We start from the raw sequence: 72089 nt of genomic DNA, 5'->3' as shown, positions 1-72089 counted from the left end.
ACCAAAGTTTCTAACAATAGTGCAATAATTGTAACAAGACAGAATAAACAAAAACATCATATTCCAAGAAGCGCAAACGCGCAACGGTTACATAAAGCCTATCATTCATTTGATCTAAGTGAAGCGCGACATGCCATATCCAAAAACTAAACAAAAATTACAAGGCACAAAGCCTTCAACACCATCTATTCAACGCCATCACCATCACCATCGTCGTCATGCTTATCGCCTTCATCATCATCACCGCCATCATCACCCGCAGTTTCCTCTTCATCAGACAATTCAACGGTCCTGGTGGGTCAAGAATAGTCTTTAGCCGCTGACACCAATCATCATGCTTCAGTGCTTCAGTAACCAAATTCATCACAGGTAGGGATAGATGGTCATAACCATGTTCAGCGCGGGTTAGCTCAGCCTCAGCTTGGTCAGTCACTGAGCAGTGACTAGTGTCGAATTCTTGTCCAAGCATCTCTGTAGCATGTTGCGCACACTCGAGATAACCTCCACGATGGCCCACGGCGCGGGAAGCATCAATCAGAACAGCAACAGCCTTGTCAAGCTCCCCAGCATTCAAGATGGAGTTGGCCATCTACAATGAAGGCAATAAATAAGACACTAGTTTCCAACAAATATCACCAAAGTCAAGAAAAACCATACCAGAGCTATTCCTCTGCCGCGAAGCCACTCAGCTTCAAAGACCAAAGTATCAACAATGCCTTGAGCTTCGGAGTAATTGTTTTGCGCCACATTAAGAGCAGTTGTGCTAATGTCTTGCGCCTCCTCAGCTTTTTGTTTGGCTTCTTCAGCAGAGGCAACCTTACTCTTCTCAACTGCAAGGTCAATTTCCAAGGACTCGCTTTTGTCGACCTGTCTTGCAAGCGGCGCTTCAACTCAGCAATCTCGACGTCCTTAGCAATCAAATCCTTGGCTTTACCAGATAGTTGCGCCTTCACGTCGGCCAGCTCAATCTACAAGGGATAAAAGGATCAGTTATTTAAGACAACAAGAGCATAAACTAAAAGGGTAAACGTTTTACAAACCTCAGTCTGCTCCTTAGCAGCTTGCGCAGCCTGGGCATCCTCGACCTTCGCGGTCAGATCAGCAACCTTGCCTTCAAGCTCGACAATCTTGGATCGAGCAACATAAGCGCGCTGGTTGTCCCTTTCGCATATTTTCTTCCATTCTGCCTTCTCCTTCGCCAGCAGCTCCTCGGCAGCTCGAAGCTTGCCCTTAAGGCTTTCACGACCCCACTCCTCCGACTTCCTGTCAGCTTCAAATTTCGCCTTCTGTTCATCAAAGGCAGCTTTCGATTTTTCAAAGTCATCAACACGCCTTAATATCCGCTCACAGTATCTCTCCCAATCCTCCCTCTCCCTAACCATAGTTCGCCACTCACGAACAATTTGATGGTTAGCAGCTTGGGTGTTGGCCTCGCCAACAACATATGCGTGATACAACCCACTATGGGTTCGCGCCCTTTGACGGTCAACCTCACCAGGAGGAATGGAATTCAGAAGCCCGTCACGGCAAGGCGCGAACTCAAGAAAAGTATCCTTTTGCTTTAAACCCCATGGCGGTTGATGCGGAGCGTCACCATGGCTCTCCTCTATATAAGACTTATAATAAATGTCTCCCAAAGTATCCCGGGGACCGATTGGAGAATACAGCGGTGCGCCTTGTTTTCCCGAAGAAATAGAGCCCGATCCCTTCGCAGTAGAAGTCTTAACAGATGGAACCACCTTCTCAAACTCTGGGTCTTTCCTTTTCTCATGATGGGGCTGATCAAGCCCCACAATACGCACGGTCCCAGAGCTTTTCATTTCATCACCAGAAGGTTTATCAGACGCTGCTTTCCTCATCTCCTCCTCTGATTTCTTTTTCCTCTCTTCCTCAACCTTCTTCCTCCTCTCCTCCTCGGCCTTCTTCTCTTCCTCAGCTTTGCGCTTGGCTTCTTCAGCTTTGCACTTGTATTCCTCAACTTTCTTCTTTTCCTCAGCTTGTCTCTTCTCAGCCTCAGCAGCTTTCGCCCTCTCCGTCTCAGCAGCTTGTTTACCATTTTTAGACTCTGCCCCAGCAGCGTGGAAAGGTTTGATAGTAACATTAGGCCTTTTTGGCACCGGCTCTGAAGGCCCCTTAAAGACGACACCCTTCTCAGGCGTCTTCTTCTTGGCCTCTACAAAAGCTAACTGATTAAGAGGAAGCAACAACAAAAGGAAGAGAAAACAAGGAAAAGCTTACCAGGAGAACACCTATAAAGAGAGCGCAAGCTGCTCTGCTTCCCGATCAAGGGAACACCAGTTGTGGTCTCACTCCTATTTCTTTTCCTGCTGATTAACTTTGCAGCAGGCTCCTCCTCCTCTTCTGCTTCTTCTTCCTCCTCTTCATGCGCAACAGAGGAAGGAGTCGCACCAGCATCATGGTTGCGAGAACCTGCGCTCCCTGAGCTCTTTGAACCACCCGCGCCAGTTTTCTTCTCGCCTATACGCGATAAACCTTCAAATGAATCACTGATAATAACGTAATCTTCTAAGTTACTTTGACGAAGGCGGAGAGTACCTTTGTCAGCAGCGCCAATGGTTGCGCGACTACTCCCAGCTCCCTTGCTGGTCACCTCAGGATCCAACGTGGTAACCTTCTTCCTTCTCACAGGCTTTTTCTTCTTATCTTCAGGGTCAATCCCCAAGTCGCGCAACACACCTGCAAAGATGTTAGACCACGAACTTAGCTCTCCATTTGATGATCCCAAAGACTCCTCGCTGGAAAGATAGACAATCTCTTTCCCAGCAGAAGTCACAGAGCGCAAAGGGCGAGGGTTAGGTATATGCGCACCTTCAGTAGAGGTAGGTGGATCAGTGAAAGCGTCAGCAACTGGGTACATGAAGTAACCCTTGATCTGGTCATACCAATATTGCTCCCCCGCTCTAAGTGGGCGCGAGACTATAACACCTCCGAATGTTGGGAAGGCAGCCTGGTACAATTGCACTTCTGCACGCGCAGGTACAGGATTAAAAAACAGGCCACGAAGAAGCAAAAAATCAAAGGGGTAAGGTGACTAACCTTGGTCATCAAGCTTCAAAATCGGAACATCCTAGCTGTCTGGCGCCCATTGATCACTCATGCCCGCCGCTACCAGAACATTTTCCCCAAACACTCGGTATGGAGTGGGAGTAAGCTGTTGATACCAATTCTCATGCTTCGGAATTGGCAGATCTTCTTTCAGTATCGGCTCAGTCCAGGCGTTGAAGGTCATGGCAATCGGGATCACCTCCTCGCGAATATAGAAAAATTTTGGTTTCCAATCATGGAAACTTTTAGGAGGATTCATCAGTATCTTCTTCGCAGCTCCCCGACTAGCAAAGGAGAAGAAGCCCATATTCCTGATAAGCTGATAAAAAACACGGAACCTCTCCACAGTAGGTTCAACACCATGGGCTCGACATAGGAACTCGAAGTGTCGAACCCTAACCATCCTAGGAGGACTCAACTAGGAGATGTGAAACCCATAAAACTGCAAAATATGGGCCATGAAGTTCGTCACCAGCAACCGGAAGTTGCCCTGATGGAAGAAATCTTCATACAACGTGATATACCCCGGTGGTGCGTCGGCTGCCGTCTGGTTTTGACCGGGGTACTTGGCATCCCATTCCGGTGGAAACCGGAAACCCCGAACTATCTGCTCAAAGAGGCCTAAGTCCCACCTAAGAACGGGAACAGGCCCTTCTTCTCCAGGATTTTCTTCTTGCCGTTCTTCAGCCATCGATATTTGTTGATACACTTTCGAATATCCAAGAAAAGACTCGAAGATATGATAAGAAAAACTTGAAGACCTGCTACAAGTTGCTTGAAGATTTGAAGACCGTATGAAGAATAGAGAGAGAAAGGGTAAAAACAGTAGAAGATGTGGAGAGTTACCCCCATCTCATCGGATATATATACACATCGCATTTAATGCGATGGGTAAACGTGCCGAATTCGCCGCGCACGTGACTAACCAGAAGACGCAACGTAAGGCGTGAAATCCGGAGTGACGGTTACCACTCGCGCGTGGGCCTCACTCGACTGACAAAAGCCGAATCGTCAGAAACAACTTGATGACAACCGTGTCAGCAGTCAACTCAAACGTCGCAATCAGCGACATTTGCACCAACCCGTCAGAATTCAAATTTCGAGAGTTTTCCCGCCCAAAGTTACTACAACTTCATGCAGAAGCTACTAAGGCCGCGCAGATGCGCCAATTACCCAATAACCCTGCGCGCCCGCGCCCAAAGGAATTTACCCACCTTGAGCCATATCTGGTAGTCGCGCCGTAATAGCCAACAAGCAATAACACGCGCACGAACTACCAACCTCAAGCAAGCAATTTTTCACAAAGCACTTCTTTTTTCTAAGTCCAGAGCTCCAACCACTCACTACGCGCATGGTGTAGCATTGGACTGGGGGGACTTGAAGGGGTATGGTCCCAAAAAGCCGCGCAGATCTTCTTCCAAGTCGCACGCAGGACCATACTCCTAAGTGAGCAAGACCTTCAATCTTAACCTCGCGCAGGTTACTTCACCAAAGCTTGACCTCACGCGAGGTCTAGCTAAAAAACAACATTAAGATCCAACACTTAGCTTTTCTGATAAGAGTCTTCAGTACCTATAAACCTGCGCAAGCTACTTTCGTGCTCACCAAGGGTCGCATAAAGGTTGTACCGCATGACCAGATTCAGAAGGTACAAAAGGTACAAGTGGCAGGTAAAAGGAGCCAATCCGCACCCTCCAGGCTCTGCTCAATCGTGCTCCACGATCGTCTGACGTGCAGAAGACGAAAAGTACTTAAGGACGCCTACGTTGCACCAATCAAAGGGCAGAGACACCTGCCCCACGACCTCCACTTGCCTGCTGATGGCAGAAGGGCAACAAGGCCGACAGCAGCGACACGTGGCTCCAATCAAGGTGTGCCAGCGCCGGAGAGCTTCTAGAAGCCACTAACGGTCGACACCAGTGAGACAAAGAGCATATTCGCTATGTTGTCGCCTTCTGGCCCAAGGCCCATCAGCCCACATCCTCTTACACCTCTCCGGCTATAAATAGAGACCTCACTTCACAGGTTAAGGAGGCCATTCCCTCTACTCTCACTCTTGAATTATCTCTCCCAAAGCAGTCGCTTATTCTCACGCCGGAGCCCGGTTAAGAGGGAAACCCCCATATTCCCCTCTTAACGAGTAACGGTGCTTTGTTTTGCAGGATTAGACGTTCAAGACGAAGCCCAGAGAGTCATTAGAAGATTAACCTCTATGGCAGAAACATAAACCTAACTGATTAGTCCCATAATTAGTTCTGTGTTTCTTCACTCATGCTTATCCAAGCCAAAAGATTATACTGAATTAAATTTAAGGTTTGTTTGAAATGTTAATCTCACAAAAGACATTTATTAGTATATGCATATGCTATTAGGATATTGTTGTTTTTTTAGCAAAAGCTAGCAGATAATATGAGCTTTGAATTGCCTTTTTATATTAAAATTGTCTATGTGTATGCTATCATTTGGATTATTTTTTCATGATTACATTAGTGAAATGTGGACGAGCAAAATGTTATTAACATTCATTTGTACTTAATGGCTGATCTGATTTTAAACAGAACTTCAATATGTGTAGTGTCTGAATGACATACATCATTAAATCGGTAGTTACATTTTTTAACGGAAAATCTTTAGTTACGTATGATTGAACGTATGTGTTATATGGGCAGGGCACAGCTTTGTGTGGGGGGTGACCCCCTGAACTTTTCGCTAAGTACTATCCGGTATGTAGTTTTCGTATAAAATTTTTTAGGTATATACGTTTTCGACCCCCCGGTTTTATAATTTTATTAGGTATATACGTTTTCGACCCCCGGTCGGAAATCTCAAGCTTGGCCACTGCATATGTGTTTAACCAACCAGTTAGATTGATAATCGTAGTTTCATTTTCTAATCATCATGAATTGTTTATAGTTTTTTTTTATTTATTATTGTAGTTTAATTTAATATTTTATATCATTTATAAAAATTACTTATAGGGGTTACTATAAATTTTATAATCTTCAACCCGTGTAGTATACGGGTATCTAACCTGGTATATATATGGGAGAGTTCATGTGAAAACTCCTATTATCGCGAAAACTCGAAAACTAACTAAAAAAGCCAAAAAAACATACCAATTTTTTTTACAGTTTTTTTTTTATTAAAAATCGCTATTTTTTATATATAAAAAAACTTTTTTTCGTAAAAAAAAAAAATTTGTAGTGCACATGTATAGTACACATATAATGCACAAGTGCGGTACAAGTTTTTTTTTTTTTTGAAAAAATGTTTTTTATATACAAAAACTAGCGAAAATTTGTAAAAAAAAATTGGTATGTTTTTTTTGGCTTTTTTTAGTTAGTTTTCGGGTTTTCACTTTAACTAGTGGTTTTTAATTGAACCTTACCCTATATATATATATATAGCCGCTAAAATAGAAACAATCCCCAATTGTAAGAACCGTGAGAACCACTCTCAACCAATCAGAAAAAGGGGTAGTTTGGTCATTTACCCCAAATGTCAAATCTCACCCTCTCTTTTCATTTATATCTACCAGACATTGTCTCTTTCTCATTTGTCTCCTTTTCATTTGTCTCTCTCCTCTCTTTTTCAAAAACCAGAGCTTCATCTTTCAACCCAAACCATAACCCCCCCATATCCATCTTCTCCGATCCCCCCTACCACCTAATCTGCAGTCGAACCTACTCCCGTTGTACCCCCTCCTTCTCCGTCTCCGTGGATGCCGCCGCCACATAGGGAGGTTTCACTCATGTGTGAGCGGCGGTGCCTGATGATGTTACTGTGTCCCCTCGTTTTCTCCGGTGACCCTCAGACCTGGTTTTTGCTGAAGACGGTGGTGGGAGGTGGTTGGTCGGCGGTGCTGGTGTTGGAGGCGGTTTCACTTTTGTGGAGATCAGAGAAGAAAAGGGGAGGCGGTTTCACTGATGATGTTCATGTGTTTGTTGGTAAGGGTTTTTGCTGGGTTTTGCTGGTGATTTTGAATGTTTGAATCTGTGGGTTTGCTGGAGCTTTTTGATAGATTTCGAACAGTGATTTTGAATGTTTGAATCTGTGGTTTTGAATGTTTGAACAGTGATTTTGGTAGATTCGAACAACGATTTTTGCTGGGTTTTGCTAGTGATTTTGAATGTTTGAATCTGTGGTTTTTGCTGGTGCTTTTTTGGTAGATTTCGAACAGTGAACTATGCGGGTTTTGATCTGTTTGGATTGGGGCAGTGACGATGCAAAAAAAAACCGTATATTTTGATGAAGATGGCGCGGCACGGTTGGTGGATGGTAGATTTTTGAACCTGCAACCCCACTTTGCAGCCTCTGATTATCAGAAAAAATCTGAGCCAAACCCTGTTTTTTTTCAAGAATCTAAACATTGTTTTTGATTTTTGTTGTTGATTTTTTTCCCAGTTGATGATGATAACAATCTATCTCATACACCTACCGAGTTGTGACTTCTGGGTGCATTCGTTTTTGTGTAAAAAAGTTTTTGAAAAAAAAAATCTAAAACCGTAAACTTTTTACATAAAGCGTAAACTTTTTAACGTAAAACGTAAAACAGAAAACGTAAAAAGTTTAACGTAAAAAGTAAAAGGTAAAACGTAAAACGTAAAAAGTTTAACGTAAAACGTAAAAAGTTTAACGTAAAACGTAAAAGGTTTAACGTAAAACGTAAAAGGTTTAACGTAAAACGTAAAAATTTTAACGTAAAACGTAAAAAGTTTAACGTAAAACGTAAAATGTAAAAAGTTTAACGTAAAATGTAAAGAGTTTAACGTAAAATGTAAAATGTAAAAGGTTTAAAAAATCTCTTAAAAAAAATCTAAATTTAAAAATATTTTTTATAAAAAAATTGTGTTTAAAAAATTAAAACTAATATATTAATTAAAAAAAGTAATAAAAAAACAACATAGACAAAAAGACAAAAAAGAGTAATTTACTAAACTATCATTTTGGATTAAAATATTAAAGATATAATAAGAAAAAAATTATTTAAAATTATTTTTAATTACTTTTAATCCTGTCCATCCATCTTGTTAATCTAGTGGCTAGAAAGTGCTTCTCTCGGTTTTTACAACAGAGGTGGTTTTCATTTTAATAGTCCCCAATATACACATACATACATACATATATATATATATATATATATATATATATATATATATATAGGAGAAGGATCCGTTAGGAACCACCGTTTATTGCGAGAACCGCGAGAACCAATGTGAACACAACCAAAAACACCTAAAAATAGCTAAAAGAACACACAATTTTTTAACATTTTTTTATAAAAAAATCACTACTTTTAGTAGCCAAATTTTTTTTTAAAGTATTTAATTTTTTTTTTTGCAACTAAAAGTTGCGATTTTAATGTAAAAAATATTAAAAAAAATGTGTGTGTGTTTTTTTATTTCTTTTAGATTTTTTTAGTGTTTAGTTTTTAGCATTTTAGCTTCGGGGGGGGGGGGTGTTAGGTTTTTTTAGCTATTTTAGGTTGTGTTCACATTGGTTCTTGCAGTTCTCGCAATAAAGGTGGTTCTCGCATGAACCCTACCCTATATATATATATATATATATATATATATATATATATATATATATATATATATATATACACATACATATATATATATGGGAAGGTTCAAATGAAAGCTCCTTTTATCGCTAGAACTCGAGAACTATCGAAAAAAGCCTAAAAAACATACCAAAATTTTTTTATTTTTTTTACAATTTTTTATTAAAAATCGCTATTTTTTATTTATAAAAAAATACTTTTTTTTCAAAAAAAAAAAATTATAATGCACCACATGTGCAATACAATTTTTTTTTTGAAAAAAAAAAGTTTTGTTTTATACACAAAAACTAACGAAAATTTGTAAAAAAAAATTGGTATGTTTTTTCGGCTTTTTTTAGTTAGTTCTCAAGTTCTCGCGTTAACTAGTGGTTTTCATTTGAACCTTCCCCAATATATATATATATATATATATATATATATATATATATATATATATATATATTAAATTTTACTAATATGTCCTTTCTTCTTTTTCTTCTCACATTAAATTTCTTCTCAAATGAACCTTCCCCTACACACACACACACACATAAATATATATATATATATATATATATATATATATATATATATATATATATATATATATATATAGGAGAAGGATCCGTTAGGAACCACTCTTTATTGCGAGAACCGCGAGAACTAGTGTGAACACAAACAGTAATACCTAAAAAAATCTAAAAACACCCAAAAAAAATTTTTTTAATATTTCTTTTTGTAAAAATCGCTATATTTCGTTTATAACAAAAAAAATTTCAAATTTTTTTTTTCGAGTCACAGTTATCCATGCACATGTGCAATTGTATCATTTCTTTGACAAACTCCATAATTCATTATAAATATTAGACAATTGCACTTTTATTTACACTACCACGTGTAATACACTACTTTTTACGTTAACAATATTAGAAATGCACATGTGCATTTATATGTATCAACATGAAATAAGGTGTGTTGGTACACTACTTTCTCTTTCATTTATCATTCCATACATAATACACAAACATGCACATGTGCATTTTTTTCATTTCTTTGACAAATTCCGTAATTCACTACAACTATTAGACAATTGCACTTTCATTTACACTACCATGTGTTATACAATACTTTTTACATTACCAATATTAGAAATGCACATGTGCATTTATATGTATCAACATGAAATAAGGTGTTTTGGTACACTACTTTGAATACACTTTCCCTTTCATCTATCATACCATCCATAATACACTACCATTACCTCCTACCATCCATAATACAATACCATTACCTCCTATCATCCATAATACAATACCATTACCAATATTTTCACTTTATTACATGTATGTAAACACCATTTATACCATCCAATCAACATATTACATCATAAATTGACAACTATAACCAAACCATCAACTACTATATATAACTAACCAAAAAACATGTATATGAGCCTACTTCTCCATTCAAAATCACAAACTTTTTGTACCAAAACACGTTATATCATGGATATACCTAATGATGCACATGTGCATTTTGAATATTGGTAATGTAAAAAGTAGTGTATTATGAATGGTATTGTAAATTAAAGTGCAATTGTCTATTCCTGATAACATATTTCCAAAATTGTCGAAGTAATGATACATATGCACATGTGCGGGGATAACTGTTACTCGAAAAAAAAAGTTTTTTTTTATGGTAACGAAATATAGCGATTTTTTTTAAAAAATATTAAAAAAATTATTTTGAGTGCTTTTTTGATTATTTTTAGATTTTATTTTGTGTTCACATTTGTTCTCACGGTTCTCGCAATAAGGGTGGTTCTCGCATGAACCTTACCCTATATATATATATACTATATATAAAAGCATATCCGAATGGCAGAAATGGTCATTCGCCATTTTTCAACATCTACAAGCGTTCAAAGCTTATTGTACAACACTTTAAAGCACACCAACTTTTCAACAAGGTGTTAATGTACTGTGATGCCGCATGGAGCTTGAACCGGATAATGTTGACCCGTTTTTTCCCTTCCGGATCCAATATAAGCTTTCTCGAAACCCTACTCATTCATTCAGCTGCTCCCCATTCCCATCTCCCTGTTTTCTCTCAAAAATTTTTGAGATGTTACCCGTGAGGTTTACACATCGTCATTTATATGTGTGTCCTTTATTCGACCCATTTAACTATGACTAATTAAACGTATTTAACACCAATCCTATATTTGGAAATTCATTCATATTTTAGTCATACTCACAACTGAGTTTATGACTTATATTCGGCGTTACCCTTTCTCGGCTAACGACTTATATGTTATTTCTAAATCCGGCATCATTTCGACGTCTTTAATCATGTAACCTTTCTGGTTTACATCAAGACATCCTATTGACCTGTTTAGCTTTCTTAGCGACATACATCGCTTTATATCACCAAAGTTTTACTACTTTGGTTATTTTGACCTATTTAGTTTGTTAGCGAAATCCATTGCTTTTATCAAACCAAACATGTATAATTCGAGTCATTTTGACCCGTTTGAACATCATAGTGGAATACACTACTTCTACGTTTTTGCTTATCATTGTACTATAGTTATTTCGATAGGTTAATACATAGAAATCCTCCGTTTTAGTATTAACCAATCTTCATAACAATTCAATTATCATTCAAGTAACTAAACATAAGTTTCTGGCGAAATTTTACGAAGCATAGAGCCGCGTACCTTTAAAGCTTTCATTTTAAACGATTATCCGTTCCACCTTGATTACTTGACGATCCACCCAAATTGCCTATAGAATCCAATTTGAACATATCGCTAAGAATTCATATTTCAATATTCGACATCCAATGCCTATAGCTAATCAATTAAGTGATTCTTTCATATAAATCAATATTTCAAGATCACTTAGACATTTTGTCGAACATCTTAAGGGCGTAATCATTATAATACCATCATCATGTTCATGATTAACTAGTTAACCATATAAAAGCATCTTTTTCATACTAATATCACAAGAATACTATAATTGACCCTTGAACTTGCATTATAACAATCAAATAACATCAATTATCACAATGATTCAAGTAACTATCACAAAATCCATATAACCCACATATGATAATTCTTCAATTCACTAGATCATAACATCAAATCATTAATTTTTCATCTAGGGTTTGTTCCTAGACTCGTACTCATCTTAATTTAGCTATAACTTCAAACTTTAATTCAAGAATTTAGATTATGAGAATTCATAACAATTTAAAACATCACCAAAAATCAAAGTTTAGCATACCTTGTGATCTCCTAAGTATAATAATCACAAATTCAGCTTGGAATCGATTCCTAATCGGTTTCCTTCTTTGATTTTGGATAGAAATTGATGAATTTAGGGTTTTGAAACAAGAACTCTGTTCTCCCTGGGGTTTTGATCGAATATAGAGGATTGCATACACTAAGTGTGTGTTTTGAATTATCTTGTTTTAATTAAAAGACTTTCACGAAGTGTCACTTTTAGTCCCTCAAGATTTTAGGATATGTAAAGTAATTAAAATCCCTTAATTCCCATCTTTTTATAAGTAAAATTTTAACTAGGTTAATTATTCCTAGTTTTTATTTTACTATTTTATTATTAATATTAGTAATTATACATGTATACATGTATATATAATTTAATATTTTAGGGGTGTTACACTCTACATCCTACTACCATTAGTATGGTTGCACTTTGTAGGCTATGTTTTATTGCCTGGATATAGGTAGACTGAATATATAATGGAAACCAAAGTGAGTCAACTAAACAAATCAATAGTGCAGTCTGTCATCAAACTTGAACCCATATGCTATATGGGTCCCTTCAAGTTCTTGTTAAATGTTATTTATGAGTTAAAATGGTAACTAAAATAACTGTAATCTATGAGTCTTTATTCATTCTTTGGTTGTTTAACTTCTTTCAGGATAACACTCCTTCTTGGTCCTCCATGATGTGGGAAAACCACATTGTTGAAAGCACTCTCAGGGAACGATCAGGCGTTAGGTTTACCTGTGGTTTCTGTCACACCCCCAAAATCCACCCGCGGAGTATCACCGCTTGGGAGCGTGACTGACCAGGATCAAGCCACCAATCATATTGAACATGTAAGTAATAAGTAAAAGTAAATGTAATTCAACCAAACCAATATGAAAGGTGTTCAAAACATAAGTGTAATATCAATGTTTAGCGGAAGCATAAAAATAAACACAACATAAGTATGAATATGTAATGTCAAAATGTTTAATCAAAACATTCACGATCCTTGTCCACAACGACCGCGCCTCCCAGTGCAAGCTCCAAGTGTACCTAACGACCTGCAAGGCATGTAACAGAGGGTCAACAACTAGTTGAGCGAGTTCACAGTGGGTTGTTTAGTAGTAGTGTTCATATCGTAAAACGTTTGTTTGTTTAGTAACCCATGTATTGTTATAATTACATCGCGGCCCTCCAGGCATGTTTGCGAAGATTAGTGGGGGTTTCCCCATATATTGTAGACTAGTTTTATTTGTATCGCGGCCCTCCAGGCATGTGTGCGAAGTTTAGTATCAGTATCGCGGCCATTCCAGGCATGTGTGCGAAGATCAGTTTCAGTATCGTGGCCATTACAGGCATGTGTGCGAAGAGTAGTGGGGGCTTCCCCATGTATCACTAGTCTAGCAGTATCTATAAGTGACCTTTCCCAACCGAGGTCAGTATTTCATAATTCCCATCAACAACGTAAATACAGACAATCGTCCAATCCCCTTCCCTACCCCGGGAATCCCATGCCTTGGTAAGAGTGTGAACTCACCTTGGTTTGCTCGGTATGCTAAGTTAAGTGCTCACAAATAATCAATCAAGTCCTATAGTATGCACGTATACTAAATCAGTTCAAGTTTATAAAGTTCCACATGAAACCGAAATCTCTAAGTGTATGGGATAGTTAACATCAAGTAACACTTAAACAGATAGTCACCTTCATCTCATTCATGCTTCACATAATTGTCTTTCACAGTTTGTGCTAATGTGGTTATTAAATAACACAATTGTGAGTTATCAGTCACAATGAGGTTAATAACTCAACAGGGTTTATAACATACTGGAATAATAAACTGACAGTGTGGTTAACTAACAGAGTTAACCAACAAATAAAGTTAACACTTAACAACTTAACAGGAGTGTACATGCTTAGAAAAGTTTGTATATTTAACAGTGTTGAGTTAACACTAACAGAACCATCAACAAACTCGGATCACACATAAATTACAAAACTCAGACCATGCCTTCAATATAAAAAAAACTCGGACAAACACCCCTCTTAGAAACTCGGACCATACATCCCTTTGATAAAAGTCAAATCCTTATAACATTAGCAACAAAGTTCGGACTACATATAAAGCATGAAACTCGGACCTTCATCAAGCACAAAGTTCGGACTAAACACCCTCTTAAAAGTCGGACCAAACCCCATCACTTAAAATTCGGACCTTACCCCCTCTTAAAAATTCGGACCTTATTTCAAACATTCAAAAACTCAGACTATGCAACCCACCAAAATTCGGACTTGTGTTTCCATTACAAAACTCGGACCACATGTACATCATAAAAGTCGGACCATATGTTTTTCTAAAACTCGGATTTTTGTGACTTCACAAAACCCTGACCCAATCTCCGGACTAAAAATCATGCGAATATTCAAGACTAATTCACAGTTTTCAATGGAACAGTTACATTTGCAGACTACGATCAAAACCCTAATCTTCATACTTTTGCAATGCTGTAATCTAATCAACAATCAAACAATTCTAACGTATCAGGCATCCTATTGTCAGGCATTTGATTACACAACTATTCACAAACCATTGCAAAAACAATCAGGATTTTCAATAAACACAGAGCCATTGTTTGTAGAACTAGGGTTTTGCATGAATCACATAATCAAGGATTAACAACCAATAATCATTAAACATTTACCTTAGATTGATTCTAGATGGATTGGAAGATCAAGATTGATGCAAGAGAACTTGTGTAGCCAAGAATGATAACCAAGAATGATGAGAGAAATGATTGCACAGAGAATGATTGGAAGTGACGTATGATTGAAATTGGTGAGAATGATTTAGGGTTAAGGGGTTTTGTTTTATTTTCATTATTACCACTAAACACCCCTAAGTATCATCCTTTACACAAAACACACACACACCACATATAATTTACAGTTTCATCACAAAGTTCATGTATTTGTTAAATCATTCGTAAATAACACATAACCATGCAACAATCACACTACACTTTATCAAATCAAAGTGTATACAGTTACAACGCAAACAAATTGTGTAAGTAAGCAACTAAACAAACAGTGAACGTGCAATAAATGCGAAAGTGGAATCTCGGAAACTCAAGTTGTCACATTATCCCCAACTTGAAAGAAATTTCATCCCGAAATTTAGCATGCGGTTACTGAGGAAGCTAGTTAAGTTGTATCGTTTACTGGTTTTCCTAGGGTGTCACATCATCCCCCCGTTGATTTGGAATTTCGTCCCAAAATTCTGTAGTAGATTCCGCCTCAGTAGTAGTTGCATTGTTCTGAAATAACTGGGGATATTTGATTTCCATTTGGTCTTCTCATTCCCAGGTGAACTCTGGGCCACGACGGGAGTTCCAACGAACTCGTACAAGAGGTATTCTAGTGTTCTTGAGGACCTTAACATCCCGGTCCATGATTTCAATAGGTTCCTCGACGAAATGCAACTGTTCGTCGATAGTGAGTTCCTTCAAAGGAACTATGAGGGTCTCATCTGACAGACACTTCTTCAGATTCGACACGTGGAAAACGTTATGAACTGCACCGAGTTCTGCTGGTAGGTTCAGTTTGTAGGCCACTTTGCCTATTCTTTCAATGATCTCGAATGGTCCAACATACCGCGGATTGAGCTTGCCCCGTTTACCAAAACGAACTACACCCTTCCAGGGTGAGACTTTGAGTAGCACTCGATCCCCAATTTGGAACTCGAGCGGTTTTCTGCGTTTATCAGCGTAGCTTTTCTGACGGTCACGAGCTGCCGCCATGCGTTGTCGTATCTGTGCAATCCGCTCAGTAGCATCAACTACCATTGCTGGACCTGTGATCTGACTATCACCTACCTCTGCCCAACAAAGGGGTGATCGGCATTTACGTCCGTATAATGCCTCGAATGGAGCGGCTTGAATGCTGGTGTGGTAACTGTTTTTGTACGAAAACTCCACTAACGGGAGATGTTTTTCCCAGCTGTTTCCGAAATCGATAACACACGCCCGAAGCATGTCTTCTAGAGTCTGAATAGTACGCTCAGACTGCCCATCCGTCTGAGGGTGCTAAGCTGTGCTCATGTCTAACCGTGAGCCAAAAGATTTGTGCATTGCTTGCCATAGTTCTGAAGTATATCGTGCATCACGATCTGAGATAATAGAGATTGGCACTCCGTGCCTCGAAACAACTTCTTTCAAGTATACATCTGCTAATGTAGAGAACTTGTCAGTTTCTTTGATAGCTAAAAAGTGAGCAGACTTTGTGAGTCGATCCACGATTACCCAAATAGTATCGTTCCCACACTGGGATCTAGGCAGGCCAGTAACAAAATCCATGGAAATTTCCTCCCATTTCCATTGTGGTATCTTGGGTTGCTGTAGTAGGCCTGATGGTTTCTGGTATTCCGTCTTGACCCTCGCACAGGTCAAACACTTGCCGACATAAGTTGCTATGTGGGCCTTCATGCTAGGCCACCAGTACGTAGTTCTAAGATCGTGGTACATTTTATCCGAACCTGGATGTACCGAGTAGCGGGACTTATGAGCTTCATCCATTACCAGCTCGCGTAAGTTGCCATAATGTGGAACCCAAATGCGTCTTATTACGTAGTAGGCGTCGTCTTCCCTTTGTTCTAATCGTTGCCTTGAGCCGCGTAGGGCTTCAACCCTGACGTTTTCTGGTTTCAATGCTTCTACCTGAGCATCTCGTATCTGTGCAGGAAGACCAGACTGAATAGTAAGCTGTAATGCTCGCACGCGTCTAGGTATAGTATCCTTTCGACTGAGAGCGTCAGCCACAACATTGGCTTTGCCTGGATGGTACTTGATGGCACATTCGTAATCGTTAAGTAGCTCAACCCATCGACGTTGATGCATGTTCAATTCCTTCTGCTTGAAGATATGCTCGAGACTCCTGTGATCGGTGTAGATAGTGCACTTGGTACCGTACAGGTAGTGTCGCCATATCTTAAGCGCGAAAACAACAGCTCCAAGTTCTAAACCGTGTGTAGTATAGTTCCGTTCGTGAACTTTCAGTTGGCGCGAAGCGTAGGCAATGACTTTATCCCTTTGCATCAATACACAACCAAGACCCTGAATCGACGCGTCGCAGTAGACCACAAAATCGTCTGTGCCTTCTGGCAATGAAAGAATAGGTGCGCTGCAGAGCCTATCCTTTAGGTGTTGAAAAGCCGTTTCTTGTGTATTACCCCAACGATAGGTAACACCTTTCTGTGTCAGTAATGTAAGCGGCTGTGTGATCTTTGAGAAGTCTTTGATGAACCGTCTGTAGTAACCCGCCAAACCCAAGAATTGGTGTATTTCCGTTGGTGTACGCGGTGCAGGCCAGTTCCTGATCGAATCTACCTTGGATGGATCGACATGAATCCCATCCTTGTTAACCACATGGCCCAAAAAGTGAACTTCACGGAGCCAGAAGTCGCATTTTGAAAACTTAGCGTACAGTTGTTCCTTTCGAAGAAGTTCCAAGATAAGACGTAGATGTTGCTCGTGTTCCTCCTGACTCTTGGAGTAAATCAGAATGTCGTCGATGAAAACGATGACGAACTTGTCTAGATAAGGCTTGTACACTCTGTTCATAAGATCCATGAAGACTGCCGGTGCGTTTGTTAACCCGAATGGCATGACTAGAAACTCGTAGTGACCATAGCGAGTTCTGAATGTTGTCTTAGAGACGTCCTCATCCCGGACTCTCAGCTGATGGTAACCTGACCTCAGGTCAATCTTGGAGTAGTAGCTCGACCCTTGCAACTGGTCGAATAAGTCATCAATACGTGGCAGAGGATAGCGGTTCTTCACTGTCACCTTGTTTAGTTCGCGGTAATCTATGCACATCCTGAAAGTTCCATCTTTCTTCTTCACAAATAATACTGGAGCTCCCCAAGGTGAAGAGCTAGGACGAATAAAGCCCTTATCCAAGAGCTCTTGCAATTGCTTTGACAGTTCTTCCAGTTCGGTTGGAGCTAACCGATACGTGCGCGAGCTATGGGTGCTGCTCCAGGAGCTAGTTCAATCTGGAATTCGGCTTGGCGATGAGGCGGTAGCCCAGGTAAATCTTCTGGTAACACTTGAGGAAAATCGCGTACAACTTGGATATCCTCTATTCTTTTCTCTTTCATTGATGCATCAGTAACAAGTGCTAGAATGGCAGTGTGCCCCTTTCGTAAACACTTTTGGGCCTTCAGGAAGGAGATAATCCCAACCACAGCACCACTCTTGTCGCCTTGAACTTCGAGAGGTTCTTTGCCAGAACGGGGAATACGAACTATCTTCTCCTTGCATAGGATCTCGGCTTGCTGCTGGGATAACCAATCCATCCCAATAACGATGTCGAAACTACCCAAAACTATAGGAATAAGGTCGATGGAGAAGGTCTGACCCGCTAAGACAATGTTACAACCCTTTACTACGTGTGTGGCCTCTAAACTTTTACCATTGGCTATCTCTACGACATGTTTGGTGTTTAAGGGTGTTGGTGTACGTTTTAACATTTGACTAACTTTTAGAGACACATAACTGGTATCCGCACCCGAACCAAACAATACAGAGAAGAAACTTACCCATAACCACGTTAGGATCATTCCTTGCATCACCCTGCCCCAGCACGAACACACGACCCCTAGCATCATTGCCATTATTGTTTCCCCCGTTGTTGTTGTTGCCATTGCCCTGATTGTTGTTATTGTTGTTGTTCTGGTTCTGGTTTAACTGGGGGCAGTCACGTTTGAAGTGGCCTTCAGCACCACATTGAAAGCATCCTCTGTTGTCTCGCTGCTGTTGTTGCTGCTGGTTTCGTGGAGCAGGTGGTTGTTACTGCTGATTCTGGTTTGCTGGTCGTGAACTCCTACAATCTTTCGCCTCATGACCCATCTTGAGGCACCGTTGACAACGACCCTTGTTGCACTGGACTTTGTGGTGTTTGTTGCATGTGTTGCACCTTGGGAGGTTTCCTCGATATCCACCCTGTCTTTGATTGCCCGAAGATTGCTGACCAAGGCTCTGGTAGTTATCAGTCTTGCGCTGCTGAACTTGAGACTGAGCTGTAGCTGAACCTTTGCTGGAATCCCCATCCCATTTCCGCTTGTTGTCACTAGGAGTAGCGAAAGTAGTAGCACCGGTAGCACTGATACGTTTAGGCAGCCTGTTCTGTTCCACTGCCTGATCTGTGAGGCGATGAGCAAGACGCTGGATATCCTGAATGTTAGCAAGGTTGGCCGATGTCACGTGGCTTTGAATTTCTGGTGCCAACCCCTTGAGATACAACTCAATACGTCTGATAGGAGGGTCCACCATAGTTGGACACAGAACGGCCAGCTCGTTTAACCTTTTAGTATATGCCTCAATTTCCGACCCAGTCATCTTCAAATGAAAGAACTCCACCTCTAGCTTGTGGATGTCGTCACGTGTGCAGTATTCCCGTTTAATCAGCTCCTTGAAATCATTCCAAGGAGTGGCGTTAGCATCTGCCAATCCTAAAAGTTGGACTTGCGCATTCCACCAAGTCAGCGCAATTCCTTCCAGTGTGCCAGTGGCGTACTTCACCCTACGAGCCTCAGGGCATTCACACATTTCAAACACAGACTCGAGCTTTTCAAACCAATGGAGGAGTCCCACTGCTCCCTCCGTGCCACTGAACGTGCTAGGACGACAGTCCATGAAATTCTTGAAAGTGCAAACAGGTGGCTGAGCGTGTTGACCTGCTGTGTATATAAGAACAGGACAAGGTTAAACACAAGAGTTGGTTTAGGAGTGTAGGATCTAAAGATCCTAGTGTGAGTTACGACTGCAGGGTATACCTCCTGCTTGTGCGGCTGCAAGTGCCGCAGCAACTTGTTCGTTGATGAGAGCCGTCAACTGGGCTTGTGTCAAGTTAATGCGTCCAGCCATGATCTTCATAGCAAAGGTAACATACGTGAGAGAGTGTTCGCAAATAGTGCGATGACAGAAGAGAGTAAGCACACAAGTGTTCTCAAGCAATAACAAATAGTAGGCAATGTAATCTAAGCATACCACGAGCAAAGTTTATGTAATTCTAGCAAGTAGGTAAAGTAACATGAATAGTAGTACCTATGATGTTGAGCCTTGCACGTGGAGCGAAGCGTCATTGTGGATCGTTGAGCACTGTACTGGTTATAGTCTGGTTTTAATAAAAACGTTTTCCCCATATTAAAACCAAGTTCTCTATAACCAATGGCTCTGATACCAATCTGTCACACCCCCAAAATCCACCCGCAAAGTATCACCGCTTGGGAGCGTGACTGACCAGGATCAAGCCACCAATCATATTGAACATGTAAGTAATAAGTAAAAGTAATATGAAAGGTGTTCAAAACATAAGTGTAATATCAATGTTTAGCGGAAGCATAAAAATAAACCCAACATAAGTATGAATATGTAATGTCAAAATGTTCAATCAAAACATTCACGATCCTTGTCCACAACGACCGCGCCTCCCAGTGCAAGCTCCAAGTGTACCTAACGACCTGCAAGGCATGTAACAGAGGGTCAACAACTAGTTGAGCGAGTTCACAGTGGGTTGTTTAGTAGTAGTGTTCATATCGTAAAACGTTTGTTTGTTTAGTAACCCATGTATTGTTATAATTACATCGCGGCCCTCCAGGCATGTTTGCGAAGATTAGTGGGGGTTTCCCCATATATTGTAGACTAGTTTTATTTGTATCGCGACCCTACAGGCATGTGTGCGAAGTTTAGTATCAGTATCGCGGCCATTCCAGGCATGTGTGCGAAGATCAGTTTCAGTATCGCGGCCATTACAGGCATGTGTGCGAAGAGTAGTGGGGGCTTCCCCATGTATCACTAGTCTAGCAGTATCTATAAGTGACCTTTCCCAACCGAGGCCAGTATTTCATAATTCCCATCAACAACGTAAATACAGACAATCGTCCAATCCCCTTCCCTACCCTGGGAATCACATGCCTTGGTAAGAGTGTGAACTCACCTTGGTTTGCTCGGTATGCTAAGTTAAGTGCTCACAAATAATCAATCAAGTCCTATAGTATGCACGTATACTAAATCAGTTCAAGTTTATAAAGTTCCACATGAAACCGAAATCTCTAAGTGTATGGGATAGTTAACATCAAGTAACACTTAAACAGATAGTCACCTTCATCTCATTCATGCTTCACATAATTATCTTTCACAGTTTGTGCTAATGTGGTTATTAAATAACACAATTGTGACTTATCAGTCACAATGAGGTTAATAACTCAACAGGGTTTATAACATACAGGAATAATAAACTGACAGTGTGGTTAACTAACAGAGTTAACCAACAAATAAAGTTAACACTTAACAACTTAACAGGAGTGTGCATGCTTAGAAAAGTTTGTATATTTAACAGTGTTGAGTTAACACTAACAGAACCATCAACAAACTCGGATCACACATAAATCACAAAACTCAGACCATGCCTTCAATATAAAAAAAACTCGGACAAACACCCCTCTTAGAAACTCGGACCATACATCCCTTTGATAAAAGTCAAATCCTTATAACATTAGCAACAAAGTTCGGACTACATATAAAGCATGAAACTCGGACCTTCATCAAGCACAAAGTTCGGACTAAACACCCTCTTAAAAGTCGGACCAAACCCCACCACTTAAAATTCGGACCTTACCCCCTCTTAAAAATTCGGACCTTATTTCAAACATTCAAAAACTCAGACTATGCAACCCACCAAAATTCGGACTTGTGTTTCCATTACAAAACTCGGACCACATGTACATCATAAAAGTCGGACCATATGTTTTTCTAAAACTCGGATTTTTGTGACTTCACAAAACCCTGACACAATCTCCGGACTAAAAATCATCCGAATATTCAAGACTAATTCACAGTTTTCAATGGAACAGTTACATTTGCAGACTACGATCAAAACCCTACAGGATCTGTGGACAGGAGTTTTATCGGACCTAGTTTTAGTTTGGGGAGCCCCAGTTATATCCATGAAGATAAACCTTTTCGTATGTGTACTGGTTATCGAAAACCTAACAAGGTGACAGTTAAGAACCGCTTGCCTCGACCATGTATTGACAGCCTGTCGACCAGTTGCGAGGGACAAGCTTCCATTTGAGGATTGATTAACGAACAAGCTATTATGAGATGGAAGTCCAAGGGGATAATGTTCCTGGAACGGCATATCGAACGCAATACGGCCAGTGCGGCTTTGTACACCATAATCATTGAGTTAATCAACACACCGACAGCTTTATGGACCACATGAATCGACCGTGTTTGCTAATGACGTTTTGGATCATCATCAACTTTTCCAGGAGAAAGGAACATCATGGACGACATTTTTATTTTATCTTAGAGCTCCCGAGCGAGGGGCCACTACACGCGAAGTCCGGTGAAGTGTAACTTCTGGATTCGAGAGGCACATTTTCGGTCATATAAACAACGAAGTGGGAATACACGTGGATCTCGCTAAGATCCACTCTGTTAGAAACTGATCGATATCAAAGGCCCCTTCGAGGATGCAGCAAATTCTTGGCCTCATTAGATGCTATCGCAGATTCATCACAGGATTTTCGAAGATCGCGCAGCTTAAATCTCTTTGCACAGCAGGGTGCTGTGTTCGTGGGAGATAAAACAGGGGGACGTCTTTTTAGCTTCCAAAATTTCAACTCTGCAATGCACTGAGCATCGTCTTTACCTAAGGGTACGGGTGATCTAAGGGTATACCCTGATGCTCCGAATCAGAGTCCCAGTTACACACCGATGCAACACGAGAGAGCGATGACTTACGTAATGGAATTACGAAGAGGAACTGCACGACACACAATCTGCGGTGGTCTCTGGATTTAAGTTGGAGGCATTACTTGGAGGGTACCGGATGCACTACTTAGACCGATCACAAGGGCCTCCCGTATACCGTTGTTTCGAAGAGCTAAAGCATGTAATGGCATCGATGGAGGGAACCTATGAATGACTTCGACTACGGAACCTACACGCGTATCAGCTGGCAGCTCACCACCGACTCTAGCCTACCCGATCAGACTCACCCTGTGCAACCCGAAGCATTGAAGGAAGAAATTTTCAAGTTGGGCCATGCGGGGCATGGAAAAGCAACTTTTGGCAAATCGGACGATATTCGCTACCTCATGGAATGAATGTGGATCTCATTATACGACAACTGTAGGGAATTTGTGTGAGCAAGCACACCGGCTTCGATATTCTAGTCGGCTGGGTTTGATGAGAGATATTAGGATCTATAAATCTCGTACTGGTGATCAGGCATGGAGGCCCATCTGGCAGTATAGGAATATTGTAGGACCGGTTTTGACACCGTTCGATTGCGTAACGAACGTTCGACGTGCGGAATCCGTGAACGTGCGTGACCAAACACACAATAACGTACTAGAACTGTGATTTTATTGCAAGATATGACAAGTACAATACAAAAATCACGTGTAGAGAGTTTTCTCTCTCTAGACTTGAATCACCAAATCACCAAATGGAGCAAAAGTCTTAAATGAGAACCCAATGGTTCTATTTATAGGCCAAGGTTATAATGAGAAGTCTCATTATTTACACAATTGCCACCTTTCCTTTACTATCTAAATATAACAATAAAACTTGATTTCTTCGGTTTCTTGCTATGGCTCGAATTGACGAAGGCGATAGACATTAATGCACTAACAATCTCCCCCTGGATATTGCCGCAGTCAATCTCGTAGCGTCTTGTATTTCTCTTTCTCGAACAAAATCCCCGTGGATCTGTCTTCGAGCTTCCGTCGCTCTTCCTATTGATCAAACTTCTTTTCTTCAGGCTCCCCTTTTCGTCAAGCTTCCGTGCTTTTAGGATCGATGCCTGGCTTTCTGTAGCAACAGAATCAGAAACCAACACATCTCAAACACTCTTATTCGATCTATCCGGTGAACCCGAGGACAAGATCTTCTCGAGATACTCTCTCGCCTTCTTCCTCTTCTTCCTCAGTCTGTCTTTCTGCCCCTGTGAAAGTTTAACTTTCTTTTCTTGAATTGTCTGTTCTTGAACTTTAGGTTTTAGAACCTTCTGTTCATGGGGCTTGACATTGACTGGAATCTTTGCCATTTTTTGAGACTTAGCCCTCAATCTGTCATTCGATCTCCTTGGGCAATCTCTGGCAACATGACCTCTGATATTGCAGTTAAAGCATCTTCTCGTCTCATAATTCCAACTTTGGCAGTTAACAGCAATGTGTCCTTGATAACCACACCGGTAACACACTCTGTTATCGTACCATGTACCTCCTTCACACCAAACGCTCAGATCATAGCATTGTCTGGCTTGGTGATATTCCTTCCTCATGTTTGCTGGATTTGGCTTTTGAGCACTGTGGTCCGACCTGCACCACTTATTTCAACTTTTTGTGAGTTTTCATTTTTCAATTTTTGTGGTTTTTGATTTCGATTGGATGATCGATCTGATGAGCTTTTATTTTCTTTTTAAAAAATTTTTGAATTTTTAATTTTTTGTTTATGTTCTACAATCTTCTTAACATGTTTTTGCTTTGAGCATTCACCTATTTCAGTAGATTGCAAAACAGTATTTTTGAATTTTTCTTTTAATTCTAAAAACAATTTTTGTTTTTCAGTTTTTTCATTTTCATCATCAGATTTCTCATCACAATCTTCAACTTTGACATTGTCAAAGTTTGTGACAACGTCACTTATTGGGATTTCATTGATCGGTTTTGGACATGGAATATTCAAATACTCTGAAGAAGTCACAAAACCTTTCAATTTCGTTTCAAGCTCGTTGATTTTCTTTCGAGCTTGCTCACCTTCTTTTTCAAGTTGAATAATCTTCTGAAGATGAGAATTTATCATTTTTTTGCTTTTCGATGTTGTTTTTGCTAAACACATCTCTCCCATCTTCAAGAATTTTTATTTGACTTTGAAATTCTTTTTCCATTTTTAATTTTTCATTTTCAAAATTTTGTTTTTGATTTTTCAAAACATTTTCTGATTTTTTAAGATTTTCATTTTCTAATGACAAACTCTCTAAATCCCTCAAGAGTTTGGCATTTTCAGATTTCAGATTTTCACAATTTAAGCACTTCCCGATCATCTTTTCAGCTTCAGCTTTCGTCTCCACCTTGATAGCTGAAATCTCTTTAACCTGCACCTCTACCTCTCGAACGATTTACTCAGATTTGAATTTTGCTTCATCAGTTACTTCTTTATTCTTCTCTCTTGAATCAGGCTTCAATTTTCTAATCTTTTGAAATTCAAGTTATTGAGCTTGAATCTTCTCGACGAATGCACTAAGGTTCAAATTAACATAATCTGAACTGTTCTTCAACACCAGCAAATAAGTATCCCACTCATCATTTGGTAAAGCATTCGCCAATTTCTCAACCAACGTCTCATCCATTTTGTTAATGTTCAAACGCTTCATCTCTAAGTATAACTTGACATACCTTTTGATCAACTCTTCTGTAGACTCTCCCTTGATACCTGTAAAATTATCAAATTTGTTCAGTGCTATATAAATTTCAGAACCCATGTTTTGGATTTAAAAGATTTACAATGACGGATTTTCAATCAATACACAGATTCACACAATCAAACGACGATTGAATATCAAAGATTAGGCGATAATGGATCGAGTGTGGATTCGCTCGTGCGAGTATCCAATGCTTCACTAATCACCTCGGATAACCTGCAAATAAACAATTAAACAAACGATCAGTTTTAAACGAACTGAATGCGTAAAAGTGAATGTGTGAAGTCAATCTATGACTCGTTGTCGAAGATTTGTGGACTTGTTTCAATGTTGATGACGTGAGATCGCTGAATGAATGAACTTTGCCAAAAAGATATGAATTCAATTGAGCCGATTAAACTTGATATAGAACACTTTCAACTGGGCTGACAACTAACAAATGATTGGGCCGTTAACGATGATGAAACTTGGGCTTGAGCTGAATACTGATGTGAATTGAATTTGGTGTGGACTGACTTAAAACTTGGGCCGAAGATATATTGAACTTTATTAATGATTAGGCTGAACAACACTCAAAATGATATCACCAACTTGACCTTAGTGAACCGTATATATGAGTTGACACTCACTAATTTGAGACACTACAATTTTTTAAAAAATTCTGACAATCTTTACATTACACAAAACATCATTGGGCCATATTTTTAAAAAAAAAAACAGCTAATTTGGCCAAACAATCCACCAACACTTTCAATTAATCTTGTGAATATGTCAACCGACAATACTTATGGCTAGTTAACTCTCATTGGGCCGCATATAAAACTCACGTGGGCTCACACAAACAATGTTAATTCTGAATCAATAATTGGGCCACAAAAGTGAGTTGTTATAATATGATAGGGCCGGCTAAAATCACTTAATCAACAACTGATTGAGCAGCTAAGATTTGTCACATGTATCAGTCAACATTTATTATATCTGAAACTGATTGGGCCACAAGATCATATACAGCTATGAATCACCACTATTCAAAATATGTTTTACAAATTCACATGGTCATCTCTAATGTGATTGGGTCGATCACTTTAGTCACATGTACACCGATTTGTTTCACATGTAATCCTCGATAATGTTTAACCTGTGGGAAAGTCAAGGTGGAGAATCAACAACTAGAAACACTCAAATGGAAATGAGAACGAACTGCCAAGGATTTTGTCGCTAGACAACTTACAACTCGAGATGGAACCAGCATACTTTCTTGCAATCAAGGAAGATTGACAAGTCTGCGCATCCTCCGAGTAACTACCTGTGAAGGGCGGTTTTTAGGCACAAGACGCCAACTCCTATTACCTCTGATTTTGATCTATACCTGATTTAGAGTTAATAGCCAAAATGGTCCCTGAGGTTTGCTCACTTTTGCCACTTTAGTCCAAAATCCAAATTTTTTAAAATTGGGTCCCTGAGGTTTGCATTTTGTTGCCATTTTAGTCCAAATTTCAAAAAAGTCTAATTTTGTCAGGATTTTTTACTGAATTTTGTATTCTTCCTCATTTCTCATAAGGGCAAAATTGTCATTATAGATTATTATAAACTAACTTATATTAAAAAATAAAAAAAGCCTTAAAGAACTTTAAATAACTCTAATCGATCAAAACCTCTCACCTTCCCCCATCATCTTCTTCCTCAAACCTGCATCAACAATGGTGGTATGCACATGTGGAGCTCCGACGCAGCTTCGCTCATCATGGACCACATAAAACCCAGGTCGTTGATTCCATCGTTGCAACAAACCTAAGCCAATAAGTCGATTAAACTCCGTTCCCCAATTTCATCTAAACCTAACCCTAAAATTGTTGATGTTCAATACAGGGGCAAAGTTGCGGTTTCGTTGCTTGGGTTGAGCCACCGATGATTCAGGATCAAATTTATAAGTAAACAATCACGATTACGTACCATATTTTACTTCAGGATCAAACGTTGTGCCTTCTCTTCGGACGCACCAGTTCCAGTCTTTGTTGTCATCCATTGTTAGGGTTCAATGTTCGATTAGGGGAAGGGAAGTAGGTCTGAGGAAGAAGATGATGGGGATGGTGAGAGGTTTTGATCGATTAGGGTTATTAAAAGTTCTTTGAGGTTTTTTTTTATTTTTTAATATAAATTAGTTTATAATAATCTATAATGACAATTTTGCCCTTACGAGAAATGAGGAAGAAGACAACATTCAGTAAGAAATCCTGACAAAATTAGACTTTTTTGAAATTTGGACTAAACTGGCAACAAAATGCAAACCTCAGGGACCCAGATTTAAAAAATTTGGATTTTGGAATAAAGTGGCAAAAGTGAGCAAACCTCATGGACCATTTTGGCTATTAACTCCCTGATTTATGACAGGCATTACACAACCCTCTTGACTCACGTATAGACAGGAGCATTACTCATCATCATAGGACAAACGGTTAGAGTAAACGAACCATCCTGACACTTGAAGACATGCAGCGGGCATGTGTGTGATTGACTTAGTAACATTGGAAGGACATCTACCTCTGGTTGAATTTACTGCAACAACTACCATTCTAGTACTCAGACAACTCTGTTTGAGACATTGTATGGACAGTAATGCTAATCTCCTTGTTGGACTAAGGTGGGTGACAACCTAATCACAGATACAGGATTGTACTCGAACCACTTGGGAAGATTGTTTAGATCGGAAATCGTTTGGAAAAGCTGATAAGCTTAGGAAACACTGGGAGTTCGCTGTAGGCGAACGTATCATAATCGAAAGTCTCACCCTGGGAGGGTGCGGGACAGTATGGAAAACGTGGCAAGTTTAGTTTACGATGCGTTGGGACATTTAGATTTCTGGAACGAATCTGGGACATATTCACTAACTCGAGTTACCTGACGAATTGGGTAACGTTCACGATGTTAGTATGACTCAAATCTAGAGAAACGTTTGACCGAGAAAACATTTGTGATACCTACTACCCTCGAGTTATCTCGTGGGAGTTCGTTGGAACTCAAAACGTGGACCGGAGTTCATGTGGGAACGCAATGATCGGAGTAAGCCCTACTATCCTCAGCAGTTCAAGCGGTTGTATCAACTTCTGGTATCATTCGCGAATTTCGGGACGAAATTCCCTTTCAAGTTGGGGATGATGTGGTACCCGAGGAAAATCCACAGTCATCCTAATCTAACACTTTGCCGCTTTGTGTTACTTTTGATTTACCGTGTCACTTTTGAATTGCTTATCAAATTTCGGGACGAAATTTCTTTCAAGTTGGGGATGATGTGACAACTCGAGTCTTCATAGGTCTTCCCCCGACACGTTACTTAGTTACAAACTTGTTTTCGTAATTTGTTTGTGTTATATTATGTGAATGATTGCTGCATGGCTTAAGTTGTCACACCCCTTTCTAAGGCGGAAGCACGAGGTGTGATCCTGAAAGGTTCTCATTGCATACGAATCGTAAACATACTACATGCTCATAAAATAACTAGAAATGCCATTAATATTACATAACTAAAAACATAAGTTAAGTTTTGAGTTTACATCACAAGACAGCATATTGTTTAAAAGATTACAACTTTAATTAAACGGTAGACATCAAGGTTTTGTTTCTTATATCACCACATAGAATGGGACATAACAACCAAACCCAGCAAAACGGGCATAGGAATCTTGATACATAGTAACTAAAAACGCAAACGAGATCCAAGAGTAGGAGTGAAACTGCGCGTACATCCACCTTAGTTACCTGAAATACATGTAAGTTTTTGGAAAATCGTCAACATAATGTTGGTGTTAATTCATGCAGTTTTTTAATAGAATGTTCATATACTTGAATGAAAACATGGTATGTGATTTGTAAAACGTATCTACACTGTCAATGTAAATGTAAGGAATACGAGATCGCTAATGTTTCGCGAGGACATTAACATACGTCACGACATAGGAAGCCACCAAACCTAGGCATTTTTGTCGAGATCGACTGAGACACAAAAGCACTCATTGGTAGAAGTAGGCCAAGAGTGGGGTTGTCTAAAACTCATTAGATCTAACCCTTCAGTCCCGCGGTCTAAATGTATACGTTGACTAATGGTGCTTATGGTACCCTATTCGTCACGTGATATATGTGTCATTCCTTAGTTTTGTGTGCTACATACCATTGTACATGTATTTTCCCCAAGTTTAGAAAACAAATAAAAGTTTAAAAGTGGGGACATGAACTCACAATTTTGCGTTTCCTGCGTCGTAAAATTCACCGGGTTTGCTTAGAGCGTCGTATCACTTCCTACACACGCACTATGTCTTATTAGACGCTTAGGTCGCGTAACGACTATTAGTCTTTGTGGTTTATTAAGACTAATTTTGGAATCATTGGTATATTTTGAGTTACATCTTTGATGTATGGTATAATTCCGAAGTTCATTTTCCCAAGCATAGGAATGCTCGTATTTGTGTATGTTCATACTTGTGTAATTTGCCAACGATTGGTGGTGTATTCTGGTATGCATTTATTCGTATGAAGACTCGTACGTTCTTGTATTCGTTAAGTATTCTTATACTTAAATTGTGATTACTTTTCCGGAACATTATTTTTAGATAGCTAAAAAAAATCACCAATTTATATCCTCAAAATTATACACATTTTGAGTGGGTTTTTATAGAAAAAATATCTATAAGTTTATTTGGCAAAAATAAGTATATCTTCGTATAACTCTCAAAAATAATATATGTTTTTTCTTGTAATTTGGTAGTATCCATATTCCAAATTTTTTTGGTGTATTAATGTGTTATATTATTTTCGAGTTTCCAGAATAATATAACTACTTTACATAATTTACAAGTAACACACATATTGTAACAACTGTATATATTTTCCTAAATATTTACTTAGCCACTTTTATTTATCAAAAATCAACCTCCAATGTTTGTAATTTCTGTAATAAAAATTATGGCAACTTTTATATGAAAACCATGTTTCAAAATTTACTTGTAAATACTTGTATGAAAATATTTCTCTAAGTGTTTAATTTCTACAAAAATTTTGCCATAGTTTCCCCTTAAAAATGGAGTTTTCCATGCTTTCAAAACATATCATTTTCTTTTAAAATCATCATCAATCATCAACAACACAATCAAGACTCACCATAAGCCAAGATCATGTAAATTACACTACATCATGAACTTGAAGTTTTTGTAAAAACTTGTAGCAACTTACCATGTTAATTAGTAGGTTTAGTTACCCTTTAAAACATTGTTATTTGTTTGCAGATCACATTCTTGAAAGATTTAGTCATTTACAACTTGTAAGATGATTTTTCTAAAAATATTTCTTTTGTAGTTTTCTTGTTACAATCATGTTCCTAGTCTTGATTTAATACTAAAAATATGATTAGTCTACTTAGAAACCATGACTTTGTAAATCTTGTAAATAAACTTGGTTTGTTGAGAAAATTATTTTTGAAATCATCCAAGTTCATGACTAGTAACATATTACATACTTCATCATTCACAAAATCATTTTCATTCTTCAAGTTTATGAAAACATAAAGTATGATGGTCTTGGTCTTTCACAAGATCATCACCTTAACTTACTGGATCATGTGTTTAATCACAATCTAGTAGGTTTCATATGATGTTTAACATCACTAACACAAATAATCAATCATCAAGAAGCAAATCAACATTAATCAACATGTATTCTTATGTTATTAAGCTTATGTTCATGTTTCTTGATTATGTTCTTTAGTGTTCTTGTGATTATCAATGTTCATCATCAACCAACAAAATAAGGAGTAACAAGAGATTATGAGAGTCTTACTACTAGCTCTAAGGCTAGGGATGAACTCTTGAAGATGAAGATGATAAATATGATGGATAATAGCAAATGAGAGAGGTCCTTGAAGATCCACCAGCTCCAAGCTTCTTTAGACACATTCTAGCGCCTTATGATGAACTTGGATTGGATGAGAGTGAGATGAAGATGATGATGGTGTATGGTTGTGGGTTCGGCCAAGAGCCAAGGAGAGGGAGGGAGATGGAGTGTGTTTTGTGTGTGTGAAGTTTATGAGTATATGATCTTCTTATAACCACACTTAAGCATTAACCAATGTGTAATGTGTTTAAGAAAGTACCAACAAGATCAATTAGGATATCAAATAGGATCAAGGAAGATCAAGGGTGGGGGCCACCCTTGTGACCGTCAAGTTGGGGGGGATCTAGTTAGGTTTCAATCTTAGTTACATCATCTAGTTGGAATATATGGCATTAGTTAGGTAGTTTGTGTATGTAGTGTTTATGAGACGTAATATGGTGTTCGTTGATCATAACTAGCTTTGTAATACTAAAACAATGCTTCTAGTGAAAATTTGGTATTTCGGATAGTGTCCGGTTGTTTGGTTGGTTACCGGTTCATTAAAGTGCTAAATAGCGCAGTTTAGTGTGCTTTATGTTCCCTTTTATGGCAGTTTCGATTCCCGACACCTAGGAAGGTATTCTGGATAATAAAACATGAATTCTGCATGATATTTCAATGTTAAAATGCTGATTAGAGCTGAATTATTGCTGAAATATGTAAAATTTAGCATTTAAAGTGTGTTTTGGGAGCTTTTTAGTGCATATTTTAGCTTCCGGGAAGTTTGTAAGTTAACCCTTGTATCCATACTTGGGTTTTAATGTATTCTAGGTGTTGGACCTACTCCTAGGCCCTAATTCTATTGTCTAACTGTTTTCTGTAGAATGCTGACACAGCGTGTCTTACCGGTGAGTTTGCTAGTTTCCCTGACGCAATGCTTAAAGTAATGCACAAGGCAATATTTGAAGTATAAAACATGCATGAATTCATATGTATGGTATGAAATCAGATAATGTTGACATTTAAGCACATAATTGCAGACAATAAATAATATTAAAATAGTACGGAAATTACTGGTTTTGTGCCGGTTGTCACAGTCCCCCCCCCCCCCGATTAAAAGAATTTCGTCCCGAAATTCAGGCTGAGTTATCTCTCGCAGGAGTTTTCTCAAACAGGTGGGGGTACTTGTCTTTAAACTGGTCTTCACATTCCCACGTGTACTCGGGTCCGTGCTTAGAGTTCCAACGTACTTTGACAAGCTTAACGCTACTCCTCCGAGTCTTGTTGACTTTCCAGTCTGTAACCTCAAGGGGTTCTTCTGTAAATCGGAGTTTGTCGTCGATATGCACCTCATCCGTAGGGATGATGACTGTTTCTTGAGTTGGACTCTTCTTAAGGTTTGACACATGGAACGTACCGTGCACTCCGTTAAGTTCTTCCGGTAATTCTAACTTGTACGCCACGGTACCAATCTTTTCCAAGATCTTGAATGGCCTAATGTATTGTGGATTCAACTTCCCACATTTTTTGAACCTTGCTACACCCTTCCAAGGTGAGACTTTCAGCAGAACTTTGTCTCCCACCTCGAATTCTAAGGGTTTTCGTCTTCGATCAGCGTAGCTCTTTTGTCGATCTCGAGCCGCCTTAATGCGCTCTCGGATCTGAATGATCTTGTCGGTTGTTTCTTGAACAAGTTCAGGTCCAACCATACGTTTGTCTCCAGCGTCTGCCCAACATAGCGGCGAGCGGCACTTGCGGCCATATAGAGCTTCGAACGGTGCGACTTTTATTCTCGTATGGTAGCTGTTATTGTAGGAAAACTCAACTAAAGGTAGATGAGTATCCCAGCTGCCGCCTAGATCCATAACACATGCGCGAAGCATATCTTCTAGTGTTTGTATGGTTCGTTTGCTTTGTCCATCTATTTGCGGATGGAAGGTCGTGCTTAGATCCAGCTGAGATCCAAAGGCCTCCTGGAAGGATTGCCAGATTCTTGAGACAAAACGTCCATCTCTGTCTGAAATAATCGAAATAGGCACTCCATGACGTGCCACAATTTCCTTAAGGTACAGTTCAGCAAGCTTTCCAGTGCTATCCTTCTCTCGGATTGGTAGGAAATGTGCAGACTTCGTCAATCGATCAACTATCACCCATATCATATCATGCCCTCTAGGGGTCCTGGGTAATTTGGTTATGAAGTCCATTGATATTTGCTCCCACTTCCACATGGGAATCTCTGGTTGTTGCAGTAGACCGGACGGTTTCTGATATTCGGCCTTGACCTTAGCACAGGTTAGGCATTTCCCAACGTAAACAGCAACGTCTCTCTTGAGTCTCGGCCACCAATAATATTCTTTCAAGTCTTGATACATTTTGTCCGACCCTGGGTGAATCGAGTATCTCGACTTGTGAGCTTCATTAAAGATGACTTCTCGAATACCGCCATAGAGCGGAACCCAAATACGCCCCTTAAAGTATAAGGTTCCCTCTTTGTTTGGCACCAAATTCTTCTGCATACCTCGGAGATATTCAGCTCTACGATTCTCCCTCTTAAGGGCTTCTGGTTGTGCGTCATGAATGCGTGTAGTGAGATTTGTCTGAATAGTCATTTCCAATGCTCGAACTCTTAGGGTCTTAACCCTTTCTTTTCGACTTAACGCGTCTGCTACTACGTTTGCCTTTCCAGGATGGTACTTAATCTCACAATCATAATCGTTCAGTAACTCAACCCATCATCGCTGACACATGTTCAATTCCTTCTGATCAAATATATGCTGCAGGCTTTTGTGATCTGTGAAGATTGTACATCGAGTACCATATAAATAATGTCGCCAGATCTTCCAGGCGAATACCACCGCGCCTAGCTCCAGATCATGCGTAGTGTAATTCCTTTCATGCCCCTTCAACTTCCTTGAAGCGTAAGCGATAACTTTTTGGCGTTGCATGAGCACGCAACCCAATCCTTGACACGAAGCGTCGCAGTATACCACGAAGTCCTCAGTGCCTTCGGGTAAAGATAATATTGGTGCATCGCATAGCTTTCTCTTGAGAAGTTGGAAGGATTCTTCCTACTTGTCTCCCCAATCGTACTTCTTGTCCTTCTGTGTAAGGGAAGTCAACGGTTGAGCTATCTTGGAGAAATTCTCGATAAACCGCCGGTAATAGCCTGCTAAGCCCAAAAATTGTCGAACTTCTGTTGGGTTTTTGGGGGCTTCCCAATTCTTTATCGATTCGATCTTCGCTGGGTCTACATGAATGCCCTTTTCGTTTACAACGTGACCAAGGAACTGTACTTCGCGAATCCAGAATTCGCACTTTGAGAACTTTGCACAAAGTTTCTCTTTCTTCAGTAGTTCCAAGATGGTCCTGAGGTGTTGCTCGTGCTCTTCTCTTGTTCGTGAGTAAATCAGGATATCATCGATAAATACAATCACGAATTTATCGAGATATGGTTTGCAAACGCGGTTCATCAGATCCATAAATACCGCTGGCACATTCGTCAGTTCGAATGGCATCACAAGGAACTCGTAATGCCCATAACGCATTCTGAATGCAGTTTTGGTATGCTCTCCTCTTGGATCCTTAACTGATGATATCCATGTGACACCCTAGGAAAACTAGTGAACAATATAGCTTACGTTAGTGAGTGCGTACCAAATTTCGGGACAAAATTTCTTTTTAGTTGGGGATACCGTGACAACTCGTATTTCAAACCCGTTTTTGTATTGTATGCAACGTATGTGAACTTGATTGAATTATCAAATGATTGAATTATTGAATGTTATGACGTTATGATAGGTTATATGTTTATGAATGTGTTTACCTTGTCCGAACCGCACAACACATAGCCGATCACACAAACTAATGGGCTGACCCATGACACTCTCGGCCCACTCTATTTGAATCCGAAACACATAGATAACCCATGAAGGGATTCGGCCCACTACACTTATACGAAATAGATGGTAGGGTAAACACCTCATTTGTTACAATTCACCTCACACACTCAAAACCCTAAAGCTCCCTCTTCTCTCACTCGAACTCGACAGCACAAGACAACCAAGGAATATCCTTCGTTTGGATCACCCTCTTGCCATCATTAACCGGTTAGTGTGCTTGTGATTGTTTGCGTGTTTGAATGATAGATTACGTGTTGTTGTGTGTACTATGATAGTCTTGCGTGATGATTTAGGATTTTTAATTAACATGATCGATTATGTTCTTATGAATAAGATTCCATGGTGTAGAACCGGAACTAATTAGGTGATTAATCGGCTGCCATATTCTGTGTTCGGATTAGTTGTGTGATGAATTAAGAATTGAAAGTATGTAATGTTGTGTCACCGGACGGAATCATATGATTAGATAAATTATTGTTATGCTTGAACAAGATTAGGGTTCATGAGAATTAGAAGGTAAAAACCCTCATTTGATCGAGTAGAGGCATGTTTTGAAGTAGATTAGTTGTTAATTGATAGATGATAAACTTGGAAACTATTGATTGGCTTGATTAATGCTTGTAACCGATCGGCAAGATAATCGGATGTTCAAAACTAATCGCACAAACGATCCAGTCGCACAAGGTTCACTGGATCGCACAAACTGCAACGATTGGGCCGGATGTATGTTTGGGCTGGCCTGGTCCAATCGCACAACCCATTGGGTCGCACAAGACCTCCTGTCGCACAAGAGGTCCAATCACACAAGTCTGATCCGGTCGCACAAGGGGTATTGATCGCACAAGATCCCCTGAATCGCACAAAGTTAGCGGATCAGCTTAACATGTTGGGCCGGACAAGCCCAATTACAAACGCACAATTCGTTCGGAACGCACAAGGCTGTCCGGTTCGCACAACACTTGTATGTTATGTCAATTGGGCCAAGAATAGGTTAATGGGCTGTTATGTTGTTGGGCCGAGATATGAGGATCGCACAACATGTTAGGCCTACTATCTTTTGGGCTTGGTTATTTAAATCGTTCTAGTATGAATATGATATGCTCTTGACTGTTAACGTACCAAACGTGTTGTCATGAACTTTACGTGCTTGTGACTTGTTAGTCTATGTGAAAACATACGTGCATTACTTGAGACAAAACCTGACTTGTATGATAAACGTGTTAGGACGTGATTGACCATTTTAATTCAAGTAACTTTGGTATAATCTGCCGAGCAAACCAAGGTGAGTTCATTGCATTTTCTCAAGCATGCGTCCTGGTGGTTTGGGACAACTGGTAAACATTTGGAAGGGAAACTTGGGGTAAACAACTGGAACATAGAAACAATCATCTACTGGATTGCCTGTTGGGCAATGGGGTAATTAGTTGATAGCGCTATTAGGTTTGGCACCCTCACACCGGGCCGTAACGACGGGCGTGAACTAATTACTGGGACAACTTGTAACGCGGATATAAGACCTCCTACAGCTTGTCAAGGTTGTTTGATACCTTGACTTTGACCAATGCCTGTAAGGCATTGGGGTTAGGCATTCCCATCATTGACGCTGCATACGGTACAATAAACGAATTAACAACGATATCAGAACCAAACAACGAGTTGATTTAACTAATATCTGGTAACTTCACACACAAGCAACACCTTGAACTCACCAGCGTAGTCTGACACACTTGTTTGCATGCTTGTAGGTCGTTAACTTTGGAACATGGACTTGCTATCTGGGCGTGCTGGAGTGGTCATGGGTCGAAGCTACTGGATTATTTATAATTGACATATTGGTTTTACGTTTATTTTGAAACGATTACTAAACGACTTATCATATGCTTCCGCTACATAACTCTTGGAAATTAATATTGTGTTTGACATTTAATCTTGACGATTAATGACATGTTTTATTTAAGTATTTACTATTGGTTCAATGTGATTGGTGGCTCAGACTCTGATGTGTAACACGCCTCGCGGGGTTTCCGCAGGCGGTATTTTGGGGGTGTTACAATCCAGACCGAAGGTCAATCTTCGAGTAGTAGCTCGATCCTTGCAACTGGTTGAATAAGTTGTCAATCCTCGGTAGTGGATACCGATTCTTGACAGTGAGCTTATTCAGTTCTCTATAGTCGATACACATCCGTAGTGTTCCATCCTTCTTTTTCGCGAACAAAACTGGAGCTCCCCAAGGCGAGAAGCTCGGCCTTATGAATCCTGTATCCAACAACTCCTGCAGCTGTGTAGATAATTCTTGCATCTCGGATGGTGCAAGCCGATAGGGTGCCTTGGCTACAGGAGCGGCTCCAGGAACCAAGTCAATATGGAATTCGACTTGTCTTTGCGGAGGTAGTCCTGGCAGATCTTCAGGGAAAACATCAGGAAATTTCTTTTCCACTGGAATGTCTTTGAGTTTTGGCTCCTCTGCCTTCTTATTTACTACATGCGCCAAGAATGCAACACATCCTTTTCGCAAGCATTTCTGTGCCTTCATACAATTGATGATTCGCAGAGGCGTGTCTCTTTTCTCTCCGTGCACAACGAGAGTTTCATCATTCGCAAGAGGGATGCGAATGATTTTCTCGTGATAAACAACTTCAGCTTTATTCTTGGACAGCCAGTCCATTCCGATCACCACATCAAAGCTACCCAATTGGACAGGTAAGAGGTGGATACTAAATTTCTGCTCACCAAGTTCTAACGTACAACCCCTAACAACTTCGCCCGATTCAACAAGTTTACCATCGGCTAGTTCTATGGAATAAGGAATATCTAATCTATTAGATTCTATTCCAAGCATACATTTAAATTCCACAGATACGAAATTATAATCGGCACCAGTATCAAATAGTATGGATGCAAAGTGATTGTTAACGAGAAACGTACCGGTGACCACATTAGGGTCCTCGCGTGCGTTCCTTGCTCCAATCACAAATGCTCGAGCGTGAACGTTGTTTTCTCTTGGGCAATCTTTCTTGAAATGGTCCTTGCTACCGCAACCAAAGCATCCTTGGTTCTGCCCAGTTCCGTTAACATTCCGGTTACCATTTCCATTTCCAGCACCGTTTTGGTTCCCATTCCCGTTCCTATTACCATTACCATTGCGGCCTCCAATACCTTTTCCCCAACAATCCTCGGTGCGGTGGTCTGACTTCCCGCAGTTCTCGCATCTCCCAACGCGACAGTTTCCTATGTGGTGGAAGTTGCAGTGGTTACATTTGGGCAGAGTGCCCCGATATTTCTTAGCTCCAGTATCATTTGCAGCTGCGAAGGTTTTTGCCTCCTTAGGCGGGTTGGTATCACGCTTCTTGTTGTCCGAACCCTTGTTGTTGCTACGGGTCGCTTGGTTCAGATTTGAATGTTTTCTTTTCTTGTCACCGGACGACTCAGCATGCGTCTCGGTTTTCTCAGTGGGGTTCAGTGATAACTTCTTCATACGGACAACATCTTCAGTAAGGCTGACAGCCAGAGTTACAGCCTGAGTGATTATTGTGGGTTTTGCTGCAGTCACCAAGCTGGAAATTCCGGTGCCAATCCCCAGATTTAGCTCTCAATGCGCTTAAATTCTGGAGTCACCAGATAGTGTAGGTCCCCTTAACCGTGCGGATCGTAACAGAATCGTCGATCTAACCTAGAATGCGGAATCCTCTAGATCAGATTTCACCGAAAACGAGTAGAACAAGAATTACTTTAAACCTGATCTTTATTGATTATCTTCAAACGATTACAATCAATCAAGATCCTAATTCGTCCAAGCCTTTCTCTTTCACGAATTCTCTCCAAGATGATTAAGGTGATTAGTAGATTAACCTCAACCCTAATGCTAAGCTTTGTTTATATAGGACAAAGCTTTGCATATGGGCTAGGTCTTGGGCAAGGCCGAATTCGCAAACCACTCCCCATATGTGGGTTATGGTTTGGCCCAATCACTCTTAATTCACTATTACAAACTATTACAAAGCTAAGCCCGCTAACTGTTTATCGTTTTACTAATTACAAGATATCCAAAGACCAAATCTAAGTTGTTGTCACAAATATGCACCAACAAACTCCCCCTTGACAATAGCTCACAAAGGTAACTTCAGTCTTCAGAATCTCACAGTCTTTTGGTCTTTGGATAGCTTCAGCTTTAACAGCTTCTGTCAGCAACAAACTCCCCCAAAGCTGATGCATCCAATCACCAAATCTTCAAAACAGTAGCACTTAAGAAAACTCCAGTTCAGCATTTGAATAGCACTCTTCAAACTCTTCAACTTTGTCTGCAATGTAGAAAGGAGGTTCTACCATGCATCCAATCAAACTCTCATCTTCACAGCAACTTCTCAGCAACACACTGCTTCAATCTGTATACTATAAAACAAACATCTCGAGAAACCATAAGAATTTTTCAACAAAAGTTAAACAAATTATTATTATTCAAGAGATTGTTAAACTGTATCACAGATTAAGCACCTTCCAAATCAACACCAACACGCACAATTTTAAACAAACACCTTATAACCTGCATGATTGAAAATTTTGAACCCACTTTCTAACACCGTCTCCCCCTATCGGTAACAACTCCTCCAAGAATAACAGTTTTCCGTACATTAAGAATTTTAACAGAAAAAGACACTATTTTTGTATTTTTGTATTTTCTGAAAATAAATAGAAAAAGCAATAAACACTCTATTTTTGTGAGAATCACCGGTAAGAAGATCATATCAGCACAATCAAACTGTTTCACACCATTTGTTAATTCTTTATGTAATTTTTCGTGAAAAGCAGTTCAAGACGATTACCAGTATGTTTGTCCATCTAAACAAAATGCATGAACATTTCAAGTACCATTACCGTATGATACGTTAAGGTAATATTATTATACCGAAATACGAGCGTTTCCCACTTCAGGATGTACCCCCGCAATCAAGGTATGCATAAAGATTCATCGTAGTAGGTGAGTATACTAAATTCATCCGTTTTGTATTTCAACGATAGATAATTGGTGAACAGGTCAGTACTTCCGTACAGCAGAGAGACCAAAATATCTTATCGAGGGCTAAGACAGATACCATTTTTGGTACGAATTATGCATTTTGCACTTATTGAATGACTCTCTATGAGAGCTTTTTCATTTTCAGGGTTTTGGCATTTTTAGCTCTTTTAAGATATCCTGGGTGTGTCTAGGTCAGCATGTATCTGGATGCAGCAGAAGGACACCCCTGATATCCCCGGTTGAAATAACAGTATAAAGACCCAAAACTTCAGATTTTGGCAATCTATCAACACAAGAATTAAGGTCATTAAACCATACACCACTGATGTGTTCCCCACTCATACTCAGTGCATTTAGGTTTATATCACTTTGGTAAGTTGATTATTTCATGCTTTTTGCCTACTGGTACATCATATGATGAAGCTGCTATCACACTTAAGCAATTTAATTCAGTTTCAGTGTGACAGTCTAACTTGCAGATGTACTATCATTTCTTCTTTTTCACACAGTGATAACTCATTTTGATTTTCTATTTTTTTATGTTTTTGATTTTTCAATGTTTTTGTATTTTTGATTTTTGAAAAAGCAGTAAACTATTTACAAAATTCTTATGAAAAACCAGTTATTCAGGATTCCTCATCCCGTTGAGTTCGACTAAGTGTACAAAGCGAGCTCGATCAAAAGCTTTAGTGTAAAGATCAGCAAGGTTATCTTCTGTGTCGACTCGGTGTAATTCATAATAGGAGTACGAGTGAAATCCAAACCGTAATCGCGCATCTACTGTTGAATCCAGAGAACCTGAGAGCAACAGCTACCCGCAGCAATATATTCAGCTTCACATGTAGAGGTAGACACACAAGATTGCTTCTTGCATTGCGAAGACACGATCCTGCCTCCTAAGAATTGACAACCACCTGTTGTAGACTTTCTGTTTGATTTGCATCCTCCAAAGTCTGAATCAGTGTAAGCAACGAACCTCAAATCACTATCAGCTGGATACCACAAACCAAGTTTAGGTTTCCCCTTCAAGTAACGAAGAATACTCTTCACTGCTTTCATGTGTGACTCTTTCGGATTCGCCTGATATCTGGCACACAAGCATACGGCAAACATTATGTCAGGTCTTGAAGCAGTCAAGTACATGAGAGAACCAATCATCGCCCTGTATTAAGTAGGATCAACATCTTCTGTACTTTCATGATCTGGGCCAAGATTGTGATTTTCGCATATAGGTGTGTTGAAAGTAGAGCAATCCTCCATTTTAAATCGAGCCAAAATGTCATACACATACTTCGTTTGATGAATAAACATCCCATCCTCCTTCTGTTCAACATGTAATCCCAGAAAGTAAGACAGCTCACCCATAGCACTCATTTCAAACTTGCTCTTCATCACCTGTTCGAATTCTTTACACGTGTTTTCATCAGATGACCCAAAGATGATGTCATCCACGTATACCTGTACCAGCAGAAAATCTTCTTTCTTTCGCTTAATGAACAATGTACTGTCAATTTGACCTCTTTCAAAACCATTCTTGAGCAGATGTGTAGACAGTGTCTCATACCACGCCCTGGGAGCTTGATGTAACCCATACAAAGCCTTATCAAGTTTGTACACTCGATCTGGATAGTCTGGATCAACGAACCCATCTGGTTGTGAGACATACACCACTTCTTGGACTTTCCCGTAAAGAAATGCACTCTTCACGTCTAGCTGGTAAACTTTAAAGCCCTTGAATGAAGCAAAAGCTAGAAACAAATGAATTGCCTCCAACCTTGCCACTGGTGCAAACACCTCATTATAATCAATCCCTTCCTGCTGATTGAAACCTTTTACCACTAACCGAGCCTTGTTGCGTGTAACAATACCTCTTCCATCCTTCTTGCACCTAAATACCCATTTAGTGCCAATCTCTCTTTCACCTTTAGGAAGGTCCACTAACTCCCAAACCTTCAGCTTCGCAAACTGGGCCAATTCCTCTTGCATAGCTTCAACCCATGAATTATCTTTAAGAGCCACGTGAATGTTCTTCGGTTCCTCTTGGGAAATAAAGCAGCTATACAAGCATTCATTCACTATCCCAGTCTTCTCAATCGAAACAAATAACCCAGAATTTGCTGCAATGCTTCTTCTAGTCTGAACACCTGCAACAGGATCTCCCAGTATCATGTCAACTGGACGATCTCTATTTGCTCGTGTAGTAGCAACAGCATCGACTTCCAGATTATCACCCAGGTTTGATCCAACCTCCCCCTGAATGTTCTGATTTGCAAACGGATTAATGAAATCCTCCCCCTGATTGGGTTCAGGTTCACTATCACTTGAATCAGGATCAGCAGCACCTTGGGAAGTTTCCGGAGCATCCGACATATCAACATTCGATCTAGGCATGAACTCGCCTTCATCGTCTTCACCAATCACTGTTTGAATCAGCTGAGAATCATCTGCATCAGAAACCTCAGGAATATTAAATGATTTAAAGACACTTTCATAATCATATAATATAGCAGGACCACTCGTTGATTGTTGAGGTTTGTAAGAAGTAATTTCTACATTGAAAACAACCTCAATTTTACCGGTTTTTAGATTGAAAACCCTTTTATTCGGTGTGCCAGGCACGTAGCCTAGAAAGTAGCCTTCGTCAGCCACCTCACCGAATTTTTGTTTATCTTTGTTTCACACAATGGTGCAGTGTAATCCAAATGGTTCAAAGCCTGTTAAGTTTGGTTTTTTTGTTAAACATCAACTCATGATAAGTTTTGTTAAAATGTTTAACAGTTAAAACTTTGTTTAGGACGTAGCAAGCTGTATTCACAGCTTCTCCCCAGAAAAGAACTGGTAGCTTTGAATCTGAAAGCATAGTCCTAGCGGCTTCAATCAACGTCCTGTTTTTCCTCTCAGCGACTCCATTCTGTTGAGGAGTATAAGGAGCAAAATATTGATGATCTATTCCCTTTCGAAGACAGTAGAGATCCAGAATCCGATTCTTGAACTCCGTGCCATTATCACTCCTTATCCTCTTGATCCTTGCATCATGAACATTTTCCAATTTTGTAAAAACATCTATCAGCATCTCTGTTGTCTCATCTTTTGTACCTAAAAAGAAAACCCATGAATAACGTCAGTAATCATCAGTGACAACAAGACAGTAGTACTTTCCACCTATGCTCCTTACGTTCACTAGACCGAATAAATCCATGTGAAGTAATTCATAAGGGGCATTAATGGAATTTACTCTTTTAGAATTATGAGGTTTCTTGTGTTGTTTTCCCTTTTGACATGGAAGACATTTATCTTCCACTTGAAACCTCAGCATTGGAACCCCTTTCACTAGCTCATTTTTAATGATGTGGTTCATTTTGCGGTAGTGAATATGAGCCATGCGTCTGTGCCACAACATAGATTCAGCTTCAGATGCTTTTGACAGTAAACACGCCACCGTAGCAGTTGGATCCTTGGCACCCATGTCCATGACATAAGTGTCATTTTTCCCTGGTGCACGCATCACTATCCAATCGTCTGGAATGACTAAACCCGGTTTCAACACCAATGCCTTAGTATTTGTAAAGTGGACCGAGTGACCCTTGTCGCAGACTTGTGACACGCTCACCAGATTGTGTTTCAGCTGCTCAACATAGTTCACTTTGTCCAAAGTGATCTTCCCATTCGTCACTTTTCCTCTTCCAGTAATCCTACCACCTTTAGCACCAGCAAAATTCACATGTCCACCATCATATTCTTTAAATTCAGATAACAACCTCGCATCCCCCGTCATGTACCTGGAGCATCCACTATCAACATACCATAAGTTGATAATCCTCCTTAGCAGCTCCTGCACACACCAACCAATAGATTAGTTAGAGTAGGGGACCCAAGCCTTGATGGTCTTGGGTCGTCCAAATTCACCAACTACTTGAACATCCATCCAAACTCCATCACTCCTGACAGGAGTCTTGGATCTTGGACCTGTTGATGGAAATGGTGTTCGATTTCCATAAGGTCTCTAGTCCTGAGGGTTCCTAAATGTGTTTGGACTATGTGACCTTTGAAATCTTGAGTTTTGATTCCAAGAAGCTTGATTGTTTTAATTTCTAAAGCCATTGTTATAAAAAGTTCGACCACCATTATTTTGGTATCGATTTTGATATTGACCTTGACTTCTGAAATTATTTGAATTTTGATTGTTCATTCTTGGTGAACAACTTCTAGGTCTCTCATATCTGCCTGATGTAGATGCAGGCTGAAATCTAGGTTGATTTCTTTGGAAACGAGGAACTTGAGGAGTTCCTTTTTCAGCCTTATCTACACCACTAGCAACACCCTGTTGTTGCTTTGGAGCAGATTTCTTTGGAGAGTTAGACTCTCTTTCCTTTTTATCACCGTTCTATTCTGGTGACTTCCCTCTTTGTTTCTCACTAACTTGTGCTTCAACCTTTTTATTAGGACAGCAGCTAGCTACATGTCCCTTTGTGTGACATTTAAAGCACGATCTCTTTTTCGAAGACTTCTCACCTGAAGCTGTCACACCCTCAAAATCCACACGCGGAGTATTACCGCGAGGCGTGTGACGACCAGGATCTTAGCCACTAATTATTTTGAACGGATCAGTTATAGTTATAAATATTAGCATAATTAGTGACCTAATTTAAATTTTTCAAAACATAGTTTAAGTTCACAGCGGAAAGGGGAAGAAAACGCATCATAATTGAAAACCACAAGTTGTTATCGTGTTACTTACGATCCACGCACTCCATCCGATTGCAACGTCCGTCTAGAGCTGTATCGAGCAACCTGCAAAGCATGCAGTAGAGTGGCAACATAACGTTGGCGAGTTCACGTGTTTGCAGTTTTCCAGTTTAAATTCCAAAAAACTTGTTTTAACCAGTTAATTTATCCGTTTATACATGCCATGGGGAGCTACCCCATAAGTAAGCGACTAAACTATTTTTCCAATACCGAATACTTACTTAACCGTACGTTTCCTCAGTGCCCCGTTTGTCAATGTTCTATCATCATTGACGGTTGCCAGAGTCTATTAGTTCACGGCCGTTCCCAGTAACAAGGGTCGGTGTGAGGCTGGTCAAACCTAAATAGCGCTATCAACTAATAACCCGTTCGCCTGGCCCCGGCGACTAATCGGTATTAAGTAGTAGGGACTTGAGTGATAGAGTTTCGTTTAGTGTTGCTCGTTGCATTCCGTATAAACAGTAATTAACTAAGGGTCCCGCACAAGGGGAGAAAAGTAGGTTTGTATCCCTCACAGGGGATAGTGTTGTTACCCGTATCCCACACAAGGAGAAAGAAATACCGCATCCCACACAAGGAGATAATAAGCAATTCCAAACCAGGAAAAGTTGTTTCGTTCCGTTTCCCAACCACCGGGAACGCATGCTTTAAGTAAAAAGTAGTGAACTCACCTTTGCTTTGCTCGGTTGACAGTTTACTCGTGTTACGTTGGTCAACCGTACCCTATTATGGTTATTAAATATTTATTAGGTTCTCATGCAAGAAAAATGTCATGTACAAACTACACGTATCTAACACATAGCACGTAAGTCATACTGGCATATACGTTATTGGGCCTATCCTAACATATGAGCAGTTAAATAGTAGCAGCACAAAGTCCAGTTAAGCAGTGGCAAATAACACATAGTCCAAAACAGGTTATCACATAGTGCGGCCCAATAACGGAGTCAAACAGCCCAATCGAGACTAGGTGGTCTCGACTCGAGATCATGAGGTCTCGAGTCGCAACCAAGAGGTCTCGGGTTCCAAAACAGAAGATCTCGAGTTGTATACACTTGAGTCACATCTTTTGAGGTCTTAAGTCTGGTCTCGAGTCGAGATCAAAAGATCTCGAGTCGCAACCGTATAAGTCTCGAGTCCTTGGAGTGTGATGGCTAGTCTCGAGTCGTCGCTTGACGATCTCGACTCGAAACCGGGGGTCTCGACTCGCACACCTGATGGAATCATTCTTGAATGTACCGTGTTTGTACTACCCAATCGGGTTTCATGAATACGTACTATCCAATCAAAACATACAAACATGTTTCCATTATTCTACACTACTCCAATCAGATCAAACACAACATTTTTCAAATATTTTCATATCATTCAAGCAGTTCATCAGTAGGGTTTTCTACTATTTTGTCAAAACATAACAATATTCATTACTGTTTCATCAATCCACATAAACACATCGTAACATCACTAATCTATCTACAGTTTGCATTTATCATATAAATAGTCAATACTTCTTATCCTAAATCGTGTTTGCACCATACCAAAAGCTTTAGCATGATTCGGATTTCACCAAACAACCATAATGCACAAGACTTACTATCTCAACAGTTTGCATATTATCACAATGAGGAAGAGCATCATACATCTGAGCATCAAGTAATGACTAGAGCCAACAATTATAAAATCCTAGTTCAAATCACACCACTTTCATATTTTTAAGCAATTAAACAGTAACAATCATTTCAACGGTTTCAACCATTTTTGGGACCCCTTTGTGCACATAAGCAAATCAAGTAGCCAACAAAATCAAAACACAAAGAAAAACACAAGACACCAGTAGTGCACAACTGACCGAATGGTTCAGGAACGGGCGAGTGTGGGACACTTCATCGAAGTTGACTGCTGTTGCAGTCGCTGCCTTCCTGAACCGAGACCCGAGCAAAACCTGATTCTGACCAGAGAGCAAAACCATGCACTCGCTGGACCAACACACCGTCCGTCGCCATGCCGCCGTGTACGACGGTGCTACCGCCGTCAACTAGACCTCCGCCGCTGTGTTCCGCCGGGACCCGCCGCCGCCACGGCTCTTCTTCAGCTCATATCTCTCTCTCTCTCGTCGACTCTTTCGTTTCTTTTTCTCCGCTTCTTGGTCGCACCACCACCAGACGGCGGTGGTGGTGGTGGTTCGTTTCGCTGATTGAAGAAAGGGGGTGGTAGAGGTAGGAAGGTGGTCGGCTAGACATTTAAGTGAGTATGAAGTGTGACTGTGCATTCGTCGGAGATGTGTTCCGGTTGTCAGAGATTAGAGAGGGAGGGGAGGAGATGTGCGGCTGCCATCTTTTGAGTTCTAGGGTTTTATTTTTTATTTTTATTTTTATTTTTTTGAAAACAAATGAAAGGGGAAGGGTATAAATAGGTAGGGTTTGGGTTTAGGGAGTGGGGTTGGGCCTGGCCCAAGTGTGTGACTCTGTTTGAACGACTACGCGTCTCGCCCAAGCCGATTGGCCCGTTTATAATTAAATGATACGTATATAATTAAAGCTTTCTTTACGGATTATTATTATTTCGCAAATAATGATAGTAATAATAATAATAATAAACGCACGTTTTTACTAAAATACCCCTTCTCTCGATAACGAGAGTTCGGGTTGTCACATTCTCCCCATGTTACTAGAATTTCATCCTCGAAATTTAGGCAAGAGTCAAACGATACATTCTATATGTATACACACACTCCATTACTGTACGTTGATACAAGCAGTTTCACGAAAGTCCACCAAAACGAACATGTAAATCACATAGCACATAAGGTCACATAGCACGAAAAATCACGTAGCATATAATTCACAGAGTTTGCACGTATCTCACATAGTTTAGAATTTCACAAATTTAAATATAAGATCCAAGAAACGTACCGGAAAACCCGAAGTGTCACATTATCCCCAAGTTCAAGAAATTTCGTCCCGAAATTTAGCGCGCAGCCACTAACAAGCTAGTGTGATTAAACGTTTTCGTGGGGTGTCACATCATCCCCTTGTTGGCTTGAAATTTCTTCCTGAAATTCAGTTGTAGCTTCAGTGCTAGAAGTAATGTTTGTAAACAACTGGGGATACATGCGCATCAGCTGGTTTTCCTATTCCCAGGTAAATTCTGGGCCACGGCGTGAGTTCCAACAAACTCGCTCTGTTGGTTACACTACGCTCGAGGGTTTTGTTTTCTTGATCCTTGATCCCAACCGGTTTCTCAACGAAGCGTAGTTTGTTGCTGATCACGAGTTCCTAAAAAAAGGAACAACGAATGTTTCATTTGACAGACACTTCTTCAGATTAGGCACGTGAAAGACGTTGTGTACTGCACTCAGCTCTCCAGGCAGGTTTAGTCTGCAAGGCTACCTTATCGATCCTTTCGGTAATTTCGAACGGTCCAACTTATTGCGGATTAAGCTTGCCTTGTCTGCCAAAACGTACCACACCCTCCCAGGGTGAAACTTTTAGTAGAACCCAGTCTCCGATTAGGGATTCTGCGTAGCTTTTCTGACGGCCACAAGTTGCCGCCATGCATTGTCTGATCTGGGCAATCTCATCCGTTGTGTCAAGTATAAGTCTCGGGCAGGTAATTTGGCTTCCGCCAACTCCCGCCCAATACAGAGGTGTCCGGCATTGTTGTCCGTGTAATGCCTTAAATGGTGCTGCCTGAATGCTAGTGCGGTAGCAGTTGCTGGAAGGGAATTCTACAAAAAGGGAAGCGTTACTCGTTTTCCCAGTGTCGATAACGCATGCTCTCAGCATGCCTTCTAAGGTTTCGGACAGTGTGTTCGGTTGGCCACCCATCCGCGGGTAGTAAAAAGTGCTCATGTCTAACGGTGGGCCCAAGGGTTTAGCCGCATCTTGCGACGAATCGGATGCAAAACGTGGATTGCGATAATAGAAGTTGACACTCTGTTCCAGACACCTACTTCTTCCAAGTAGATGGTTGCCAGCTCGAAAACTTGTCGGTTTCTTTGGTCGCATGCCATTACTAGCAGACATTTCATCAATGCCTTGGGCAGGATAGAATAAAATAGAAGCACCTCATAGACTATCTTCCAATTGCTAGAGTTGCGGATCGCTGAGCATATCTCTAATGTCAGATGATACTCTTTTCGAGTCAAAATCGTGAGGGGTTGCGTATACGGTCGAGAAATGTGGGCGTTGCGACGTTTAAAAGTCGTGTGGGAAACTTAACGCAGGCGGTTTGAGTTGTAGAGGTGCCAGGGTAGCGCAGAGGAGTTGCTCGGACTACCTCGGGTTTTCGGAGTAGGTTCAGATGTCGTCAAAAGAAACAAGCGTCAAATTTTTGACAGGATGGAATAAATTAGAGTGTCGTGACTAGGTGTTAATCGTATCAAGTTCGAAGAGCAATGCTTGTGGTACCTTTACCCCCGGGGTACCCTTGGCTCGTTGCTCCAACGAGTAACATTCGTAGGAGTAATTCGTCCAAACGGAGATTTGTGCAGAGTGGAGTAGGACAAGGATCATGAAATCTGTGAATCATAACACGAGTAGTGAGATGATGCAAGAAGGGTAGTCATAACTGATGCGTTCAACTTGAGACACAACATGAAGGCTTTGGAATCGGCAATAGGGGTTTATCTGACATGGATGAGGTAGCTGGTCGTACACAAGTTATGGGTGTTTAGAATAAGGAATGTCGCTTGCTGACACGGGGTGTTACGTCGATTGGGTTAGCACAAAAAGAAGTAGCCAGAGGGATGGTCGTCGTACGGGTCTGTGGGTTTTAGGGTCTATTGAGACGTCTGGCAGGATGTGATTCCTTAAATCGGTGAGAAACCCAGTTCGAGTGGAATGTTCTAAGTTGTGCGAACGAGTTTTGAGTAGCGCTTGCGTCGTTGAGGGGTTCGATGTAAAATTGCGAAAAACAGGTTTTCGAGAAAGCACGGTTGAAGTAATACGTTGCTGAATTTCAAGGGCTAAAAAGTTTGTCGGCTAAAGGTCGAGTGTGTTGAATTCACCAAACTAAAGAGAGATCTGGTCAAGGTTTCTATACGAAGAAATGTGGATATCGGGAAAAAGAAAGGATAGAAACGGGGATACCATCTGGGCAATAAATGCGGATTCGTACGAAAGCTAGCGGAAGGATTCACAGAATCAGAAAAGTCATCAAAGAATAACGGATCTGGCAAATAAAAGATAAGGTAAGCATCTAGGTCGCCGTACTCGTCGGTGGGTTGACTGGCTCTTATACCAATCTATCACACCCTCAAAATCCACACGCGGAGTATTACCACGAGGCGTGTGACGACCAGGATCTTAGCCACTAATTATTTTGAACGGATCAGTTATAGTTATAAATATTAGCATAATTAGTGACCTAATTTAAATTTTTCAAAACATAGTTTAAGTTCACAGCGGAAAGGGGAAGAAAACGCATCATAATTGAAAACCACAAGTTGTTATCGTGTTACTTACGATCCACGCACTCCATCCGATTGCAACGTCCGTCCAGAGCTGTATCGAGCAACCTGCAAAGCATGCAGTAGAGTGTCAACATAACGTTGGCGAGTTCACGTGTTTGCAGTTTTCCAGTTTTAATTCCAAAAAACTTGTTTTAACCAGTTAATTTATCCGTTTATACATGCCATGGGGAGCTACCCCATAAGAAAGCGACTAAACTGTTTTTCCAATACCGAATACTTACTTAACCGTACGTTTTCACAGTGCCCCGTTTGTCAATGTTCTATCATCATTGACGGTTGCCAGAGTCTATTAGTTCACGCCCGTTCCCAGTAACAAGGGTCGGTGTGAGGCTGGTCAAACCTAAATAGCGCTATCAACTAATAACCCGTTCGCCTGGCCCCGGCGACTAATCGGTATTAAGTAGTAGGGACTTGAGTGATATAGTTTCGTTTAGTGTTGCTCGTTGCATTCCGTATAAACAGTAATTAACTAAAGGTCCTGCACAAGGGGAGAAAAGTAGGTTTGTATCCCTCACAGGGGATAGTGTTGTTACCCGTATCCCACACAAGGAGATAGAAATACCACATCCCGCACAAGGAGATAGTAAGCAATTCCAAACCAGGAAAAGTTGTTTCGTTCCATTTCCCAACCACCGGGAACGCATGCTTTAAGTAAAAAGTAGTGAACTCACCTTTGCTTTGCTCGGTTGACAGTTTACTCGTGTTACGTTGGTCGACCATACCCTATTATGGTTATTAAATATTTATTAGGTTCTCATGCAAGAAAAATGTCACGTACAAACTACACGTATCTAACACATACCACGTAAGTCATACTGGCATATACGTTATTGGGCCTATCCTAACATATGAGCAGTTAAATAGTAGCAGCACAAAGTCCAGTTAAGCAGTGGCAAATAACACATAGTCCAAAACAAGTTATCACATAGTGCGGCCCAATAACGGAGTCAAACAGCCCAATCGAGACTAGGTGGTCTCGACTCGAGATCATGAGGTCTCGAGTCGCAACCAAGAGGTCTCGGCTTGCAAAACAGAAGATCTCGAGTTGTATACACTTGAGTCGCATCCTTGGAGGTCTTAAGTATGGTCTCGAGTCAAGATCAAAAGATCTCGAGTCGCAACCGTATAAGTCTCGAGTCCTTGGAGTGTGATGGCTAGTCTCGAGTCGTCGCTTGACGGTCTCGACTCGAAACCGGGGGTCTCAACTCGCACACCTGATGGAATCATTCTAGAATGTATCGTGTTTGTACTACCCAATCAGGTTTCATGAATACGTACTATCCAATCAAAACATACAAACATGTTTCCATTATTCTACACTACTCCAATCAGATCAAACACAACATTTTTCAAATATTTTCATATCATTCAAGCAGTTCATCAGTAGGGTTTTCTACTATTTTATCAAAACATAACAATATTCATTACTGTTTCATCAATCCACATAAACACATCGTAACATCACTAATCTATCTACATTTTGAATTTATCATATAAATAGTCAATACTTCTTATCCTAAATCGTGTTTGCACCATACCAAAAGCTTTAGCATGATTCGGATTTCACCAAACAACCATAATGCACAAGACTTACTATCTCAACAGTTTGCATATTATCACAATAAGGAAGAGTATCATACATCTGAGCATCAAGTGATGACTAGAGCCAACAATTATAAAATCCTAGTTCAAATCACACCACTTTCATATTTTTAAGCAATTAAACAGTAACAATCATTTCAATGGTTTCAACCATTTTTGGGACCCCTTTGTGCACATAAGCAAATCAAGCAGCCAACAAAATCAAAACACAAAGAAAAACACAAGACACCAGTAGTACACAACTGACCGAATGGTTCTGGAACGGGCGAGTGTGGGACACTTCATCGAAGTTGACTGTTGTTGCAGTCGCTGCCTTCCTGAACCGAGACCCGAGCAAAACCCGATTCTGACCCGAGAGCAAAACCATGCAATCGCTGGACCAACACACCGTCCGTCGCCATGCCGCCGTGTACGACGGTGCTACCGCCGTCAACTAGACCTCCGTCGCTGTGTTCCGCCGGGACCCGCCGCCGCCGCGGCTCTTCTTCAGCTCATATCTCTCTCTCTCTCGTCGACTCTTTCGTTTCTTTTTCTTCGCTTCTTCGTCGCACCACCACCAGACGACGGTGGTGGTGGTGGTTCGTTTCGCTGATCGAAGAAAGGGGGTGGTAGAGGTAGGAAGGTGGTCGGCTAGACGTTTAAGTGAGTATGAAGTGTGACTGTGCATTCGTCGGAGATGTGTTCCGGTTGTCGGAGATTAGAGAGGGAGGGGAGGAGATGTGCGCCTGCCATCTTTTGAGTTCTAGGGTTTTAGTTTTTTTTTTTTTTTTTTTTTTGAAAACAAATGAAAGGGGAAGGGTATAAATAGGTAGGGTTTGGGTTTAGGGAGTGGGTTTGGGCCTGGCCCAAGTGTGTGACTCTGTTTAAACGACTACGCGTCTCGCCCATGCCGATTGGCCCGTTTATAATTAAATTATACGTATATAATTAAAGCTTTCTTTGTGGATTATTATTATTTCGCAAATAATGATAGTAATAAATAATAATAATAATAATAATAATAATAATAATAATAATAATAATAATAATAATAATAATAATAATAATAATAAACGCACGTTTTTACTAAAATACCCCTTCTCTCGACAACGAGAGTTCGGGTTGTCACAGAAGCCTTTGAACTAGATCCTGGTTTTGATGATGATGCCTTAGAAGGATTTGGTTCAGTTTGCTTAGTTTCAGAAATTTCTTTGTTTTTGTTTTTAGCAAACTCTACATTTGATTCGTTTTTAATAACAGTTGTTTCATTTTTCATGTCACTTCCTTGAACAAAATTAACCTTTTTAACAAAAGTTTGATTTTTGTTTTTAGGAGGTGTGTTTATCTTTCTCAAAACTGGTTTGCTGTTATTTTCCTTCTTAGCATCATTATCAGCAAACACATCACCTTGACTAGATGTGAAACTACTTGGTGATGTTGACAGAAAGTCTGTGAACTCATCTTCATCAGGTAAGAAGAGGTGGAACTTCATTAAAGCCCTGAAATCCCACACTTGTCTTGTCATTACTCTTCTTTAACCCACCCATCATATGTTTCATAACAAAAGTAGAATCCCTGAATTGACCTAATTTCTTTTCAAGTTCAACAATTTTAAGTTGTGCATCTGACAACTCTTTGTTTTTATCAGAAATCTCTTTTGTTTTCTCAGCCATCATGTCATGAGCTAAGTCTATGACTTGAAGTTTTTCATTTAATTTGCAGGTTAAAGCTTCAAGTTCAGCTTCATAGCCTTTTATCTTTTTCAAATATGATGACTCATTTCTTTTAGCAAAGAAATTTGATTCTTTTACGTTAGACATCTCGCTCACCAGACTTTTGTTTTAAGTTGACAACCTGTCAACTTCACCCTATAATTCACGACACTTTAAACAAACAGAAGTAGCAGAGTTACTTACCTCTCCAGTCGATTTGTCTGAGTTTGCCATAAGAGCAGCAAGTTGAGCTTCCAAACTTTTGATGATTTCATCTTTTGCTTCATCTTCCCTTTCATGCTCAGACTTTGGCTTTTCTTTATCAGCATCTGTGGTCTGATCAGCCTTATCTTCATCAGCTTCAATCTTTTTCTCCACTTCAGCATCATCTACTGTAGCTTCACCCTCATCAACTGGCACAATCTCTGCCATAAATGCTTGTGTGACATTCTCATCATTTTCCAAGTGAATGCTCCAGTCATATGAACCCTCTCTTGCAGTAGAGATCAACGCCCTTGAGTTAGAGTTGTTTGATGCATTTCTATTGTTTGAACTCTGACTCGAGGTGTCATGCTTTTGTTTCTGACATTCCGTAGCGAAGTGACCATAACTCTGACAGTTAAAGCACCTGACTTTGTCTTTGTCAAAACCAACACTCTTCCCAACAAACTTCCTTCCAGTTCTGTTCATGAACCTCTTCACACGTCTCGAAATTATGGCCATCTGCCATTGCAAATCCATCTCTTCTAAATCATCAGGGTCAATCTGATCATAATCTTCATCTAAAGTAGCAGGATCAGATATCTTCCCCTGAATGTAGTTCTCATACAAAGCAACAAACGAAGCAAGTAGAGCAAGATGTTCTTCAGCAGACTTCACACTCATAGGCATCGACTTTGCACTGCTTGTTTGCTTAGAAGCTGATGGTCTCTTAACTCCTTTTGATCCTCCTGAAGCAGCTACAAAACACACATCACCATCCTCATTCACAGTAACCTGCTCATTATCACACGAAAGAAAAGCAGTAGCAGAGTCGCTAGACGCATCATGATATGAAGAAGATGTAAGCCCATTATAGATCCCTGGATCTTGAACCTGATCATATCCAGTGTCCTTCTTCTTCATGCTAAGCTCATAAGCTCTAAGCTTTCCAACTACTTCTTCCAATTCCTTTGTGTCATAATCTGCTTCTCACTTGATCATGAGAGTATAGATATCCCATTTAGCAGGTAGGGCATCAAGCAGCTTGTCATTTTTCTCTATGTCAGTATAGCAATCTACATCATAATTATCCAATTCTGACATCAGATGATATTATCGAGTGATGATGTCCTCAAGTGACTCATTTTTCATGTACTTGAACACAGCAAACTGCTTCTTCAGTAGATCAACTTTGTTTTTCTTGACATCAGGATTTCCCTCATATCTCTTCTCTAGTGCATCCCACATTTCTTTAGAAGTAGTGTACTTCTTACAGGTATGCTTGATGCTATCAGGTAGGGGGCTCTCTTTTCAGCCTCATACATCTTCTTGTCATTCTCTTGCATGTTCACATAGGCTGTGACACGAGGTCTGCCTTCAAAGTCATGTGTAGGGTTTGTGTACCCATCAACAATACAGATCCACATGCGTGTGTCCTGATATTCAATGAAGGATTGAAACCTATCCTTCCATGTCAAGTAGTTTTCCACCTTTATCATCTTAGGTGGTTTGTTGGTTGTGCCAATCTCATGCTCCATCCTTAAGAGTTCGTTCAATTTAGTCATGTTCGACATTTTAACGTAAGCAGGCTGGTAAAACCGTACAAATTTTGTCCGAAATCTATTTTTACCAAATTATACCGTTAGATTCGTCTCGAGATTACGATTCCAATGATATATAATGTCGAAAACCTTTTTCGGGATTTTCCAGAGTCTTTTTTGTGTGTCCTAAAAATCCAAGGATCCCAACGGTGCAAACGGTTTCCTGAGATGAGTTACGGATGATTTTCTAAATGCGAAACAGTGAAAGTTTTCTTACGCAAGCCAAGAAAAATTCCACCCCTTCCGAAATGATCAAAAAAAGGTCCGAAATGGTCAGGAATGTTGATGATTTTCCGGAATGGTCCGAAATGGTGATGATTATCCGAAATGAACACCTTTTTGTCCGAAATGCACTAGTCAGATCCGAAATGAAACACTCTGGTCTGAAATCAATCACCTTCCGATCTGAAATCTACAGTCTAATCCGAAATGCAAGTCTGAAAATCCGAAATACAAGTCAATATGGTCCGAAATGCAAGTTTTTGATACGAAATGCAAGCCTTCAAATCCGAAATGATCCGTAATGCTCGTTTCTGGTCCGAAATTGCCCTTTTTTGGTCAGAAATTGATCCGAAATGGCTTGATTTCTATCAGAAATGGTCCGAAATCCAAGCAGTTTATCCGAAATCACCAGCAGAACACGAACACAGCCTCCAAAACCGTCCAAAAACGCCGATTTTCTGCAGAAACGATTCTGAACCAAGCAAATCAAGAGCCGAATGCTCTGATACCAATTGTAGGTCCCCTTAACCGTGCGGATCGTAACAGAATCGTCGATCTAACCTAGAGTGCGGAATCCTCTAGATCAGATTTCACCGAAAACGAGTAGAACAAGAATTACTTTAAACCCGATCTTTATTGATTATCTTCAAATGATTACAATCAATCAAGATCCTAATTCGTCCAAGCCTTTCTCTTTCACGAATTCTCTCCAAGATGATTAAGGTGATTAGTAGATTAACCTCTACCTCAACCCTAATGCTAAGCTTTGTTTATATAGGACAAAGCTTTGCATATGGGCTAGGTCTTGGGCAAGGCCCAATTCGCAAACCACTCCCCATATGTGGGTTATGGTTTGGCCCAATCACTCTTAATTCACTATTACAAACTATTCCAAAGGTAAGCCCGCTAACTGTTTATCGTTTTACTAATTACAAGATATCCAAAGACCAAATCTAAGCTGTTGTCACAAATATGCACCAACAGATAGGGGATCACTCTTGACAGGTCGTGGGATCTTCGAGTATAACCAGTAATGTCCGCACCTTCCATGGTCAAGTGCCAGAACTCAGCCTCCAATCTTTGGAGTTCGGCACGAGAGCAATGTTTTTCCCTCATTCTTTCCTTCAATTCATCCCAAGTCATGCCATATGCGGCATCATCACCCAGAGTTTGGACTTGCAAATTCCACCAAGTCAACGCTTCATCAATAAACAACCCAGTAACAAAAGTGACTTGCTGGTCTGCGGTACACTTGCTCATGCGGATAGTGGAATCAGTCTTCTCCGTCTAGCGCACAAAAGCCACTGCACCTCCAGTGCCGTCGTAGTTCAGTGGCTTGCAGTCGAGAAACTGCTTGAAAGTGCATCCTTGAGTTGTCTTTCCTCCAGATGAGTCTCCATGTCCATTACGTCTAGTACCACTTGGTCCTCCACTGTGTTCAGTACGGTTCGCCTCGTACTGGGCGATAGCTTTGGAGATTCTTTCCTCCAGCAGGGAGTTCAGTTCTTCAGCAGTCCTCGGCAGTGGGGGAGGAGGAGGTTGATCACGAGCGTTCACAGCTCTCCTGGGTGCCATGTTCTGCCAGAACACAACACAACAGGGTTAGACATTTGTTTGATACAAGATAGTAGCATATACATTTATAAACATGTATACACATAAGCAACATCAAACAATCCGCCAAGCACATCAGTCAATTTATACATCAACAAGCATGCATAAACAGATAAATATACCGATGCGTCATAAGATATTCATCGTGTTTTATACATATTAGGAAAACTTGTTACATCTTTGTTTATGAAGAAAACAAAATGTATAAGGTTTACATCACCCATTAGTACAAGTTTAATACATATAAAAGTCAAATATCTTTCTTCACATTAGTGTCCTCCAAAACTCAACTGGGATCTTCATCACCATCGGAAGCCATAGCCGTCGGGTCGTTTTCGTCATATATAATTCCTCACTTATGGAGGGAGGCATGATGGCTTGTAGGGAAAGGTCACGCCATAAGTTTATATATATATATATATATATATATATATACATATATATACATACATACATATTAATAGATTTTCCTTAATATACACATATATATAGTTACATGCAATTAAGCAAGTAGTTCCTAGTTGAAGTTAAGTGCTACCCCTGTGCACCCTAAGTCTTATAGTGTCCTTACTTGACTCCTTGAAAAACAAGTTCAGGTAGTGGATGTCGCGGAAAGTTTTATGCAATGAGAACTTTTTGAAAAATTGTTTTTGTCAGAGGATCCTAAAGATTGTAGACTAGACTCGTGAAGGAATCCAGGTTCACTATAATCGCAGCTCTGATACCAATCTGTCACACCCCTTTCTAAGGCGGAAGCACGAGGTGTGATCCTGAAAGGTTCTAATTGCATACGAATGGTAAACATACTACATGCTCATAAAATAACTCCAAATGCCATTAATATTACATAACTAAAAACATAAGTTAAGTTTTAAGTTTACATCACAAGACAGCATATTGTTTAAAAGATTACAACTTTAATTAAACGGTAGACATCAAGGTTTTGGTTCTTATACCACCACATAGAATGGGACATAACAACCAAACCCAGCAAAACGGGCATAGGAGTCTTGATACATAGTAACTAAAAATGCAAACGACATCCAAGAGCAGGAGTGAAACTGCGCGTACATCCACCTTAGTTACCTGAAATACATGTAAGTTTTTGGAAAATCGTCAACATAATGGTGGTGTGAATTCATGAAGTTTTTGAATAGAATGTTTATATATTTGAATGAAAACATGGTATGTGATTTGTAAAACGTATCTGCACTATGAATGTAAATGTAAGGAATACGAGATCGCTAATGTTTCGCAAGGACATTAACATATGTCACGACATAGGAAGCCACCAAACCTAGGCATTTTTTGTCGAGATCTACTGAGACACAAAGGCACTCATTGGTAGAAGTAGGCCAAGATTGGGGTTGCCTGAAACCCATTAGATCTAACCCTTCTGTTCCGCGGTCTAAATGTATACATTGACTAATGGTGCTTATGGTACCTTATTCGTCACATGATCTATGTGTCATTCCTTTTTTGTGTGCTACATACCATTGTACATGTATTTTCCCCAAGTTTAGAAAGCAAGTAAAAGTTTAAAAGTGGGGACATGAACTCACAATTTTGCGTTTCCTGCGTCGTAAACTTCACCGGGTTTGCTTAGAGTGTCGTATCACTTCCTACACACGTACTATGTCTTATTAGACGCTTAGGTCGCATAACGACTATTAGTCTTTGTGGTTTATTAAGACTGATTTTGGAATCATTGGTAGTTACATCTTTGATGTATGGTATAATTCCGAAGTTCATTTTCCCAAGCATAGGAATGCTCGTATTTGTGTATGTTCATACTTGTGTAATTTTCCAACGATTGGTGGTGTATTCCGGTATGCATTTATTCGTATGAAGACTCGTACCTTCTTGTATTCATTAAGTATTCTTATACTTAAATTGTGATTACTTTTCTGGAACATTATTTTTAGATAGCTAAAAAAAACACCAATTTATATCCTCAAAATTATACACATTTTGAGTGGGTTTTTATAGAAAAAAAATACCTATAAGTTTATTTGGCAAAAATAAGTATATCTTCATATAAATCTCAAAAATAATATATGTATTTTCTTGTAATTTGGTAGTATCCGTATTCCAAATATTTTTTGGTGTATTAATGTGTTATATTATTTTCGAGTTTCCAGAATAATATAACTACTTCACATAATTTACAAGTAATACACATATTGTGACAACTAAATATATTTTCCTAAATATTTACTTAGCCACTTTTATTTATCAAAAATCAACCTCCAATGTTTGTAATTTCTGTAATAAAAATTATGGCAACTTGTATATGAAAACAATGTTTCAAAATTTACTTGTAAATACTTGTATGAAAATATTTCTCTAAGTGTTTAATTTCTACAAAAATTTTGCCATAGTTTCCCCTTAAAAATGGAGGTTTCCATGCTTTCAAAGCATATCATTTTCTTTTAAAATCATCATCAATCATCAACAACATAATCAAGACTCACCATAAGCCAAGATCATGTCAATTACACTACATCATGAACTTGAAGTTTTTGTAAAAACTTGTAGTAACTTACCATGTTAATTAGTAGGTTTAGTTACCCTTTAAAACATTGTTATTTGTTTGCAGATCACATTCTTGAAAGATTTAGTCATTTACAATTTATAAGATGATTTTTCTAAATATATTTCTTTTGTATTTTTCTTGTTACAATCATGTTCCTAGTCTTGATTTAACACTAAAAATATGATTAGTCTACTTAGAAACCATGACTTTGTAAATCTTGTAAATAAACTTGGTTTCTTGAGAAAATTATTTTTGAAATCATCCAAGTTCATGACTAGTAACATATTACATACTTCATCATTCACAAAATCATTTTCATTCTTCAAGTTCATGAAAACATAAAGTATGATGGTCTTGGTCTTTCACAAGATCATCACCTTAACATACTGGATCATGTGTTTAATCACAATCTAGTAGGTTTCATATTATGTTTAACATCACTAACACAAATAATCAATCATCAAGAAGCAAATCAACATTAATCAACATGTATTCTTATGTTATTAAGCTTATGTTCATGTTTCTTGATTATGTTCTTTAGTGTTCTTGTGATTATCAATGTTCATCATCTTATAACCAACAAAATAAGGAGTAACAAGTGATTATGAGAGTCTTACTACTAGCTCTAAGGCTAGGGATGAACTCTTGAAGATGAAGATGATAAATATGATGGATAATAGCAAATGAGAGAGGTCCTTGAAGATCCACAAGCTCCAAGCTTCTTTAGACACATTCTAGCGCCTTATGATGAACTTGGATTGGATGAGAGTAAGATGAAGATGATGATGGTGTGTGGTTGTGGGTTCGGCCAAGAGCCAAGGAGAGGGAGGGAGATGGAGTGTGTTTTGTGTGTATGAAGTTTATGAGCATATGATCTTCTTATAACCACACTTAAGCATTAACCAATGTGTAATGTGTTTAAGAAAGTACCAACAAGATCAATTAGGATATCAAATAGGATCAAGGAAGATCAAGGGTGGGGGCCAGCCTTGTGACCATCAAGATGGGGGGGGTGTCTAGTTAGGTTTCAATCTTAGTTACATCATCTAGTTGGAATATAATGGCATTAGTTAGGTAGTTTGTGTATTTAGTGTTTATGAGACATAATATGGTGTTCGGTGATCATAACTAGCTTTGTAATACTAAAACAATGCTTCTAGTGAAAATTTGGTATTTCGGATAGTGTCCGGTTGTTCGGTTGGTTACCGGTTCGTTAAAGTGCTAAACAGCGCAGTTTAGTGTGCTTTATGTTCCCTTTTATGGCAGTTTCGATTCCCGACACCTAGGAAGGTATTTTGGATAATAAAACATGAATTCTGCATGATATTTCAATGTTAAAATGCTGATTAGAGCTGAATTATTGTTGAAATATGTAAAATTCAGCATTTAAAGTGTGTTTCGGGAGCTTTTTAGTGCATATTTTAGCTTCCGGGAAGTTTGTAAGTTAACCCTTGTATCCATACTTGGTTTTTAATGTATTCTAGGTGTTGGACCTACTCCTAGGCCCTAATTCTATTGTCTGACTATTTTCTGTAGAATGCTGACACAGCGTGTCTTACCGGTGAGTTTGCTAGTTTCCCTGACGCAATGCTTAAAGTAATGCACAAGGCAATATTTGAAGTATAAAACATGCATGAATTCATATGTATGGTAAGAATCAGATAATGTTGACATTTAAGCACATAATTGCAGACAATAAATATTATTAAAATAGTATGGAAATTACCGGTTTTGTGCCGGTTGTCACATAAGTAGTGGTATGTGTGGTTGTTATTAAAACTTATGATTAGTTTATAGTACATATTCTTCGCCAACTTCACTTCGACGAAACGCTACTCGACGAAACATTGGAGTTTCGTCACCTTTGCTCGATGAAACATTAGAGTATCGTCATCACTCCTGCACGGCGAGAAATACCCTTTCGACAATTGAACTGTTTGTTGTTTGGGCTATCGGCCCAAGTAGAGCCCAAATATGACTCAGTATATGTTACTTGTGTTGCATATGTGTGCGTCAGTTATCAATCAACAAAACCCTAATCCCCTTATCACCTTTCCTCTCTCTCACGAAACCGACGACAGCAACACTCCTCCTCCTTCGAAGCGTTTCTCGGATCGTAGCATTATCTCTTTTGTTCTAGTATCCTTACACACCTCTTATCGCTCGGTTAGTGCGCTTATCTCTGACACTCGAGTTTACAAGTTTTAAATGTTAAATTGTGATGTTTTGTGAGATGCACGATGTGGTTATTCTTGTTGGGTTTTTCACATGTTTATCAAAGTGATTTCATCCGTATGAAATAAAAACGCAGCGGAATATAATTTAAAACATGTTTACTTTCAAGATATAAAACCCATTTTATATGCAAAACCCAATCCCCGGATCCATATACGAACATGCATGCTATCAAAAATTAAAACACAACCATAGGGTGTTTAGAATACTACCTTCCAAGGAGTAAAGGATATGAAGAAGATGATGCTTCTTGAATGGTTGCCTTCAAGTGTAGAAGACCTCAAGCTTGTATACCCCAAGCCTTCCAACAAACACCTTGATTGAAGCTAGGATTTTATACACTTATGAACTCACTAAAAAACCCTTCTTAACAACCACCTTGGCCGAAAATATTAGGGCTCCTTTTAGAGTTCTTGCACTTGATTTTCAAAATTGAAAAGCCCTCTTGATCAACCACATGTTGGCCGAAAATTAGAGACACTTTTACAAGTTCTTCAACTGAAAATTTATCTCCCAAATTGGCACTATCTTGGCCGAAAATTTTTGAGAGGAAAAACAAGTTCTCGCAACTTGAATTATTGTCTTAGAATATTCAAGTTTTTTAACAATTTTGTCTTACAAAAGTTATTAAACTAAGAGAGAGAACTAACCACCCAATTTGGCCAATCATGTGCCAACTAGACATGCAAAATGCATGGAGTCTTATTGGACCAAAGTGCTTGGGAAGAACACCAGGGGGGCTAGGCTTTATTTTTATAAATTCATAATAATTTAAATCTTATATAATTTTATAACTTTTATAAAATTATAACATCACATGTTTAAGACTTATACAACTTTTATTAAGTTATTTAACCCATTAAATAACAAAATAAAATATTTTCTCAAAATAAATTATCCATATAATTTATTAGTTTGTCAAGTGCAATTATTTAGAAAACCAATTTCTAAATATTGTAAGTGTCAATATTTATTTGTTTGATCATCTCACAAATAAATATTATAAGTGTTTGTCTAGCTTGTATTTGGGTATGACTCGACTTGGATCATAACGTACTAGCCACATCAATTTAATATGTGTCTTGGGCATACAGAGTCCAACAATTCTGCGACTATGTTTTATTAGATGCTAAATATAAATACATGATGTTTCTTGTGATGGATTGTTCATAGTATAGGGTCTTGACCACAAATTTTATTACCGATAGTTTATAGATGATCAAGAATTGACGCTAATTGATCATGTTACGGATACGATTAACTCGATGTAGAGTCCCTGGAAGATGTTGTATAATAGGAAGGAGGTTCAGTGTGAACCTGTCATATTCGTTTTAGTGATATTAGGAAACCGCCATGGTTAGGGTTCTCAGGATATTGCAAAGATCTGTTAGGACGGCGAAGCATGATCTCCGACGACAAACTCACCTCGACGAAAGACTTGATCTTTCGCGACGAGGTACTGACGAAACATGGGGACTTTCATCGACTAGTTCGTGACGAAACATGGGGACTTTAGTCGGCAAGTTTATGACGAAACATGAGACTTTCGTTGAGGTTGCTAATGGGCCTTACTTAGTGAGGCGGGCTGAACTTTCGTTGGGCTCCTCGCACACTATTGTTTGCACAATCGGAATGGGACTTGAACTAATGTGAACCCATATTAGTAGGAGGAATGTAATAATTGTCAACCCATATTTAGTATTGGTTGGTAAACAAACAGTAGGGGATTCAAGCGGCCAGTGAATGACATTATGATGTGTGTGTTTTAGTTATTGTATTACATGAACAAGAGTTGAGACTTGCATGTTATTATGTGGTGATACTTGTGTAATATGAATAGGGGATATGAGATTTATGGTTACATAACTAATCTATAATCGTAACCATTGTTGGAAACACGACTTGCTTATGATGAATAGCTCCCTTGACTATTAAGTGCCATTACGAAACATGCATGTGAATAGTGAACTTATCTGTTACGTGTGTTATGAATGATTGATATCTGTTATGCGATGATCCTTGCTACGAATACACACTATGAACATACATGAACGTAAATTGATTTCATGTACATGAACATCATAGGCTTTAACTGATTATGTATGAACGAGTAGCTAGTCATACCGAGCAAACCAAGGTGAGTTCACTTCTCTTAAAACAAGCATGCGTCCGGTGGGGACAATCAAACAGACAAAACTTGTAAACGGATTTTCGTAAACCCATATCCTTGTAGGGGATATGAGGCGGTTTTCAAATACCCACATCCTTGTAGGGGATGTGAGGCGGATTTCACAACGCTATCCTTGCAGGGGATATGCATCGGTTTTCAGTAAATGTTGATGTTGGATAATACACTCACTTCTATCACTTAAGTCCCATCATACTACCGGGTTGTTGCTTGTAGGGCAACGGGGTTATTAGTTGATAGCGCTATTAGGTTTGGCACCCTCACGACGTACCTGGATAGGACGGGCGTGAACTAATAACTTTAAATCATGACCAATGTTTGATAGAGCATTGGGGAAGGGCAAAAAGGGCAGTCTGCGGTATCGAGTTATTATCAACATAACACAGCATAACATAACATGAATCGGTAATCAGTAATGAACGGTTTAACAAATCAGTGAACTCACCAGTGTTGTCTGATACACGTTTTTCTGCATGCTTGCAGGCCTTTAGGTACAAGTTGTTGGAACTTGCTGTCTGGGATGCTGGAGTGGTCATGGGTCAAGCTACAAGGAATTACAAGACAAGTTTAATGGCTTTTATACACTTGAGTTACGAAATTGTTAACTATTATATTTTGCTTCCGCTGATTAATAAATAATGTTTTATAACGCTTTATTCTAATAAATGAAAGTTTAATTGATTTATTGTTATGAGTTCAATGTGATTGGTGGCTAAGATCCTGGTACGTCACACGCCTAGCGGGGAATTCCACATGTGGTATTTTGGGGGTGTGACATCGTCATACACCCTCAATCGATGTGAACAACTGGTATTAGAGTCAGTTTCGGGTAGGCATGCCAATGATGTGCCATCATTTATACATATTTCCCTCTGCTTTTGGCGGCTTGGATGAATTTTCACTTGATTTGGTACCTAATATAATTTTTGTGAAATTTCAAGTGATTTTGGCTAACTTGTAGATAACAAGCGAAAATTCATAGAAAAATGAAGAAAAAGACAAGCTTTAGCCGAAGCACCGCCGTGTAAGGCTTTACACGGGCGTGTCACCCCAATCTTAAACTAGTAAATACAACTCCAAAAGATACACGCCTGTGCCGTCAAGGTCGCACACCCTTGCACCTTGAATTTTGCTAATGCACATTAAAACTTATGACCGTCCCCACGCACACTCAATAAGTACACGTACGATTGATACAATCAACCATGTCGCGGTTGTGCGTGTTTGTGCATGGCCATGTGCTAGGAGATTTTCGCCTTATAAATAGAGGCATTCTTGTTCCCATTAGACAAACCATCCATAACACACAAGAAACCCATATTCCACACACACTTCTGGGAAGACCTCTCAGGGTTTTTGCCCTCGTCTACTCCATTCTATCACCACGAGGCATCGCTCACCGAACCATTTTATGGTTAACCCACCAAGTGTTGGTAACTTTGTAATGATCCTTAAAACTAAAGTTCTTGTATCTTTTTGTTTTATATGAACTTTGATGTATATATTTAATGCTTGAATTTTATTTTAGTGGTGTGCCCATACCTTTGAATTTTTATGTACTTTCATGCCTTATTGAACATGAGTCAAGCTTAGGTTTCGAACTTGTATGTGTATGTGTTCGCCTAACATGGTCTCTACACACATTTCGGGTTCATATGGATTTATTATCACACTAGAGATGGTGGGTAGAGTTTCAACTCCCAAGCTTAATATTTCAAAGTCACATAAGTCATATATATCGCGGAACTGGCTTGGATAACTTTGATGGGTAATTCATCTCTTGCATGGCGGTGCGGTGCTACCGAGCTTATGCATTCAGTTATAAGTGTTCGGACACGTTTAACCAAGCAAGAAGATTTTACAACTAAAGTACATATTTCTGTAAAACGTTTTTTACTCTGATTTATGCGGTTGCCGTGCATTCCGACCTTGCAAGTAAGTTAGTGGGAGATGTGCGCCTGATGTTGGTGTCTACATTTTAGGCGGATGTATGGGGAGTTTAGGGATAGTTCCTCTGAGTGGTCATTCTCATCTCACAATGGAATGTCTTATTTACCTCACCACTTGAATAACTTCAAATGCTACTTATTGTATCAAGGGGATTTGAGATTAAAGAGATAATTATTTTTTGACTGACCGCCTCCTCCATTTATTTTATGTTGGACCGTGTCCAACCCTAAACAGTCAGCATAAGGCAGTTCATCTTCGTATACAGAGGCGGAATCAATGTAAACAAAGTCACAACAGCATTTCCTTTCAATTTCCTTCTCTATTAATGCTTTCTGAGTAAATTTTGACAGCAGTTCGACACCTAGCACATGACTTGATTTCTCTCCAGACGTTACAAATGTGATCACACATAGGGTATTTATACTGATGCTGATTTCGCTCCAAATGACAGGAGCGAAACCCCATGTGACCATTATGAGCGAAATCACCAGGTTACTTTGGAGCGAAATCACCTAGATACCCTAGGAGCGAAATTAACAAATAACAACCAGGAGCAAAATTACATTAGATCCTGATTTCGCTTCTAATGACATACATGTCATTTGGAGCGAAATTACAATCTAAATTCCAATTTTCATATCTGAGCTCCAATCTAACCTATCTAGACCTAAGACTCGATAAAGACACAGTTAACAGACAATCAATGCACCAACAGACTCCCCCTTGGATGTTGACAAAGTCTTCAATGTCGAGTCTACAGTCTTGGTCTTTTCTCCAACTCTGTCTCCTCATTGTAACAACTCTCTCTTTACAGGTTCAGGATCTTTTCCAGGCTCTATCTTCAGTCTCTCTTTTGACTGTTGATCCAGAACTCTAGACTCCCCCTTTCACAGACTCCCCCTCTTGGTATGTTGGGATCTAGGGTCTTTGTCTGGTTCAAGCCTTGACTTTATGAGCCACGGAGTAATAGAATCTACAACCTGTTACTCAACCAATAACATTACAATCTATTGATTTTAACAATAAATCACAATATATATCAGCTTAGAAATCAACTCAAGTATTCAGGTCCAAGTTAATGACCCTGATTACTCAATTATTCTACCAAGTTCAACTTAATGACCTTGGTTAATTTCAGACAAAACAAACTGATTTAATTCATCATTTTCAAACATTTTCTGAAAATAACAAGCATCAAGTTAATGAACTTGTTTTTTACTTTTCAACAACCCAAACTTTACCAAGATAAGCTCTTCTCATTCTCCAGTCCAGAACTTTTCCTGCATCTGCTTCAATCTTCAAGAATCCAACGATCAACTCCCCACTTTGGTTTTTCGGAAAATAAAGCAGAACTAAAATCTTTTTGGATTTTAATAAAGTTTCTAAACTAGAAAATGAAATACAGAAACTTAAATTGCATAAAGTAAACTATTTACAAACATATTTTTGGTGAGTGTGTCAGGGAATCATATCAGCTTATCAGACAAGTTACTAGTACCGTTAAGCTTTAAATCATACTCAGAATTAAACGATTCACGTAGATTGTCGATATACTGATCCACTTTAAATTTTCACACAAATTTCAATTAACTCAGGATACGATTTAGATGTTTTAGGAACTTAACTCATTCATGTGTCCCACCTCTTGAATATACTCCCGTATCCAGAATCCCAATATTCAGTCTTACAGGTGAGTATACCACAGATGATATCTGTAAGGGGTAAAATGCGAGGGCCGTGAGAGCTCAGGTCGATACTTTCGTATACGCAGAGAGATGACGGCTTCGACTTTTCGGTGTGTCCCCTTTAGAGGATCTTTTATTTCAACAACAATGATTATCAATTTTATTGTTTAATCAAGTTGCTGAGGGCGATGCTATGTTTCAAGCATTTACGAAAAGTATTATTCGGGGACTAGGTCAGAACTTCCATTCAGCAGAAGTCCCGGAATAATACCCCAGATATCACTGAGTATAAAGACCTAGTATCTTAGAATAAGGGACCTTTCAAACAAGATTTCAGGGGTTACCTATATATCCAAGTAGTGTTCCCCACGAAATAAGTTTCGTTTTGAAATTTTTATGTTTATATCCCGAAAAAATCTATTAAATGTGCGAAAACCTATCGACACATCATCAGTGAGACTATTTAACGCTTTTAATCTTTACAAATCTTTAGCGTACAATAACTGTCGGACTGATGTACTATCATTTTCCCTATTTACACAAGCTCTTTTTCAATTTTATATTGTTTTTGGATTTTGAGATTTTATCATGTTTTTGTATTTTTGAATTTTTTACTATTTTTGTATTTTCTGAAAATATATCTATCTATCTATCTATCTACTCCCCCTAAATACCAAAACAGGTAAAATATCGACAAACCATTGCAGATTGTTTCTCATCTTCATCCGCAACAGTACCCTCATCAACACCAATAATGCCATCTGACAACGAAAGAAACTTCATACCATTCAGTTTTAAAAGATATTTAAAACGTGTTTTATCAAAAGCTTTGGTATGTAAATCAGCTTTATGTTCGTCAGCGTGGATTTTCTCAATTCGTATCAACTTTTTCTCGAAACAATCACGAATAAAGTGATGACGAATTTCTAAATGTTTAGTTTTAGCGTGATGTACTGGATTCTTTGTTATATTTATTGTGGCCTCATTATCAACAAAAAGAGGTGTGTTAAGAAACTGCAAACCGTAGTCGCACATCTGTTGCTGTATCCACAGGATCTGAGAGCAGCAACTGCTAGCAGACACGTACTCCGCTTCACATGTAGATAGCGCCACAGACGTTTGTTTCTTACACTGCCAGGTAACCAAGCGAGGTCCAAAGAACTGGCATCCTGCAGTTGTTGATTTTGAATTGACTTTGCAGCATCCGAAATCCGAGTCGGAATACCCTTCGTGTAACATTTGTGCTTGTAATCATCATGAACAGTTCAATTATCAATAAAATAATGTTATTTGATCCCAATGTTTGTTTCATTGTGTTTCACAATTTTCATGTTTTGACTTTTATTCAATTTCAAACTCTACACCGCTTTCTGGAGAGTTATACGTTAACTAGTGCGTAAACATACTCAGTTTAATGCGACAAATACTCCGGAACATCAACATATACTCAACATACCTTAAATAACCTTTACATAACTTAGAAATAAGTTTTGAAGGCTTGGGTATAGCAAAAACAAGTTAATTCACTTACAGGGACTAAACTTGACAAACTGCGAAAGTATGCCAATTAGAACTGTAACGAACATTCCGGAACATGTCCATAAGTTGAACATACCATAAATATCCTTTACATAGCTTAGAAATAGGCTTTGAAGGGTTTTGGTATGCTAAAACAAACTTTTGGAACATTCAGGGACTAAAAGTGTCAAAAAGTGCATAAGTTTGCACTTTCGCGCATAACTTACGTTCTGAATACATCCGGACATCCAAAAATTTATGTAAGCATCCTTATATTATGCCTTAGTGTTTGGCATGAGAAAAATCCATTCGTCGCGTCATTTGGATCGTCTTTCACGCTTATGCGCATTCCGTCGTAATTAAGCAAACATCGCGATTGTACGGCCAAACGAACCGACATCCGACATATTTTTGGGCATGTTTCATGTCCACAATGTTTAGGCATCATTTTAGGGCCTTAAAGATAACTTTACAGGTCTTAAAGGGGCTGGAAATAGCTTAAACACGCAACAGGGACCAAATACGTAAATTCTGCAAGTGGTGCAGATCAGACGGGGCTAGGCGACCCGCGTAAGACCTGCACCCACTTTCACGCGGGCCGCGTGAACATGTCTGACAGCAGATTCTGCATTTAATGCAGAATCTGGCCTTTCGTTCGATCAAAGGGCGATGCCTTTTCACCCGAATGAAGGGCCAAGGGCCAAATTCACTGAATCTAACCCCTGGACACATGTACGCACGAGATCAAAGCACGTTATTCGATAAAACGATCCTAACGGTTCCACTTTTCCTATAAATACCCCCCCCCCTTTTGTGTAAAAACCCACAAATCAGATCTAAATGCTCTAAGTTGATGCTTTTGCTTCATACCTGAGCTATTGGATCTTGATTAGCACTCGGGGACCCTCCGTAAGTCTTCTTTCGCTCTTTTATTCGCTTTTCGAGTCCGAAAGTCAACGTTTTGTTGACTTTCTGCATTGACCAGCCTATGGTCGATGCGAAGTTCATGGAACTTCATAACGTGAGCGTGATCACAATGGTTATGGTCCATAGTGACCATACCTACTGATCACCACGTTATCTAGGCTCAGTGACGAGTCGTAGTTTCGGCCAAAATGTGCATTCTTGCATGTTTTGTAACCAAACTACTCGTGGGCATCAAAGCCGTTTGTTTTGATGTCAAATCTGTTTTCAAACTTAGTTAAGCATGTTCTAACATGCTTAGCTCGTCACTTTTAGTTTAGTGCTTATATAGGGTCGTAAGGTAAGCGATCTAAACCATCGCTTATGCTTTCGAACCCGACCCATTTGGTCGGTCGTTAGGACCCGACCAAACACATTAGGTGACCATAACTATAACCTTCCGAGGTTATACCTTGTGGTCACGATGTTAGGCGTTCCGAACGCGTTCTACGCGAACGACGCGTAAGGTGGCATAAGCTACCTAAACGGGTCGTGACGGACCGTAAGCACTTAGGTTAAGTTTCATTTTAGTATGTAGGTTTTATTAAACCATATTACACGAGTCTCCATACTCGTTTGGTTTACGAACCCGCGTACTATCCGATCATCCGATTTGGTCCGGTATATTAAACATAGCTACCTATTAGGTGCCGTTGATATTCCGTGACCTCAAGCATTTACCCGGTTATTTCACAAGAACAACAAAGCAATCTCAGGTGAGTACATAGAACCCCTCTTTTACTGTTTTCTAAACTGTTTTGGGGTGAAACACATGTGCCTATCTGTTACTTTCATGCTTTCCATGTTTTCACATCGTATATCCGCTATGCTCATTAGTACATTATAGTACATGATTTCATTACATTTTATGCTATGTATGCCCATTGTGTGCGTACTTAGTACATTGATTTACATAACATTTTTGCTGCATATGTTTACTCAGCATATGGGCACATCGGTTTACATGAACATTTCTGTTGCATATGTTTACTCAGCATATGGACACATTGATTTACATAAACATTTCTGTTGCATATGTTTACTCAGCATATGGACACATTGATTTACATGAACATTTCTGCTTCGTATGTTTACTCAGCATACTTAGAACAATTGTTTACATCACATGCCTTCATTTTGTTATGACATTTGGTTTGTTTAACATGGGACAATACATTCATTAACATTAGCTACGCCGTTCGTTAGTAGGTAGTGGTACCATAGGAATTGACAACTCCCATTCCTGAAGTCCTGGGTTTGATAGGACTGGAAGGAATGACCGAATTCGATATACATAACTTAGATAAACCTTTAATTTGTTTAAGGGTTTATCGCCGCAGTCTCAAGGCTTGGATGTATGCATAGTTTACAATACCACATAAATGTTAATATCAATAGAGCATGCATTTTTCCACAGAACATAACGTTGATTTAAACCACGTGTTACTTCAACGACTTGTTTCGTGCAGTTTACATATGGTTTAAGTTGATACATTTCGCTTACCATACATGATTCATTTTGGGATACACATTACATGATTTACATTGAACATAAACACGTTGACATTGACATACACATTGGTGGTTTACATTTGAACATAAACATTTGACATGGTTTACAATAACACTTGACATTTGGTTTACACATGAACAATTTACATGGTGGATTAGTTTGGGTAAATGATTTAAGTAACGTGGCATATGTAATATG

Source organism: Helianthus annuus, chromosome 8, assembly GCF_002127325.2.
Source record: "Helianthus annuus cultivar XRQ/B chromosome 8, HanXRQr2.0-SUNRISE, whole genome shotgun sequence".
Lineage (NCBI taxonomy): Eukaryota > Viridiplantae > Streptophyta > Magnoliopsida > Asterales > Asteraceae > Helianthus > Helianthus annuus.
This window is presented reverse-complemented; position numbering follows the sequence as displayed.